Raw genomic sequence first — 72,089 nt, 5'->3', positions numbered from 1 at the left:
ATATCTTCTCTAAGTGATTCTCTCACCGCGTAAGGTAATGTGTAGGGTTTGGATTTGATAGGCTTATTACTGGTTAGAGTAATCGGATGTTTGATGAGATTGCAGTTTCCCGGTCTGTCTTTGAATATATCTGTGTAGTCCTTGACGATGTCCATGATCTGCTTTCTCTGCTCATCAGATATATTTTCTCCCATCTTCAGATCTTTCACAGTTCCGACTGACTTTCCCGAATACAACTCCACCAGTGTGCCTTCCTCTTCTTCTACTTCTCCGATACCAGCTACCTCAGTTATTTCCTTTTCACTATCTCTCACGTAGTATTTCTTCAGCATGTTAGCGTGGTAGGTTCGGCTTTTACCTTTGACCTGAACTCGGTATGCGTTTATCCCGACCTTCTCTTCTACGTTGTATGGTCCCTGCCAGTGCATTAGTAACTTGTTGTGGTTAGTAGGGAGCAGGATGAGAACTTTGTCACCTTTTTGAAATTCCTTTTTCTTTGCCTTCTTGTCGAAATAATGCTTGTACCTCTGCTTATTTCCTTCGAGCGCTTTCTGGGCCAACTCCATTGTATCTTCCAGCTTAGCACGCAGATCAAACACGTGTTGGTAGCTACTCTTGGTCTCTCCATCGGCATCATTCTGTGTCCATAGCTGTCGTAGAATATCCATCGGCCCTCATACTGTCCTTCCGTACAACAGCTCGAATGGTGAAAATCCAGTAGATTCCTGTGGGACCTCTCTGTAGGCAAATAGTGTCGGGTTTATGTATCTGTGTCACTACCTTGGCTCCTGATGGCATAACCTTTTTAGCATTGACTTCAGTGTGCCATTGAATCGCTCCACCAGTCCATTAGCCATAGCATGGTAGGGAGTTGTCGGCATCTGCTTCATGCCGAGTAGTCTGGCGAACTCCTCCATGTACTCAGATATGAATTAGGTCCCTCGATCACTGATTACTTCTTCAGGTATTCCAACCCGACTGTAAAAGTCGATTAGAGCTTCAGCCACTGCTTCTGAGCTTATCTCTTTCAGTGGAACAGCCTCAGGGTATCGAGTAGCGTAGTCCACCAGAGTTAGTATATATCTATGCCCTTTTTCACTCGGAGGGTTAATCGGTCCAATCAAGTCGACAGCGCAGCGCTTGAATGGAGTCTCAATTAGTGGAGTCCGCTGTAGGGGAACCTTCTGTACTGAACCTTTCTTTACAGTGCGTTGACAGATGTCGCAGGATCGACAGAATCTCGTAACCTCATCATGTAGACCCGGCCAGAAAAAGTTGGTTAGGATTCGATCAGTAGTTTTACGGATTCCCAGATGTCCACTCAATAAAGAATCGTGGGCGTGTCTCATCACAGCGACACGTAGAGTTTTCGGTACAACTACTTGTTTTATCGGCTGTCCGCTGTTATACCCTGGGTGATAATATTCACGATAAAGGATGTCCTTCTTCACCATAAACCTGGTTTGTTGTTTGCCTTTCGTTATTGCTTCTGTAGCGTCATACAGCCTCTTTAGAGAATCATCTTCTCTCTGTGACTTGATGAGGTCTTCTCTGTTTACTTCGATATTTTCATTGCTGACAACTGATAATGGTTTTTCTCCTCGTTTATTTTCTATAGCTTGTGCGCGTGTAACCACAGAACACTCCTGATCCTGTTCTGGTAGTGGATCACATGGGGATCGAGCGCCTGAAATATTTCCAAGCATTAGATCGTGAATGGGTGTCTCCATAACCATCGCCATTACATCTCCCTGATAGAATGGTGTATCGATGCTGATTTTGGCAAATGGCAGTTTTCCAGCAGTGTTATCTGCCATTCGTAGATATCCTTCTTCTCCTGTGTACTGATCAGCTTTTACCAGTGATTTCTTGACCACTACTGTGGTGCATCCAGTATCTCTAATCATCTCCACCTGCTTACCATTTACATAACCTCCAACCAGGTTTACTCCATTCTCCATTTTACCAACTTTACCTTTACAACATGCTACTTGTACGTAACGCTTCCCACTTAGCTTAATTTCATCCGTATTCTGTCCTTCTGGATTTGTCTCCCCTTCAGCCACACCCGCCTTGTGCGTAGGTGTCTTGAGTCTTCGACATTCGGCTGTGTTATGGTTATTCATCGTGCAGTGTGCGCAGTACTTTTGAGGCTTCTTATTACACCGATTTGCAATATGCCCCTTTTCGTTATAACTGTGGCCGGTGATTGTTGTCTCATTTGGAGTTGTCTTCCTTATGAATGACATCTTGCGACCATGAGTTGTCAGGTATCGGTCAGCAGCTTCAGCCAACTCTTTACAGCTGTCAAATTTCATCTCCTTTAGATGTACAGCAAGATCCGTAGGACATGCCACTATGAATTGTTCTCGCAAGTTGAGTTCTTTCAGGTCTTTGCAGTTCGATAGCTCCACCCACTTGTCAATGTAGGTACTGAGTCGAACTAGAAATTGTTGTGGTGTTTCGTCGTGCTCGGCTTTACTCTCTCTGAATCGCTTTCTGTAGCCTTCCTCCATGAGATTGTAGCGTTTTAACAAAGCTTCCTTCACCTGATCGTAGTCCTTCCTATTCTCTGCCGCCATTCTAGTGTAAGTCTCTGTAGCCTTACCTTTGAGATATTGGCTCAAATGGAATGACCATTCAGCTTTATCCCACTGATAGTTTTCAGCTATCCATTCAAATCACTGCAGGTAACTATCCATGTCATCTGTTTTCTCATTAAACACTGGTAATTTCGGTTTAGGTTTATTGCTAACCCACTCTAGTCCTGTACTCTCATTTTTGGAGTCATCCATCCTAACAGTCTCCACTTCCAGTTTTTCTATCTCGAGCTCATGCGCTAACCTCTTTTCTTCTATCTCTCTTTGCATCTCCAACTCTCTTGCTTGTTTCTGGCTGTCTATCTCCATTTGCTTCATTTGCATTTGGTGTTGGAGCTGTCTGTCCTCAGCTTCGGCCTCTTTTTGGCTTCTCGTTTCATCCGTCTCTCCTCGCGTTCAATCTCTGCTGCGAACTTTGGTTCGTTCTCTTCAATGAATTTGGCTAGCTCAGCATCCTTTAATCCAAGTTTCTCGCCCATATCCATTGCCCTCCGCATACTGCTCATACTAGTCTCCGCCATTACTGACTGTCTTTTGGTACTCTTTATGTCTTGCGTGAGTTAGACTGATATAATCCTGATCAACGGTAGATATTCCCGGAGCAGCCCCCAAGTTGTCACAAAGTGGTGATGCAATGTGACAGGTACGAGATATCTGGTGTTGTGATTGTATCCTGATGTCTGCACAAGGCTAAGAGTTAAGACGTACGGGTGTAATACTGCGGCTAACTATGTATAAGTAATATAGTGTCTATATAATAATATGCCGAGGATTGCTGTGAGATTATTAAATAATCCTTTATTGCTGACTTGTAGACATGTATAATGTAAACTGAATTCCCTTGAACTGCTGCAGTCAGGCTATTTATACCTCTTTACAATTATTCTAGAAACTTCCAGAAAATCCATTCAGGAAAAATCTAGTAATAGAACAATGCTTCTAAATTTATGATCATGACTCATCAGCGTATTGCGCAATAGCTATTCTCATGCTATAACTTTATTTATGATACTATATACAGCACTCAGAATCTGTGACATACATCATGTAATTCTAATTCCATACTAACTTGCATCAATTTACATCGAATTCTATTATACTTTACTACATCATGTCGTATTGTTTTAAATTGTAGAAAAACAGTCTGCTGCATTATATTTTACATTGTATATATATATATTTATAGTATGTATATATATATATATATACATGTATGTATAGTATAGCATAGTAGCATATAGTATAGTATAGCATATATATATATATATATATATATATATATATATATATATATATATATATAGTACATTATATTTCATTGTATTATATAATATTATATTATGGTATATTACATTACATTTCATTCTGTTTACTAGTAGACTTTGCAGTCCCATGCATCGTGATTGATCATAATGTGGGCAATGCACACATTATGATGAGTGCATCAGTATGTGCATGATGCGCAAGGCTGCCGAGTAGTATAGTGGATAGTGCGCTGGTCTGCAACCTGGAGTGTCCGAGTTCAATACACAAGCAAGCCAAATTTTTTCCTATCGCTTTAAGTGATGCTGCGAATGGACGAACGGACAGAAACTGCTTTCATAGTTATAGTGAAGATTACAGTGTATTCTATTGTATTAAATAATACTATAGTATATTGTAACATCATATTGCATTTTACTATACGTTATAGCAGTCTATTATAGTATATTGTATATCATATTGTATATTATACTACAATCACTAGCTTGGAAGCCTAGCTGTACCAAGTATACGACTTTATATGATCTTTAGATTATAAATACATGTCACCAGCTACCAATTGCTGACTGCTACCCCCCTGCTACCGGTTCGTTAGACACCTTGTGATAAACTGCCATGATGATTGTTGAGAAGATGGTATTACATTTTTACCATTGCTATTTCAAAAATGCAGTTGAGGGCTTCTCATATAGGCAGACTAACATATGAAGTATTATAGAAAACTAAAGGCATAGTTGGAAACTAAACTTTCTTTTTTCTAAATGGAAATCAAGGTTCGGTGGTATAATGTAAGTATTTTTTATATGTGGGATTTTAAGGACACTTGCTGATGCCAACAGAAATACTTTTATAGTTTCACTAACATCTTTAATATCTTTAACGGTTTCAATACCTTTAAGAACTAATATAAACTATTTGATTTCAATTGCTTTTGCTTGAAGCAAAATCTTGGCCATTAGCTTTGCTTTTAAATTCCACCAGTTTTATCATTATCTTATTACGGCTAAATTGACATATTCTTTATGTGCTCTTACATTTTCTCATTTTGATTTACACTTACTATCGTATGTTTCAGTTTATGAACTTTATAATCCTACAACTTTCAATTCACTATTCAACTCCTTCACAAAACTATTAGATTACCTTTAAAACACATTTGTTGAGCTCACCTAATAACTCCTAGTTTCTGTATTTAGATATTTTTGGGCATCTTATGAAATATATCAATGCTTTGATGATTACCAATGCCAATAAAATGCTTTATACACATACGTACATATGTAAGTACATACGTACATACATACATACATACATACATATGTACGTACATATGTACATACATCCAGACATACATACGTACATATGTACGTACATACGTACATACGCACATACATAAAATACATACATAAAATACATACATAAAATACATACATAAAATACATACATAAAATACATACATAAAAAACATACATACATATAATACATTTTTTTGTGTTATGCTCATTGGCCCAATCTACGCTAGTTAAAGTACATAGCTCTTTCATCATTTTCATCATCCCTTCTGTTCATTCACATGTCTTATTAGTTTGGTAGCTGCTTCCAGCCAGTTTCTTTGCTGCAGTTGGTGCTCAGCAGTAATAAAAGTACATACGGACCGGACTTCCTAATAAAATCTTTAGCGTTCTATAGTGACAACCTCACCACTCCTTTTAGAACCCTTAAACCTGAACTAAAGAGAACTCTGAGAGAATTGTTAAAATTGATTTATTTTTTGAGATCTCGAGAATAAGTTTAGACTCAAAAGTTCGTACAGTGAATTACTTAAAAAAGCCTCACCCTTGAAGAACTCATGTAACAAGGTTAAACTTTTTTCTGGTCTGTTATTATCTCTGGGTGTTATAATCTTGAGTCTTCACTAGGTTATTCATTGTACGAATGTATGGATAGGTATTAGGTAACGCGACTGCCTAGTTTGCCTGCTTACTCACTACTGATGAGTCAACAAATAAAACTGGTTGGAATGCCCATAACATTGCTGCAAGGTCACGCATATGCGCAATGCTGGTTTACACTATATCATTGTATGTCAGCATTTTCCTTTCGGGCGTTCATCATCGATTATGTAAACCATGAACCTATGGCATCCACAAAGCAACTCAAATGCGTCTAGAAAGGTTACAGCCATTAATCTTACCCAATAGTTCGCCGAGCATCGATAAATGCCTTTACAATGTACGATGGGAACCATTTCAGCAATAGTAATTCGTGGTCACGGGTAGTGTGATTTATTTATTTTCGTTTATGATAGTTGCTGCGAGACTAGTAATCGGTTCTAGTGAGCAAAAACAAAGACGTTTCTTCGTGAAAGTGTAAAAAGAAAATGAGAATACTACGTCACAGAGTATTTGCTGATGTAAACTTGGACTGGTTTGTGATAGTGTGAACATGGTTATCATCGAGGATCACTGAAGTATTGTGGCATCAATGCCAAGATATGGCTTTATGCCACAATACTTTGGTGATATATGTGAAGCAGCCTTTTAGTGTACATATAACACTGAGATGAAATAGTTAAATTTCTCTGGCGTTTTCAAACGCATGACTAGTATCTCATAAAACACTTATGCAAACATTAAACATGAATCTGTTTCTGTTGTTGATTACAGAGCACAAGTTGATGTAATTGGCCAATATTTATTCATTCTTTGCATATATATTTGTAAAGGAGATCATGTATTGGATTTGCAAATCTATGAAAAAGAGATTTATTACGAACAAGTACAACCTTGTGAAACACAACTTAAGTCAGCCAAAAAGGTTTGAACAACAATAATAAAAACTCCAGATTTAACACATAACTAGTGTAAAATCTTTCATTCATTTTCTTAATTAAACAATCATTCAACTTACAGAAACATGACAACATTTAAGTAAAGTTTAGTTATTAACTTTCTGGTTAGTTAAGTTCAAATCATGAAAGAGATTTCTTATGCTCAGAGTGTCAGCATTCGCTTGGTAAAAATAAACTCTTGATGTTTTGGCATATTGTAGAATACAGTCTCTGCACTTAAATAGTTTGTATTCTTGCTAGAATGTAGGTGAACATCATATTTCTGTAGAAGCGTAACTAGGATTAGAAATAGTTCCATTTCAGCTAGATCTTTTCCTGGGCAGCATCTAGAAGCTACAATCAACAAAAAGTGGCTTCGAAACAAGCTGCTAACATCATACATGTTGGTGTTTCACAACAAAGCTGTAGGTTGAAAAAGTTGGTAAAAACAAGTGAAAATAAAACAGATGAAAGCAGAAAAAGTTATTGAACAGAATCGGTGTTTAAAAAGATAATTCTATATTTTGTTAAAGATCAACTGGCACAAAATTTTTGCAGTTTTCTGAGAAAGTATCGATATTTTTTTATCATTTTTAATTGTTTTTGATGTTTGAGGTGATTTGACTGCCCTAATATTTCAAAATTAAAATTGATGAAACATGGCCGTGATTAAAACATTCAAGTCACGCGAAAATGCGATTATCACATCTACGGTTGTAAAAAGACTGACAGAAGACAGGCGCGTAACGCTTCCACTTTAACACAATGACCAATATCAACTATCTCACTGATGAAAACTAGCGACATCATTTCGTGCATATTTTTCTTCTGAGAGTTTTAATCACAATCAATTTTTTTAAATTTTAATCTTGAAACATCCTGGCAGTCAGATCACTTCAAACATCATAAGCAATCGAAAATGATAAAAAATACTGACGCTTTCTGATAAATCAACAAAAATTTGGCAGAAGTTCATCTTTAACTATTTAAAGTAGGAATTAATTTTTGAAAGTTAGTTAATTAATTTTTAAGCAGTTTCAAAAGTTGACATGGTCATATAGGCTCTTTCATAACTTGAAAAGTAGTTGGTGTTTTTTTAAACTGAAAATTGCATCTCATTCAGCATAAAATTCTCTTTATAAGGATATATGAAACAGCCTTTTTACTAAATTTTTCCTCTCCATAATAATGAGAAAAATGGTTTTGAGAAATAATTTCTACATCGCATCTAAAATACAGAAGATTATTAGCTATAAAAAAAAAATATTGTTTCACATATTTGGTGACCTCTCATGTTAGCCATGTACATCATAGTGGACACTGAAACGTCATCATAGTAGCTTTATTGTTTTGCACTACAGAAAACATGTTTCTATCAAGCACCACACGGAGTTATGAGTAGGATTTTTATAAATTCTGTGATCAAGGCTGTTTTGATTCTTTAAAAATTAGAGCAGGGAGCTTCTTTGTGAGTTCTTAAAAAAATTAAAGAGTTGACTTGAGCTATTTAAAAAAAATTGTTTCTAGACCTAATACTCACTGAAACACTTCCAAAACCAAAAACGTCTGTAAAAAAATGATGGTTCGATGGAGTAACTTACCAGACAGATCAGTTGACCCAAAACCTTGCTAAAACACTTTTAATTAGTTGAAGCAGAAGCAGAATCTTTTAGAGACTTCACATAATAAAATTCATGAGTATTGTGTTACTCTTTTCATAGCAAGGCAAAAAATTGAACAGGTTGCTTGGCTCTAGAAATTCAGTTTCATTCTTTATTGCTAATTTTGGCAAAATAATAAAACCATTTAATTTGTCGATACAAGATTTGAAATAAGTGTATATCTTGTAAAAAATTTGTAGAGAACACAACTAAAAAATTACTTAGCTATCGTTAGTACAATATCAAAAAGTCGAATTAATGATGCAGCTTAAAGACCTCAAAGAATTAATAAAGCAACTTTGAAGTATGCTCTAAAATGTCCAGCTGCCAATATGTAGGCATTCCGGTAAGGTTTCACTCTGAATAGACTAGCTTGACATCCTTGAGATTGTGAATAGTTTGCTCTATATAAATCAAATGGGATTACTTGCAGTTAAGTGCGCCATTGAAACTTTCGGTAAACTGCCTGTATCATAAAAACAAATAATATCACGTAAATACCTACATGGGTTTCACTTCTGTTGGCCAGCGATGAAATTTTGCTGGTACTGAACTGTGGTATGAAGATTTGATTTCTTCCCCTGGTAACTCTTTCTGCCTTTTGAGAAGTGCTATTTTTCTTCTACATGGGTCAAAACTTTTTTAGAGTTAACGAGCCTTTATGGTAAAGCCTGTATTAATAGCTACAAATCATTCTACTAAATATATCTATGTCATAGGCAGACTCACTCAAGTCTCTGCTTGAAATGTGTCAGAAAGGTTTAGCTGAAAATGTTCCATATTTCTTCATTTCAGAGAACGACTTTCAGGCTATAAACCAATGTTAGGACTGTGTGCTAGTCATTCATGTGACACCATTCTTATGAATTATTATTGTTTAACAAAGTTTTTGTATTTGATAACCTTTGACAGAAATTTTTAGAGTTCTTCTTAAGAATGTCTTACCGAATCCAAAGCAGGTACGCTGCTGAGCACTGTTGTCTTTGGCATTAAAGTGTCTCTCGGGGTAAAACTGTAGTGGATTGTCATATGTATGAGGATCATGTAGGATAGATGACATGTTAAATACTAGATCTGACTCTGAAGGTATGACCTGTCAGTAAACAAAGAAATATTTTACTTCTGGTCAAGTTGATGTCTTTTTACACATGTGGGACTAGCAGTCAAAACTACTGAGCTAAGCAGCTAAATAAGATGTTTTGCACCATTTTTGGGTTTAGCTGGGCAAATAATCTTTACACTTGCAGGCATACCGTGAATTTATCCCATCAAACAATTTTTGCTGTTTGAACCAAGTGCTGAGGTTCCAGCTGACGGCAATATCAAAGTCTGATTGTTCGACTCTGATGTAAAAAGTATACGGTACCAAGTGCAATTTTGGTTGACGTCTATCCAGAAAGATTTGCCTAAACATTTATATACCGCGCAGTAAGAATATTTACATGTACATGTACTTTTGAACAAACAAAAAACTTCAAGTTCAGTTCAACAATTTCCCTGCTCACATTTTTGGAGGATTTCTTTAGTAAACTCAGAAAAATTCTCTCATCAACAAGGTGTATATATGCAAATGCAAACCTCATACATGTTGGTAAAAATGCTCTTATTTCAGTTCTTGTTATTGTGAAAATGTAAATTTTCCCAATAATAAAAACCGGGTCAGCCCATCTGTTCAAAGCAATGTTGGTAGGTTGTGAAAAAAGGTGTCATCAAACAGGATATCAACTCAATAATTTCAACACCATAAAAACAAATATGAGCAACGTAGAAAAACACTCTGTGCCATTCAACCACTTGCTGGGATTTCGGAATAATTGTACACATAGTAATTACACCTGCCTTGAACGACTATCTACTATTTACTGTTATAAATTGACTCAATACTCAATATTCAAGCGGTTTAATCAAACCTTGCCATCAATCTCCATCTTCCTAGTTGTAGTACGAGTCATGGCAGCAGGCATTATATTTGATACTCTCAAAGTTTCCATGATGACAGCTCTCACATATGGCATGTCTTCGATCACAGAGACTTTCTTCTGCCCTAGAAAATTAGTTATCATGAAGCAAAGACAGATATTCAGAATGTCTGAGTGATATAGCTAGTCTTTATGCTAATATACAGTCATTCTGTTTGTTTGAAACCTCTACATGTTAAACAGGCATAAAAAGCAAGCTTTTCTTCAAATTACAAAAACTAATATTCTTGCAGTCATGTTTACTGTGAGAGTTCGTTAACGTGTTTTCATAAAGCACAGGGAATAAGTATGTGCACAATTGTTCCAAAATAATGGTAAGTGGTTGATATATATATCTACTATATAAACGGCAATCGTTGTGTGTGTGCGTGCGTGCGTGCGTGTGTGTGTGTGTGTGATTGATTGTCCGCCTTATAGAGTACCATACTTTTCGGACTATTACCCGCTACTAGGTATCTAGGGCGCGTTAACGGGAATCGACGGTTAATGCACGCATCTATACATAACCTACCTATTCATCGGTTTTACACAAAATCACGTCACCTTCTGTTAGCGCGTGCCTCTTTACGGCGCCCAACGACACTGGCGCGTTTGAAACAGTAAATTTGCTGCCGTGTTATAAAGCACCGTCCTGAGTTCGGCTGCCTATACAGCTATACAAATGTACTAATCATTAAATAAAATAAATTAACGAGTAGTAATTCACATGCGATTAATTTTTACTGCCAACGTGTACCGAGAAGGTCACGCGAACGTTGGTTTCTTGAAGTCACTGAAAAACGCAGTTCTCTCTTACTAAATTTCTACATAAAAAAGGTAAGTATTTCTTAATCAATGTTGTATTGTATATGAATTGCCACACTTCCACTACATAACTCTTTCACTCGCAACCATGTACAAATTTAGCTATCGGCCTACTGCCAGCCATTTTGCCGATATTGCTTCATGATATTTTTTCAATTTGAAACTCCATCTAGAACGTTTGTTTTGGTTATATAGTAGATTTTGCCAACATGTTAACAAGCACTGCTATGCAAAAAATTCATTGTATTTATACTTTGTGCATTTTAATTATCTGTGTAATCAGAAAAATCTGAAATGGCTATAGTGTCATCAACATAAGTAGTTATTTGTTTTTTAACTCGGACGCATTTAATGAACTCGCACAAAAAATTTTCGTTTTTATGTTGGAAATTCTCAAACGAAGATTTAAAATTAAATTTTAGGCTAATTTTATAGAGAAATCTTTGGACAACACTGTCACTACTATAAAAGTCTTAAAGATCGTTGGTTATGTTATCAACGAATAATAAAATTCAGTTGCTAGCAATTGCTTGGAAAGTGGCAAAAATGTGTTTACGGCGGTCGACCATGGAAAGAGCATGAATGAGTCTACTTCAGTGAAAGGGTTGAAAACGTTGGATTTGCCACTGTTTGTGATAGTAAACATGTTCATTTCCTTCCGCAGCTGAGTTACTTTTACTTTTTTTTTCCAGCTACAAGTACTACAGATCTATAGCTACTACAGAACTTGCATGGGCACTTCGAGCGTTGCGATAGGCGACGGTGAGAAGAAAGCTAGCAGTGTATATTACAAAAAAGCCCACAATCTCATTCAATTTTAGAAATGCTTGAAGCAGTGCAATGCCTTCCAAAAAGCCTACTGCTCAAACGCAAGAACAGATTGATTCCCGTAGAGAAAGGGACCGAATTCGCAAAGCAGCAGCTAGACGAGCAGAAACTGCAGAGCTAACGCTGCTACGCCCACAACAAAGCGGAACTGCTACTGCATCTGCTAGAAGTGCAGAAACTGCAGAGCAAACGCAGCTACGCCTACAACAAAACAGAATAGCAGTTGCTAAAAGAGCAGAAACCACTGAATAAACACAGGTACATCGAGAGCAGGCCAGAATAGATGCTGCAGCCGCTAGAAGTGCAGAGACTACTGAACCGACCCAGCAGTGACTCAAACGGCTCAGAGCAACCGCTACATCGGCCAGACGTGCAGAAACCTCCAAGCAGATGCAGCGGCAACAAGAACATGATGCACTAGCTACAACAGCTGCTCGGTGAGCTGAATTTTCTGAGCAGAAGAAACGGCGACAACAGCGAGATGCACTAACTACAGCAGCTGCTACCAGGCGCCGTGTATGGACAGAGAACTTTGCACTTGACTACAGTCCTGCAACATAGTATAAGGCCGAATTTTTCTATGGGACGAATGTCCAAAAATGCTCCAGATGTAATGCTTTACGTTGAAAAGGCGAGAGGCCATATATGTAGTTTATATAGTAGATTTTATTGATAATAAATTTTATCAACACTACCACATTACTGCTGCACAGTTTGTATATACCATGTCAAAACACAGGCTATAGATGAAGAACTGGTGAGTCATTACTAGTGTTTCAAGCATGTAGAAGTCTCAATTCAATAAATGCTGGGGATAGCTAAGCAGTGCAATGGGAAAATATTTTCTAGAATTTCTTAAAATATGTAAAACTTTTCAATACTGCCAGTTTGAAGAACGTCAGTTTGCCTAGCAATGTCAATTTCATTATCAGTTCTGTGTACAAAATTAGGACAATTCCGATTTGAGTGGTTCGAGACTGATGTATTGTAGACTAGCTGTAAAACACATCGCATATTTCCATTGGTCTTCAACATTATTGACATATACAACTGCATATGTGTATGCAGTCAGATCAGCACAAAAATTTCAGTAGATAGCATATTTGGAGTTGTTTTACAGTATGAAAGACAACTCTCAATAAAACTATTGCTTTGCGTAAATCTGTTCCCGAACACGGGTAATGCAGCTAGTATATATATATATATATATATATATATATATATATATATATATATATATATATATATAGTACTTTATTGGCAATAATTTCATTTCCCAAATAGAAATGTTTTTCAAATTATGCCATGCAACATTAGTAAAACAAGAAAAAAGGGACAAAAGCAACAGTTAGCCATTAAAATTGAATAAAATAGTCTGACAAATAGTGTTTAAAATGCTTTTTTCTGCTAAGAGAACGGATATTAGGTGGAAGATTGTTAAAGCAGCTGGCAATAATAGTTTCAAAATAATTGTTAGTGATTGTATGCAATTTGTTCACATCACGTAAGTTGAAATGAGTTAAGAACCTGTAACTGTCATGTAAAAAACGAAGACACAAACTTGGTTGATTGGTGCAGATGCTAGAATTTCCATCCACCAAGCATAATGTCTTGAACTAAAGTTCCATACAAAGCGATTGTTTATTTTAACCTCCGTCGCTGGCTTCCGACAAACGAAAAGACAGAAATGATTCTTTTATACTGAAGACTAGCTGAATCCATGAAGCTGCACAAGTAATAAAAAGGTGTTTGCGTATTTCTGTGCTGTGCTATTTTTGTTTGCTGTGTTTATTTTTGTGCAATTCATACCATACTGGCTGCAGTGCCTACTACAGATTTATACTGATTACAATAATCTTGCTAGCTATATGAGTTTATGCATTTTTCTTCACGAATTATAATTCTTTTTTTATGGTTTCACAAATTTCTTCTGGTATGGTTTTAACGCGGGCTGCAGTGATTAACGAGAAACCATAAAAAATTGGCATGTGTTATAAGTATGTGCCTAATTTATTCCATGCTATAGCCAGTTGTACAGTGTAGTGTATTGAATAAACGGATGATCGTAAAACTTGAGGTTGTGAGTTCAAATCCAGTTCGCAGCAAATTTCTTAGTCCTAAAACTTTATTAATTTAGCTGAACAGACGGATGTACAGGCGAAGAAACAGTAAGATTTATAAACAAAGATTCACAGACTTAATTGTGGCTAGTGCACTTTGCAGCTAAAAAAGAAATTGCTGTTAGACAAATGAAAATATTTTGAAACCATAAACTATGTTGACAAGTTGAATTGAATTATGAAAACATTTTAGGGGAATGAGTCAAATGAACCAAGTTCGTGAGAGTTAAAAAAGAATCTCATCATATGCTAGTAGTAGTAGTAGTGGTAGTAGAGTCTCATCATATGCTAGTAGTAGTAGTAGTGGTAGTAGAGTCTCATCATATGCTAGTAGTAGTAGTAGTGGTAGTAGAGTCTCATCATATGCTAGTAGTAGTAGTAGTGGTAGTAGAGTCTCATCATATGCTAGTAGTAGTAGTAGTGGTAGTAGAGTCTCATCATATGCTAGTAGTAGTAGTAGTGGTAGTAGAGTCTCATCATATGCTAGTAGTAGTAGTAGTGGTAGTAGAGTCTCATCATATGCTAGTAGTAGTAGTAGTGGTAGTAGAGTCTCATCATATGCTAGTAGTAGTAGTAGTGGTAGTAGAGTCTCATCATATGCTATAGGTAGTAGAGAAGTGAAAAAAATACCAATAAAAGATCTATCATGTCAACATCACCTTAGCAGATCTTACCTACTGTCTGGTCTATCTCTTGGTGCAGTTTCCTCTGGACCTGTGGGTGAAGTGATATAAACAGGAAACACCAGGTAAGAGCAATAGCTGTTGGTTCAGTACCAACAAGGTAAAGTTGTAACATCAGGTGGAGAGCTGTATTGTCTAAAAATGAGCTGAGGTAAAGTCGTGGTTTAATATAAACAAGGAACCAAATAGAAACCATATTTAATGCTTTGTTCAGTTTAAAATGGTTTGTTAAAACAGGATTTTGCTGTTGCTCACTTTTAATATAACTTCAACACATTCATTTGTTAATTTATTATTTATTACTGATTCACAATTACATTATATAGACAAGCATTTTATTTGTACTTTTTGGCTAATTGAGATTTAATTAGGAAACTATGGGCTTGATTAATAAATTTGTGAGTAGATATTTAGTGAAAAAATAGATAGAAAAATAATAATGAGAGGTCAATAATTTTTTGGACTAAAGACTTGCGCTTCATCTGTCATGTGTGAAGCATTATTGGAACTTTTTATACAAAAATCATAAAGAGTAAAATTATACTCCGCTCTGAAATATTTTGTATTTTGTAAAAGCATGGTTTAAATAACTTGCTAATTTCTCATCTAGATTTTGAACTCTAATGAGCCAACCGCTAGTGACAGACAACGCCTTCTGTGTGAGCAAATTGAATTATATTTTAAATTTAATAAATCTGCTGTTATCTAAAAATAATATGGTGTTTCCCAAATGATAATTGTTAAGTTTATAAAAACGTATTTTGGTTGAAAATAAGTCTCAAGTTTTGCTTTGAAAGCGTTTGAATTGAAATTTATATGTATCAAGTGAACTCTATCTAACCAGCATCTGCAACATTTTTCATGTAGTTAAAGCCAAATATAGGTAATTAGATAACTTGTTCCATAGGTACCTGCGAAATGGTGATAAGTTGCTTTTCCAGGTGCAGACAACTCTTGCTGTTTCAACAGATAGCAAGCCATCACATCCCTCCGGTTACTAAAGTCAATATTACTTTTATGTTCTGAAAGTTTGTTTCTTAGAAATGTCGCCAGTAACTTGCCTTTTCTTGTCTCAAGTTTCTTTAACAGCGGACTGAAGAAATAGGAAATGATTGGAGTATTTCTGATGACAGCGAGAAGTCGTAAGCCAGAGTTGGTAGTTTGAGACGCTTGGAACAATCGTAAAAAGTTTTCGTCACCGTAGCAGATGCGAGAGTTTGTTATTAGCAATGATTTAATGTTAAATATAAGATGGGAGAAACTTATAACGGTGTTCAAACGTGTTTCAGGAGCTCGAGAAATGTAATGAGATATAAATCTGGCCACCTCTTTATTGATCTTTTCTTCAACGAACATCTTTTTCAAGTTATCCTTTGCGAGTGTAGCGGACAAAAAGCTTCTCAACCATTTCCATTGTGGCTCTGTTGCCCATAACAACCCTGAAAAGCAAACATTCTCTACTTGTCAATAATTATTGAGTAATTTGAAGCCTTCAAATTAAAAGCAAAATCCTTGGTTTAATTACTCTTTACTTTAAAAGACAAGATTTTCGTACTAGTTTCTTTTCATAGCAAATGAAGCAAGTCAGCATATTTTAAAACTTTTATTTATTGTGAACACGAAGAAAAAATCTTAGTTACATAATAGCTTCAGCTTCATATTTTTTATTACTGTCAGCGTATTTAGTAGACTTTGACACAAAACATTTCTCTTGATTTCTATTTTACTGCACTTTCATGTATTTAACTGTATAAGAGATTATATTGTTCAAGTTCAGCTGCTGACGACTTGGTGTATGCAGTTACTAAACCTAACCACTCATTTTGTACAAATTCGCCTAATATTACTTGTCTTAAATCTATATACAAATACATAAACATCAAAGTTTGTTGTAGGTCTAGTTGTATTGATAAAAATCTATGAATAAAAAATTTACAGCACACATGATTTGATCTCAGAACCTTCGAGCCGGCGGACCAGCAATCTTATCCACTACACTAGGAGATTCAAGCTTTCATTGATTGTTAGCACGTTCATTACATTGGTTAAAATAATTACACCTTAAGCTTGTGTGGGTCATTTACTAACAAAGTTGATAATTACACAAAACTTAATGATTATTAAGCCATCTGCAAGAGCCGTAACTGTTTAAGTAAAGGTAAGCTTACCTTTACTGGCTTACCAAGTGAGTTACTCAAATTCATTGAAGAATTGTTTTATTACCTGTACAACACCAAGTATTCCACTAGTCCTTGATAATCAAGGCTCACTTGAGCAAAAGGTCTACCTAAGCCTAGGAGAGATTATAAGGGCTGAAGAAATGTGAGAGCTCCAAAATTGTCCTTCAAAATTTAAAGTAAATAAATGATTGCTAGAAATAAGCAACTCATTGTGTCATACAAATTAATAATGTAAGTTATTAATTTAATACAAATTAATAAGTTTTCACAAATTTACTCTATTCTGAATGCTTGTTTACACATCCCATTTTTCAAGACTTTTTGCAGGAGTCCGTTTTTCAAAGCTCTGGAAGTCACTTTAGTTTTAGTACAATGATACCATAAAAAACATCAATGCGGCCAAAACTCAACCATGTAACCATGACTGGTTGACACTGCTATAACTGGCTGTCTCACATCAAAACTTTGCATGTAAAAGCCAGTACGGTGAAACTTACTTCAGAAAATTGTTTAAGCTACTATTGAGGTAAATGAAGAATTCATAGACAGTTTTCCTAAATTTGAATTGTAGGGCTTTCCCTGCAAAGCTGTCAACTTTGGAACAAACAAAAAAAATTTTCTCCGACGCATAATTGGTTTTTATAATTAGTATTTTGGAATAATAGCATTTTTCAAGCCAGCAGCTAGCTGGGTTTCACAGTAATATGTTTTGTACTTGGTCAGGGTCAATTTTGTACTGTATGTGTCACGACACATAAAGTGGACTGCTGGGTTACGCCATCCCTGTTTGACGGTTTTCTTGCCTTATAATGCAGAATACGCTGTTTTTCATCTCTTCCTTATGGCATTGTTTTGCCATACAAAATCAATGAAATGTCTTTCAAAATTCAAATTTGGCGGTCGGTGTGCTGAATACATCGGAAATCGGAATAACGAAGATGCCGATATGCTAATTGCCAAAATCTCTCCAACAATGGCTGAAAGAGATACGATGCTCGATCTTTCTCATTTCAGCATTTTTTATGTTTCGTAAATGCTTGATATTGCATGAGTGAAATAAAGATTTGTGAAAATTAATCAAAGGTAAAAATGTATTGTGCATTTTAGCATTTATTATAATATTTATTATAAACTTTAATTCACTATAACTATATAATTATATGCCTATATAACTAATATAACTATATAACTTTATAACTATATATATATAACTATATATATAAGTTTAATTCGTTAGCCATGGGTCCTAAGATTGATAACAACGTTAAAGGAAGAAGTGAGAATCATAAGCATAATCATAAGCAGATCATAACCATCTGAATACACTAAAGTTGCTGTAGGTAATTATAGTTACCTAAAATTAGTATACTTTTTTGTTACTAATTTCTAATATGTACATTATGTATGTAGAATTTTGATGATTTGTATCAAGGTGTTTGCATTATATAATTAGATAATTGCTATAGGTTTCTATACCCCTCTATAGAGCATTTCCGCCTTAGGATGCCAACGCCAGAACAAATTAATGTGATATAGCAGGGGTCCACTGTACTTATATTTCTGTTATTGCACACCCGATTGTTGCAGGCTTGCATGTTTTTTGTGAGTGGCCTTTACTTGTTACATACAAGTTCACAAATCAATCAAGATTTAACAGTACTAACCTGCATCCTCCACTGAGAATGATTCACCAAATATCCGAGTAGACCGAGAGCTGGTGTGAGCTGAACCATCTACTAGTAGTTTGTGTATTGCTTCATATCCGGACACGACCACCATGTTGGAACCGCCAAGGGTGAGAGTGAAAACCTGAATACACAGAAAATCTCTAGTTCAAGTGGTTTGAATCCGAACATTGTGTGTGATGTATCAGTGCTTAACAAAGTAATACCAGAAGGTCTGGTAAAGTTCTCTCGCTTCAGCTCCAAAAGTCTTTATTTGTAATCAACTCTATATACAAATTATATATTGACTAACATTTTATTTTGTAGCCAAAATTTGGTATTTAAGGTTTTACAAAATGATGCAGTTTTGTAAGTGAACACCAAAACTACAACATTCTGTAGAGTGTTAAACATCAAACCTTGGCTACAGAATAAAATGGTAGTGTAGTGAGGAAAAGGTAAGTTAAAATTTAAAATAAATCATGAAACATCCATTAAAATAAAACAAGTTTGACAAGATAAAAAGTAGTTAGACTTACAGTAAGTTACACCCTATACCTCTACCTCTATAAAGTCGATAATTTTGATTGTACATATCTAAAGTAAAGTAAGGTAAAGTGGTAACTAAAAATTTTTTAATAGAGTGTTTTTTTCAATTTTTAGCATTTTGTGTGGTGTTAAATAATGCATTCATTGTAATGCTATGCAAAATTATTGCCTGCAGTGTTTAGTGGTTACCTGCAGCGTTTACTAGAACTTTTTTGTAGCTTTTAAAACTGTGGAACGATTTAAGCAAACTTCAGCGTATTCTGATAGCAATGTTGGTTGCAAGTTAAAGCAATTTTAATATATGATCAGAATCTCAGAATGAATGAGATTTGTCTGTAGACTGCCCTTGCAATGAAGGGAGCAACATGCAAGGTGAAGTCTTTAAGAAAATTGTAAATATATTTTTCTTTAGACCAAAAACTAGAAAGTATGTGCTAGACCCATTTTACCACGTTAGAGGCCAAAACATGTAATAATGGTTGTTGCATTGTAATTTTCTAATTCTAAAATAAATAATCTTTACTATAATAAGAGCCATTTTCATCTGCCCAAAGCCATGATTGAAGGTTTGGAGAAAAAATTTGCCTTTCACAGGATTCGGACTCGCAACAATAGTATTCAAACTTGTGAAAGAAAAGCAATGTCATGCAAACATGCAAGGCTTACCAGTGAGGGTATCGGCATCCCCACCCGTCAGTAGTGCTGAATTCTCTTTCTACTCGATGATGAAAATTTAATAACTTTGAGCTTGTAGGTTTTTTTTCATGTATATCCATTTAGAGTTGAAAAATCTGCCATTGTTACAAAGATAAAAGTTCATTCTAGTTGAAAGTTTATACTAACATGCAACACAGATAACAGGAAGTTAACGTACATTACCAAATCTTCTCCTGCACTCACTGAAGTATACATCGATGTGTCTATAGTGACGCATCAGCTGAAGCATGTTCCCTACTATGGGAAGGCAGTAGGGCCCCGCAGGATATCTATCATCTCTCCAGCTCTCAGTCAATAGCTGGTATAAAAAGAGCAGCAGCAGAACAGCTGTGATGGCCATAAGTAAATAGACCATGATGATCTCCATAGCTTTATTGATGGGTTATGTCTTGCCTCTCGTACTTCCTCTTTTCTCTTTGTACTGAAGGCTATGTTTGCCTCCCTGATTCTCAGTCTCTCACTGTGGTGTGTGTTTCTATATCTAAGTGAAGGAACTTTCTAAAACCAAATTGCATGTGCCACAGGCGATAAGTGATTTGAGGAATGAATAGAGGCAATTTATACAGCTATATTTATATCGATTTAGAATATAATGTATATATATATATCACATTTAGAATATAATTTTGCTGGCAAGCTGTAGCAAGTGGTAGCAGCTGCCGCTACTTATTTATACAGTATATAATATACTGTAGCTAGCCGAAGTGTCAACTACCTGATGTTACATAATAACATATAAGTAGTAGTTTGCACTGCATTGCCACTTTATCTATGGCTATGCTGTTTGGATTTATTGCTAATATTAATTATTGTAATGGACATGAGACATGAGACATATCTTTATATTTATCCAATTATACTTGCCTAGTCTGTTAGTGGCTTACCCCTTTTCTCTTTTTTCCTATCTTTCTCCTTTTTTCTCTCCCTCTCCCTCTCCCTCTCTCTCTCTCTCTCTCTCTCTCTCTCTCTCTCTCTCTCTCTCTCTCTCTCTCTCTCTCTCTCCCTCCCTCCTTCTCTCTCTTTCTCTTCCCCTTTTTATCTCTGTCCTTCTCTGTCCCTCTCTCTCCCTCTCTCGCCCTCCCTCTCCCTCCCTCTCCTCTCTTCTCTTTTTTTCCCTCTCTCTTTATCTCCCTCTCTTCTTTTTTCTCCCTCTCTCTCCCTCTCTCACCCTCTCTTTCCTCTCTCTGTCCTATCCTCAGTAATTTCGACAATGACAGTCGTATGATTGAGGTTTTATCACTATCGACTTCCATGCAACTTTAGTTTCCATGCCTTTTCTTGCTATCTATTTTGGTTCATTTTTCTCAACTCTGTGTTATGCTTAGCCACATCTTTGTATCTCAGCTTGGGTCTGCCCTAACTCCTGTTTCCTTCAACGGTTTGTGATTATAATAATTCTCTTGGCAATCATTCATGACCTATTCTCTGCACATGTTCCAGCCATCTTAGGGCTTTTTGCATCAAAATGCTCCCTATGGATGGGAGGCCAGCCTGTCTTAAGATTTCAATGTTTTTGACCTTATCTTTTTAGGTGAGGTTCATTAGACTGCATAGTTCTTTCATCATAACTGCAAGCAGTCTCTACACTTGTGTCTGGTACGCTGTTCAGGTCTTAACAAGGATTAAAGCCCGGCATACCGTACAGTGCTACCCAGGGTATAAAAATATCATGAGAACAGTGCTCAGTCTATATTCAGTTTGTTACTATTATAGCTTATTAGCTAGCTAGCAGCAACATGTGTGCCATGACACAAGTCAGTCTGATAAAACAGATAAATAAAGAAAGGCTTGCAAAACCAAATACAGCTTGCAAAATTCATTTGGTTAAAATAAAAGTTTTTCTCAACAATTTTTCTTAGTTCATTACAGTTTTAATATTAAAATAATTATGAATAAAACTTTTTTCAATCAAAAATTGAATCATAGTTAGTAAAGTCAGTGGAAATTGTGTTTTTTGTTGAAGGTTAGTTTTATTTTACCATGTTTCTTGTCTTGATTTGTAAGTCGCAACTAAGCTTGACTGTGACAAATGGCTAGAAATGTTTTAAATACTATTATATAATTGATGAAAAGCTGAACTATATTATGTTAAAATGTTGTTTGTTTAAAAATAATAGACCTCGAGCATATTATTACTATTACTACTAGTTGACTTTTCTTTGCTCTTTGGTAGTGCACTGGTATCCAATAAAGCTCTCTTTCCTCAGATATTCAGTACTTTCATTAATATTCTTGCAAATTTCAATGGAGTGCAAAGCTGTGCTCGGTAAAGCTTCTTCTTTTCTATGTACACCTTCCTAATTCCTCTCCTAAATCTGCCACCACCTCCAGTGCTCCAATCACAACAAGTATCACATTCAGTGACGTTTTTCACAGTTTTCCTACCTCTCTAGCAAGTTCTTGGTACCTAGCTCTCTTTTCTTTTTCTTTTCTTCCACTCTTTCATCACCAGCCACAGCAATATCCTCCAACCACATATGATCTAGTTCTTTATCTAGCACCAGTATATCTTATCTCTTTGCTCGTATTATCTCGCCTGTTTGTATGATGAAATTGCACAGTAATTTTTCCTCGTTGCTCTCTACAATCTTTTTTGCTACGTGGTTGTACCACATTTTTACATGTGAGGGTTTATACCTATAACATAAGTTCTAATGTACAAGCTGTGCAGCCTTATCATGCCTCTTCTTATAATTACAAAGAGCAAGTTTTCCACACTCAGTATGTGAAATATAGTTTTGTTTATCTCGTATGAACAAAACCAAGACACATCCTGTATTTTGGTTTTTTTTTCTTGCTTTTCTATATTGATTTTTGCCACCTTGTAGGCAATGCTTGATCTTGTGCTGCAGTTACCAGTTACCCTCAGCTTTTTCCTAAATCCATTGCTTATCCACTTGTCCCAATTTTCTATTTTATAATCCTTTATCAGCTGTGGGTATTGTCCATGCATAGCCTTTTCAGACCAATCATTCTCATTCTCTTCTTTGACTTCATTGCTGTACTCACTTTTGCTGTTTTTCTTTGTTAGTGCCTTCAACGTGCTGTTGTACCCCTTGTTTTCATATTCGATGTACTCCAACAATCTATGCTCTTTGATTCATATCGTCACCTCTTCTGATTTCAGTCTACTCCCACCCTCACTTCTCTCAGCCTCACTTCTGGCTAAGTGCAGTCGTATGACACTTACTCTGGGATGTAATGCTCTATTCATAGTCATCGGCTTTCTTGTCTTTGTATCTATTTCTTTTAGCTCTTCTTGAGTCCGACTTAGTATCTCACCAGCGTATCCCACTAGTGTGTTCCACCAGTGTATCCCACCATTGTATCCCAAAGGGTGATACCACTGGTGTATCCCACCAGTGTATCCCACCAGCTTATACCACTAGTGTAGGTCACCAGTGTATCCCACCAGTGTATCCCACTAGTGTATCCCACCAGTGTATCCCACCATTGTATCCCACCAGTGCATCCCATCATTGTATCTCACCAGTGTATACCACCAGCGTATACTACCAGTGTATACCACCAGTGTATCCCACCATTGTATCCCACCAGTGCATCCCATCATTGTATCTCACCAGTGTATACCACCAGCGTATACTACCAGTGTATACCAACAGTGTATCCCACCAGTGTATATCCCACCAGTGCATCTAAGAAAAGCCATGGCCTACGTGTTGGTTGCTTTGATTGTATCTCTCCATTAAGTTTTGATTTTAGTATCAGCTTTGTTCTTCTATATTCTTTTGCTATTTTTACCTTTATTTCTTTCATATTGATATCATCTTTTTTTAAGATTCCTAAGTATTTGTATCCATTTTCTTTTATGTTTTTAACATCTCTCTATTAGGTAACCATATACTATTGTCCACTTCTTCCTCTATTTATCACTAGCGCAACACACTTCTTCCTTATAAATTGCATTCTGATGTCTTCCATATATATCCTTATGTCTGCCCTAGGGATTCTATATTATTATTTGTCTTGGCAAGTTGATTCAATGTTTCAAGTTGCATGTATAGCAAGTGATTAATCTTATCATATTAAGATCTGCTAGACTATGTCCCTACTTAGCATCTCTGAGTAGCATATACAGAGAAACCAAACAAACAACAAACAGAAGATGTGACAGTGAATCTCCCTGAAAAAAACTCCTCTCTGTATATCGACCGTGGCCAGGTTTTGACCTGCCGATATCAATGATGTCTTTTACTTAACCATACTTGATTTCATCAGCTTTTTTGTTTAATCGCCCACTCTAACCATTCTCATTGTCTCCTAAATCCACAAATGTGACACTAAATCATAAGCTCAATCAGCTATATATTCGCCCTATTGCGAGGTTTGTGTTTCTACCTTTGCAGTTCGTTAAATTCACTTTGTCTAGCATCAGATGATCTTTAGCTCCTTTATAGCTGCTCCTACATCTTTTCTGATTTTCTCCAATTAATTTGTTATGTTCAGATGTCTGTATAATTTGTCAGAAAACATTGATGTAAGCGCTCTCCACACTATAGGCAGGCAGGTGATGAGTCTATAGTTTCCTGGGACATTTCCCTTTTTCTTATTGTTGGGTATTGAAACAGATAAGACAGATAACACAGATATTGACTTCGGATATGTAACCATCATACCATTCAGTTTGATCAGATTTTTGATGCAGTCTTTGCACAGCTTCATTGCCTGGTGCTTTCTAGCTGGAAGTTTCCCTAGCACCTTTTTCAACATCCTCTCCTTAGTCATGAGTTCTGTCTATTTTTCCGTTTTCAACTTCGTTTCTACTTTTCTATTCTATGGTTCACTTCTGTCGTGTTCAGTGGCACATCCCAAACACCCTGCCAACATTACTTTGCTTCTTCAGCATTAAGTGTTCTTCTCTTTTTTTCATCTAGTTTTTATAGTCTCATAAAACTTCTGCTGGGTGTACGTAAACAATCTTCACTCTATTTTCATATCTTTTTATTTTGTCTCCTGTTGCTGGTAGCCTCTGTTTTAGTTTCTCAATAACTTGTTTGTATCATTTCCTATTTACCCTAGGACACTTATTTATTCGCCTCATCTAACTTTCGCATTGTTGCGGAGCCCTCCTCTCGCGAAAATTTCATGAGCGAAACTAAACTATCATAACGAACGAGCGAAAACGCAGAATTAAATAGCTTTGTTCATTGATAGTCCAAGAAACAAATGGCAGCAAGCGATCAAATTGCATTATCTGTCTCACCACACAATTCTACCTGCGGTTCACAATTACAAACTAGTCCCGAATTGAAAAAAATTTTCTTACCGGTGAACCGAACCTGAGAAATCTAATTATGTTTGTTCAACTGCATTTATTTTCACATCACTATATTTTTGCACTCATCAGAGCTGCAAAACTAAGTTGCAGCAAAATTTTACTCTGTATGCTACTCACGAAACTAAATATTAGCGAAATATAAGTGTCCTAGGGTATGTCAAATTTCTTTCTAGCTTTTTTATTTAGCATCAAAATTTCTGCTCTTTGCTTCTTTTAGCCTGTTGATATTTTGTTGATATCTTGTATTATTATTATTTTTATGATTATTTGGGAATGTTTGAGACTGTTGAGTGGTTTCATAATGAGCTTGGGTACTATCTAACGACCAAAGAGTTGTAACTTATTTGAATACTACTGGAGCTCTTTTCTTAGAATTAGCACTGTCCCTAGAAGTGCTGGCTTCTAGATTATCATCATTATTTTTATTGTTTTTATTATTATTATTTGTGTAATTATTATTTCTATTATTTTATCATTATTTTGCTGTGAATATTATTAGCGGCTCAAAGTGGAAGATGTTTAAAAAAGTTATTATTAGTAACAGTTTGCATTACATAATGACTATATTTTATATTATATACAAGCATTCATAAATATGATATAAATTAATATCTATCATAGAAGAACAATATAACATCAAGGTGGCTGCTATTTTGTAGTAATTCAAATATTATAATATATTACATAACTAGAGTATACAGCAGGCCTTTTTAGTTTTATAATCAAAACACAACAAATCCTTTAGATATATCATTATTATTTATCTAATCAAAATTTATTATCATTTAATTAAATTTATCAAATTTATTCCAATTAATTTAGTTTGATGGTCAACTTGGGACTAAGAAATACATTTTAAATACTAAAGTAGGTGCGATTGAAAGAGTTTTATCAATAATATGGCATATACAGCAAAGCTGAAGTTTGCTGACAGATGGTTTGCTCGATTGCCTGATTGACTTTGGCCAGCTTTCCCTTTTTGTGGTTTGTCTGTGGTGTTTTCTGTCGGTTTGTTCGTACTTGGTGGTTTAGGGTCTCTCGGTGAATTTCTCTCTTGTCTACATTTCTCACCAAAACTCTGTAAAAAAAGCTGATAGAGTCAAAGTCAATCTTTAAGAAATACGCTGGAGAGCGCTGGAGTTGTTTACTCTTTGCTTTATACCCTGCTGTTAGCATTCAATCTGTCATTGAGTTTCTCACATGTAAAATCACCATCAAAGATGAATTTTCAAAAAATTTTGAAGATTTTATCAAAAAGTATCGATATTTTTCTATCATTTGCAATTGTTATTGATGTTTGAGATGATCTGACTGCCAGGATGTTTCATTAATACAATTAACAAAATTTTATCGTGATTAAAAGGATCAGAAGAAAACTAAATGCAATTGTTGATATAGTTTCGGCTATTGAATTTACCTTGAAGCATTACCCTCTCTAATCTGTCAGACAATTCTATTCTCTATTAATTTTTATAATACACTCAAACGATAAAAAATACCTATATTTTCTGATAAAATTTAGTAAATATTTTGTGCAAGTTTGTCTTTAATGAGAAAATATACTTTTTTGAGTTTACTGAATAAAGCATTTTAGTGATTATTCTAAATTTTATCTGTCTAACAGGTTCAAAAGGTGAGAGTTTTGAACTACAAAAGCCAACACATAAGTCGATTCCGTAAAACATTTTTAGCTGAGTTTTTGTCTAAGATAAATCCTTCTACATCGCTAACTCGAAACATTTGTTTACTTACCATGCTTCCTTGATCTTCTTGGCAGACTTCATCCTCGTATTCGGAACTCCACTCTTGTACCATTCTAGTTACTTGAGGCTCATGACTTTGACAAACTTGAGTAAAGTCTATAGCCATCAGGCAGTCTTTAGGACCTCTCATAAACCTAGCAACATAGCCACCTGTCTTGTTAAAATTCGGTTCAAGGTAAAAGATTTAACGGTATTGAATACAGATTGAATCCAATAGCTGATAGAGGGTAATTATAGTGCGGTATACCTGAATATACACTCACCTGCAGACGTCAGCAAGAGATTTTCTTGGTGAGAGAGCATTTCCTCCAACCATTTCAGAGAAGCTGATTAGAGAGTTTGTCATGAAACTATCAAAGCATGTCTACAAAAGAATAGTAATTTTAGCTTCTAAAATAAATCACAGTAAAAAAATTATATAAAACAAATGCAGTTTTTACAGATCTTGATAACATGTTGATGCCTTTTAGTATTATTTCCCTTTTGATAACTGCTTAGAAACAAAAAATATAGTTATTTGAATAATTGACATAAATAATAATACATAAATTAAATGTGTAAATGTTTATTTTACAACAGTTTAAGTTTTCAATATTATTTATGGCTTGTGTCCTCATTTTTACAGGGCAGTCGCAGGTTTTCAACTTAATTCAACAAATAATTTCAACTAAAGTGGTATGTGCAAAATGAATACAACGTCTAACAATCATTTCGAACATATCATTGCTAACTCCTTGAACAATGTTCCACCTAATATCCGTTCTCTTAGCGGAGAAAAATGGTTTAAACATTATTTGCCAAACCATCTATTCGATTTTAGTGGCTAACTGTTGCCCTTTTTTATTTTTGTTTTATTATTATTGAATAACATAATTTAAAACCATTTCTACTTGAAATGAAATTATTGCCAATATAATGAAAAATTTGTCACTCGTCAATAGAAAATATATAAACTGTGTCGTATCCCTAGATGGATGTTATTAATCAGTGGTTAGAAGGCATCTTTAATTCAAACTATCAATCTTTAGCCATGGCCTTCTCTGATTATATAGAAACTCACCTTCACATGGTTGGAGCACTCCAGGTCATCTGTAGGAAAGCAGCTAAGGTACCTGTTGACTTTTTCAGCCAACCTGTATCGTTGAGAGGGTCTGCAGAGACCTTCACAATTATCACTGCTCTCAGCCATAAGGCAGCTATCGAGGTTAGAAATCTTTTCAACGGAACACGGTGAAGCACCAGTGTAACATGAGGCTGTCCTTGCAAAAGGGCAATCTACAACAGTTGTTATTATGTTTACCTGTTGTAAGAGAATACTTCAAGTTAATTTTACTACAATTTATTATATAAATACAAGTTTTATGTAGGAAAAAGGTTAACAAAATGTTAGAATAAAACTGCTGTTGCATAACGCAATTTATTTACGAGTTATTGGAGTTGTAGTTTCTCACCTTCACCGCACCAGAGAGACCTGATCTCTAGTGCTTGCGAGTACTTGGGATCATCTACAGACATCTCAAAGCCGCGTGAGTCAACACAGTTAGCGAAGCACTCATCTGCGATGATATCTAGCTCCCTGCATATACACCAGATTTGTTACAAAACCTATCACTCCATCATAACTTACTAGGAATAGGGTGAATGTCAAATATGATTAATAAAAAGATACTGTATATAATGCTGCAACTGCAGAAGTTTATTTCTAATTTTCATGCCAATTCACATTTTAAATATTCAAATTAATTAATTCATAATTAATTCAAATAAATTCAAATATTGTAAAAAAAACTTTTACTAGTGCCCTGAAAGTTATTTATGATGAGTATCTGCAGAATTTTTCCAAAAGCAGCAAGGTAGAGTGGAGTGGATGATAATATGCCTGGCAGGTAACCTGATAGACTGAGTTCAAATCCTGCTTGATGCATTTTTCTCACAATCTTCATTACGATAGTAAAGATTGCCATGTTGTGTAAATATGTTACCTTTGCTAGTTCAATTAAATTTTGGAATCTTGAGGAGCTAATATCTTACCTGCAGACGGCAGCCGAGTAATCAGCGGAAGAGAAAGTACCATTGTTGGTCTCGTACTTCACTATACTTGTCAGATGTTTCACACAGTCATCACATTCAAAATCTGCAAATAATGGGCAGTTTTATAACTCATCGCTCTGGCACCAAAAATAAATCATTTTAAAGTAATGAGTAAATTTGCTGGCGCTTAGAGGTAGATAAAATGTAAAACTGTCTGAATAATTGCTAAAGAGTACTCACATGGGGTATGAGTAGTTGGAACAAAAGGTGTAGGTGAAACGACATCCAACTCAACAAGTTCTGTGGTTGTCTCAAAACTCTGTCCATTGACAGTTATAGATGGAAGACCGGCTGAGATGGATGCTGATGATGAAGTTGCCAGTGCCTCATCATCAGTCTGCATTTCGAAATCTATTTTTATGCTTCCTGTAATATCATTTGAATAAATTTATTAAACTACTGACACTTTGGGTTTGCTACTGAAATCTTCGGTTTTTAGACAGAAAACCAAGTTTCGTTACTGTATTTTAATACCTGGTGAAATGCTGTTAATAGTAATAGCGTCTACAGGTGCGTCGAGAAAGTTTGCCAATTGTGGTTTAATTTCAAATTTTGCAGCCTCTGTGTTACTCCCAACGACGGAATCATAGTCAGCATCCAGTGATATCCGGGCAGTCACTTTATAAGCTCCTGAAACAAAAAAGAAAGTCAGAAACTTTATGAGGTGTAATTTTATTCTCTGACTTAAGGAAAATTCAGTAGTTAATATAGCATCAATCATTTAGTAAGCAATAGAACTAAGTTAATTGAAATTAAAGACAGAGTATTGTAGTTATTAAAGTATGGTCTAATCAGAGTATCATAGTTATCGTGTTATGGTGTAGTCAGATATTATGGTTATCATGGTATGGTGTAGATAGTTGTCAGCAGTGTGGCAAAGAAATACAATAACTTATTGACTTGCACCTAACCTGTTTTAGGAGGGTTGGTGAAGAAAACTGGAGTAACAGTGTAGGTGTGTGTTGTTGATTCATCTGGTAGAAGTGTGGATGCTGTGCTGGTATACTCATCTAATGTAGAGGTAGTCTTAGGCTCCTGTGTAGCAGAAGCAGTCGGAGAAGCTGTGGTGTTAGATGGTACAGAGTGGGTGCCATGATGTTTGGGGCAGAATTCTGAGAAGGTTTTACTCCTGTCTTCACATATTCCATTTGATATGGCTTCGCTTACTCTCTGTTTAGTTGCATCTATTAATCTACAATAAAATTGCGATTCTAGCATTAAACCACAACCAAACTTTTTCGATCACATCATGGATAAATTACTAGCAACTCCTCTACATGTAAAACACTTCGCTAAAAACTTACCCCTGTTGTGCTGCGCATGGAGCAAACTTCGTTGTGGCCAATGCTACCACTGTCACTTCTTCAGTCATAGAAACGTCTAGGCAAGTAGTGAAGTTATCCAGCAATCTAGAATGAATAAAGCTTTTTTAAAAGATGAAACAATTGCTGCTTCGCATGCAGAAAACTACAACTTAGTACAAAAAGGAAGAAATTCATGACATTCTTTAGATACCTACTCGCAGAGTGGTGCAACAGTCTCGTTGTGCTTCATGTTTGTAAGAGTTGCGAACCTTCTATCTCCAAACAGATCTAAAAATATTAGAGTTGTTTATTTCTTATTTTTGATATTAATGGCTCCCTCTAGCTCAGCATTTGATGTAAAATCAATTTTCCATAAGCTTTACTATAGTAAGAACCGTGTTTGTTTGTCTGTCTGTTTGAAGCCACACTAAGATGTGTTGACGGATGAAAAAAATGATTGCCTTGCATTGGTATTTAAGTAATATTCCATTTCATAGCCGAGCACAGGACCACTTTGCAGTATCAAGGAATAATTCTGCACATAGTTATTACACATGGTGATTTTTCATAGAGCACAACAGAAAATGAGTCTTCACTATAATAAGAACTGGAACAAAAAGGTTGGGATAAAATGTTACTTCATACAGAACTCAAACTCAAGAATACTTGTGCACATACCTATTCTCTGTGTTTTATTGACACACCTGATGATTTCTCACAGTACGTTATACTGCCAGAGTACGCTATAAATTATCTAATCCTGTTTTGTTAGGATATTCAATGCAATTTTGTTTGTAGAACTTGTGTGAGTGTTTAGAATGGTGAAACTTTAAGTTTTCTTTGTTTATTCCTGTTTGATTAAATTTGCCTTTTCCAAAGCATGCAACCTATTGTTTACAGAGTTATTGAATATCCATGCTAACTTCATATACTTGGTGAATAAATAATCAACAATATAATAAATTAATACTAACCTACTTCAGAGCTACACCCAATAAACAAAAACTATCGAGCCAACCAGATATAGACATTTTGACTGCTCTATATCTAGAAAATTCTTATATCATAGACTTTTTTCAACTATTATGAATTCCCATGTTATTATTATTTATTAAATATTATTTTTACACGCAGTCAGATTTGCTTGTGTCAGCAATGGTCGGTGAAATAAAGCAAAGATTCAGTCAAACCATGATGTTATTCACTTAGCTTATGTTTTTAATTTAGTTTTAATGCAAAAAATGAAAATGACTTGAGGCACATTGCAATATCTAACTAATTACAAAAAATACCTTTTAAATAAATATGGTAGCTTGTAAAATTGGTTTGTAGAAATAATTTTGCTGGTTTTTCTTACCTAAAAGGCACTCATTGGCAATGTACTCCCAGCAAAAATCTGTAGCCTGCTCATCGACATTGCATGTAATGAACATCTCGAGATACGATGCGAAGGCAGCCCTTCTCTTTTTTGTACAGAGGCTCTCACAGTCTGTAAAGATCCCTTCGTTTTCTAGGCACCTTGTCCAACTGAACCAAACAAAAAATTTCAATTGTGGTTGTAATCTAACAATTTGAACAACAAAATCACGCTAAAATATAGTTAATTTAAGAACTTACGCTGTGAAATTTACCTAATGTAATTACTTACTTTGTAAAATGATCATCGCAGAGAAAGATGTTATCTGATGGGCAATTCTCCAGAGCTCGAATATCTATAGGGCATTCTAAAAGTAAAAAAAACTATTTTATACTGAAAAAAGAATGCTGCATGTTAAATGTAGTATTTTACAAAACTTTGCTAATTATTTTACTTGTGAAATGCAACAATATGATTGAGTTATTTATTTAAAATTTTAGTTTTTCAAGCTAGGTACTTTAATAAGGGATAATGGAAAATTTAGGTATAACAAGTCGTATGAACAAAGTTGTAGCCATTATTTTGTTAATATACATGTAGAAATTATAGATGAGCATTTTTTTTATTGTTTGATGAACAAAATCAATCATTTTAAAAAGGTTATCAAGAGAACTATCTTTATGTCTTAGTTGTTGTATGCATTACCAAATTTTTTTATGAAAGTTTCAGAACTTTTGGTCAAGATGACACTAAGATAAACTTTAATCTTTTATAATAGCTGTTAGGTGACATTTAGCTGTCAGTGATGGGTAGCACCATAAGACAGGTGACCGGTAGTACCTTATGACAGATGGCATACAACACTCCACAATAGGCAATAGGGTATATAGCACTTTATGACACATGACTTGTAGCACCCCATGACAAGTGATATATAGCACTTTATGACACATGACTTGTAGCACCCCATGACAAGTGATATATAGCACTTTATGACACATGACTTGTAGCACCCCATGACAAGTGATATATAGCACTTTATGACACATGACTTGTTGCACCCCATGACAAGTGATATATAGCACTTTATGAAACTAAAAACAACTTATTTCCCACTTTCACTAGAAACCTTTCAATCTCTAACAAACCTACCATCTTGCTCATCATTGTCTGCACTATCATTATCATCATCTGCAAAACAAAGCAAACAATGTCTATTATAATGTTTTTAGTCCAAATCGCTAATGTCAATAAGGTCAATTGCATAAAACTGATAACTTAACACATTTGATGATCTGGTAAGAATGAGTTCTGGGAAATTCACACTAACCTAGCCCTAGAAGAGAGCCTGGACAAGCGTCCTGCCACGAGGCTGCTGGACAGACCAAAGAAGAAATGTTATCTGCCATTTCAATGAGACTCTGTATGTAGTCCTCCTTTTCTATGCACGGCTGAGTTATAACTGTAGTGAAGTATGGCACCTCGCCGTATGCTGACTCATAAAAGCAGTTTCTCATTTCCTCAAATTTTCTAAAATAAATATTTTAAATATGTAATCAATAGAATTAAAGCAATTTGTGACAGTTTGCTTAGATTTTGTCTATGGATTTGAGCTGTTCTGTAACACGAACATATTCTAAACCCTTTTAGTTACAGGTTTTCATGGGATATTTGAGTTTTAATAATTATTAATTTCTATCTTAATAATTAAAAATATTCGGTTTATAATCTAAACCTATAATTCTAAAATAGGACTTTTATGAAAAAGTTGTCTAAAAAACATTTTTATAAGCGCATAAAGTAAAAACCAGAATTTACTTATGGAGCCGGAATTGATGAATTTTGTCTGTGCTAGTTTTAAGAGTAGGGTGGTTTCATCTGTCAGCTATGCAGGCATATCTACATTATGTTAGAACTTACCTACAGTATGTTAGAACTTACTTACAGTATGTTGGAACTTACCCACACCAGTCCTGTAGACTTCCCTCAGGATGAATAAAATCTTGAAAAGTAAAGTCCTGTGACTCAACTGAAAAAGATAAATAAAAATTGCTCAAACTAGTTCAGCTTTCTGCTTACTTTGTTATGCAAAAATTGAAAAAAATTGTATTTATGGGAATCTTTGAAAAATGTTTAGATTTGGCGTAGTACTGTTCTAGTTTGAAGATCCATGCAGGCCAGTGATTGTAATATAATAAATAAGTTGCTCTGCAAGATTTTCTAGAGATTTGCATAAACGCAAAATCAATAGAGCAATTAATTCAAACAAATAATTTTTATGAACTTTATTTTATCAATTAGAACGATTAAAAAAATTATAACAAAATTTTTTTTAATGAATCCTGTGAGCAGACTCGGCAAATTTAGAACTGAGTTTTAATGGTATTATGAATAAATATTCTCTAGACGATCATTGGTACAAAGTTTCTATGAAAAGTAAAAACTTATGTCATATTGAGAAGCTCGCAGATCACAAAAAAACTATCAAATGGAAAGCTTAGCCGCTCACCCCAGATGTTGGTGAGACAATTCCATTTGACAGTATCAGAGCATAGGCTCTCTCCGCCTGCAGGCAAGTTGCAGTGAATGCTAGAAACTAAAGTCTCAATAGCATTAGATCTCTCAATTTCTGTGCACATGCCATTACAGCCGTTAGCTGCCGCGTGGCTAGAGGAGCACTGAAGCCACCTACAGCAGAAGAGTCCACAATCGGTTGCAACATTAAACATGGAGGTTATAGATTTATCAAAGCAGTCAGAGCGTACATTAAACAATATTGAGAGGTGGTGTGTAATCTAGCCTGATGGACCCACTTTCTTTTTAAATTCTAATTAAATAATATAAGAACTAAGGCCTGAAAGCCTGTCTATGATATACGAAAGTTCCTGTAAATCATTTCTCATATTTAATTAAAGGGCACTCTTAGCAACACCTGAGCTGTGTGTATTTACTTGTTGTTTTAGAGAGCTAGTAATAACTTACTCATCTCTCTCTTCGCATCTAAGAGGGTCAAGTCTCCTGCAAGGGTTGGCAGCAGTGTCTTCCTTGTAGTTCACACATTGTCCCTCTGCTAAAAATTACAACTAATATTATGCCCAAAAAAGACTAATGTATATACCTAGATGATTACAATGAATAGCTGATTCTGGTTATCTAAAGTGTTAAGATGTGGCATTCTAGTTTGTTTTGCTTTTTGACTAACAAGTTTTTAAATCCAAATATGTAACAAAAGCTATGAATTGAACCATCTCCCTACACCTATGTAAATGTTGATTAAGAATGGTTGTGAGGACAACTTCGAAATGGGATAACTAAGTAATACTTAATATTATCTATAACAGTGTTCAGTTTGATATCAGCTCACATTCGGGAAATTTCAGACCTGTCCACTGAACCCCCAACTCAATAATTATTAGTGTTTACTAAAACTAGTTATTGCATAAATTTGATGAGCTACAGTAAAAATGACATAATGAATTGTCTATTCTTTCTTTCATTATTAGTTGAAATAGAAGAGAAGACAATCCTGGTTTTGATTTTCCTAAATTTGCAAACTATGGTGAGCCACAACATGACAAGTTGTCTGCTCTTTTTCTAGAAAAATGACCAAAGTGTGAGAAAACAATCTTACAACTTTGAATTTTGCTCAAGCCCAGTGATGAAAAGCAGTTTCAGAAATTTTTCAAAATCTGTTTGGCTGACCAAAAAAAAGCTTGTTGCAAGCATTTTTGAACAGATGACAATTTTTTTGTTTAAGTTTGTAATGCTGAATTTACCTCCATTTTCTCCAATTTCCGCAGTAAAGTGTGCACTAGGAGTAGTTGTTGAGAGTTGTTCGGGCATGCAAAAGTCGGAATAGGTCTGTGATGAACCATCGGGTAAAGCTGCACACTCATCATGATGGTAAATATCTCTCCAACTGGCATTCAGCTCAGCAACTATGTCTACAAATACAACATAAATGGTGCAAAAGGTGCAAAATGTAGCCCATTGTTTGAACAGTGCGCCTACTTTATAGGGTGCAACTGAGACACCTGGTAAACTAAAGATGTTTTACATAAAGCGTCATGCTAATAACTGACATTAACTGGCAGGTTTTACATGGACAAAAATGTTTAATCAGAGAGTACTAGCATAGCTATTAGTAACATCACTTAACTTTATGAGTGCATGCAACGATCATGCTAGAGATATCAACGTTCATCTGACAATTTAAGCAACATTAGGAGTTGTCGACTCTGTAAATTTGTTGAAATGATAATAAACAGCTGCTTTGTTTCAACTTGTAATATAATAGTTTATAGCCTGTGGTCTTCAAATACCTTTTTCTTCTTGTGTCTCACAGAAGTCAAATATGGTTCGGGTGTCGTTGAAGTTCACAGGTATGAGGCCGCTGAGGCAGTCGGATCCATTCACAAAGTAGCTGAAATGGAAATAGAAATTTTTGCATAACTTTTTGAAGCATTGAACAACAAAAATGTTCATATGCTTCATTTAGCAGAATATGTATAGATTTAATTGAGGCATGAGTTAATTGATTAAAGAAACTTGCTTTTGTTTTATTTTTGCTACCGAAATTAACTAAGAATAGTACATAAATCATTGACAGTGTGAATTCAAATACTATTTGACAGAACAAAGCTGTCACAAACATAAAGCTTGAAAATAAAAATCCTCACTAAGTGAGACGAAAGCACGTGTAAGTTACCTCAGCTTTGAAGTCGATTACTTACCTACAAGCCAGGGGAGAAGAGGGGTCAGTAGTCAAAAAATTCTCAAAGTTCATATAAGTACGAGAATAACGGACATTGATACACTCATTGACTGCTTCAGCACAGAGTGAATTGTTTCCTAAAATAATATAACATCCTTTAACTTTTGTAGTGGATCAAATCTGTTGAAGCAAAACAGTAAAGGCTTTGCTCTAAAACTCAAAAAAACTGCAACAGATTTTCTCTTAGCAGAAGGCTTACAAAATAATTATAATAGCCTTTGTTAAGAGTGCATCTGCTGATAGGTGTTTGAAAAAAAATTATCAAATCTGTGACGTTATTTTTAATGGAGACGAATTCAGGGTCCACATTTCTTTAAAACTTAATAAAATCATATTTAACATCTACAAAAGGTTGTGGTTTTTAGTTAAGATTTCAGAATAGACACTTTTACAGTACTGCAGGTTTTATAGTAAGTACTTTTATAGTACTATAAACTTTATAGTAAGTACTTTTATAGTTCTATAGGTTTTATAGTAGGTATTTTTATAGTTCTATAGACTTTATATTAGGTACTTTTATAGCTCTATAGATTTTACAGTAAGTACTTTTATAGTTCTATAGATTTTATAGTAGGTAGTTTTATAGTTCTATAAATTTTATAGTGAGTACTTTTAAAGTTCTATAGATTTTATAGAAGGTACTTTTAAAGTTTTATAGATTTTATAGTAGGTACTTTTATAGTTCTTTAGGTTTTATAGTAAGTACTTTTATAGTTCTACAGATTATATAGTAAGTACTTTTATAGTTCTATAGATTTTATAGTAAGTGCTCACCCATTTTTTGTATTCCACAGGTGATCTGCCGTCCAACTTTATACGAATTGACCCGTCGTTGGGCCACACTACAGGCTTTGTCACAATTGTATTGAGCTTTTCCTTCTTCATAGCATGCTAGCCATCTATTGGTAAATTTTATTCAAAATGTTAAAGGAACATCTTTTGTAATCACAAACCAAATACGAATTTAAAACTGTTATTATAATAACCGAACACATTGAAATTTCTACATAGTGTTTTGGGGAAGTGTAGCAGCTCGTTAAATGCTGTTAAAACACAATTTTTTACAATATTTTGGTTTTGACTACCTTTAATGGAGAATCCAAATGCTTTATTAAAATTTACTTTGTTAGCAAACTATAGGCAGCGTGCAAAAAACAAGCCAACAATTACAAAAATCATTTTCGATTTTTGTAAAGGTGGATTGGTTTACTGGCTTGAAGATCAAGAATAGAAAGTTTAATATTAGTTAATGAATTTAAAAAACTATTTTCTGTAAAACTTACATAGTTATAAGACAATAATACTAATTGCAAATATCAAAAGATATTGTATACAGACCTCTCATACTCTCCCTCCAAGCAAGTGTTCTCAGTTGTAAAATAGTTTTCGCAAATCCACATATCAGAATGCCTGCACGCTGCAATAAAAATATTGTCAAATATTAATAAATCTCACTTTTGAGTATTTAAAATTTATAAGAAACTGATTGCTTCTAATTTTTTTGATTGAATAACTTCATTATGGTTTTTGTTTAAAATTGTTCAAATGCAGAATTAAAATATGAGTTGGGCAGGTTGAAAGCACATAAGATACTTCTGCTGTTCAAACTGATTTTCAACTTTAATTTTCAATTTTATGGAGTTTACTTAGTTGAGTTTATTAGTCTTCTTATAAACTGCTACATTTGCAACATGCAGGTATGTCGAGTCACAACGGCTGACTGCATAAGAAAGATGCATAAAGTTTAAACTTTTTGGCTTTTTCATAATTATATAAAGACAAGACAAGGTCAAAGTCAAAAACAACTCACTTGAATCGCAACTGAGGATTTGTTGCGTGTGAAGGGTTTCAAGCTCTGGGCTGACGTACTGCCAAAGGGTTGTATTGATACCTCTATGGGTGCAATTGTTATAACATTCAAGCGCTTCTGTATAGTTACTGCAACATTGGAACATAAAAGAATAGAAGGGGGCAGAGTTTGAATTTTAACAGAAACTTCTGGGTTACATGACTCAACTCCAAGGTATTTTACAGTCATGTGTAAATGCATAACACAGCCCAATAATGTTCATTATTTTTATACACTTTAAGTATATGTAAGTCTCAATAAGCCCAATATACATGCAGTTAACTTAAAAAAGAAAGTTATATATCATTTTAATCTTGAAATTGTGCTTTTTTTGTGATGTTATTGTTTGTGAGTTAAAATTTATTCCTCCTAATTACATAATGCTCTCACTTACTGAGATCTGTTTTTTATTAATGAAATGTTAGCAAAAGTTAATAGATGATAATTCTTTTTTTAATACATTGTGTTAAATTCTTTAAACTTTTGGCAAATGTTTGACATTTTTATTTGCCTAGTAGTTTAGACTTTGTCATTTTTAAGTTTAACCACTCACTTCTCAAAATAGCATTTAGTTAAAAAATTATTTAAATTTAATACCAACATACCAGCCGGTGTATTGTTTTTAAAGACTAGCAGATAAGAAAAACAGAGGATTATCTAAGTATTAAATTGATACCAAGTTTTTTGGTTCTTGTCTTTTTAAAGAAAATCACAGCTGTTTGTATATATTTCAGAAGTGCTAGATCATTGTAGGTAGTCCTATACTTCAGGGCATGAGGGCATATGTTTCTCTCAACAAGAACCCAAAACATAAAATTGACCCGTTCAATAGTGTGAAGTTAATTTTCTGCTATCCACATCAGTTTTGTAATGAGCATATTTGACTCTGGTTTTTGATCACTAATAATTTTATAAAACTCGTTTTGAAAAATCTAAGATACTAACCTGCATACCATGCTGCCAAACTCGGTTCTGTTATTATTTGGATGCTGATGGAGTGACGCTATCATTAGGATGGTTTGAGTGTACTCATCACATAATCGACAACCTAAAGACATTGATAACAAAATGATAAAAATATTTAAAGTTTTAGTTTTTATTTTAAACTAGCGGTAAGACATGCGATGCTCAAGATTGTTTCAGTTTTATCAGATAGCCAGCAGGTGAGTGCCTAAGAGGCTGGTTTTCAGGAACCAGATGGAGTTTTAAAACCGAATATTTTAACAACCTGGCAAAAGGCCTGAATGGAACATGTGCAAAGAATGTTTGGATAAACTTGGGCAACAAGTCTAAAAATGCATAGCGTTTATGCAGACATACAGACAGACACACGCAATGACAAAGTGACATTTATAAAAATATAAATTTATGAAGAAATTGTTTTAGTGGTTATAAGTTATAACTAGTTATCCCAGAATGCTACTGAAATTAGCATGATGCAATAACCTGCACCTAATTCTAAAGAATGAGTCCTTAAAACTGATTAAGTTCAGTCTAAGACCTTAGGTTGTTTCTTTTGAAATTCTTGAACCTTATGCTATTGTAAGTTTCATAACGTTCATTGCTTTTAAACTTGTAAAAACAATCTAGTTAAAAGAACACCTACTTCCAGGTAGTGGTAGAGAGTCGGTAGTTGTCAAACGAGGTGTGCTGGTCGTACTACTGGTGCTGCTCGTACTACTCGTGGTACTACTAGTAGTACTGGAAGATGTACTTGGTGTAGAGGTATAGTCTGTAATAAGTAGATGATATATGTAACGTATTTATCAATTCCACACACCTCTTAAAGATAAATTTGCACACATTTTTTTATAGATTTTATCAGAAAGTATTCGTATTTATCTACCATTTATGATTGTTTTAAATGTTTGAGGTTATCTGACTGCCACGATGTTTCAAGATTAAGATTGACAAAACTTTATTGCGATTAAAACGTTCAAAAAAAGAATATGTGCGAATTGATGTCACTAGTTGTTATCATTGCAATAGTTGATATCGGCTACTGAGTTCAAGTTACAGTGTTACATGTCATAATTCTGTTTGCAACTATAAACATTATAATCACACTTTCACTTAGTCGGAGCATTGTGACCGTGGTCAAGTTTTATCAATTTTAATCGTGAAACATCCTGGCAATCAGATCACCTCAAAAATCAAAAACTGTTGTAAATGTTAATAAGATGCCGATACTTTCTGACAGATCACCTCAAAAATCAAAAGCTGTTGTAAATGCTAATAAGATGCCGATACTTTCTGATAAAATACACAAAAAATTTGGTGTGAATTCATCTTTAGTTTCCATCTAGTATTAATACAATTGCTCACTGTATTGAACTTTCTAATCAGAGACTTACTATACATATAATGCATAAGTATATTTTGTAACAGTTTTATGGTGCTAAATTTCTCTAACAACCTTACTGAGTCCATTTATTTCTAAGTTCTTTTCACATCCCTTAATCAATGAGCCAGATGTAAACAATATCTGCTTGCAAATTCATGTTATGCAACGATTAAAAAACTGCTGAACCCTTCAGCTACTAAAACTTAGACTTTTGTAATGACATTTAAATTTGGTATGGATCTCATATAACAAAAAAACAGCAGTTACCTAAAACTGTAAGAAACATGAATATTTTCTTTGAAAAATTAAAAATTCGATTGAAAAATCACATAATAGCCTTCATCAAGCATAACTTTCAGTATAAATTACTTATAATCAGCCGCTACTCACATGTATTGTTTGAGTTGTTTTATAAGCACATTTTGGAGTTTTCATGTCTTGAAAAATTATGGCAAGATGGTGCTAAAATTTACCAATAACTTGACAAGCTGCTTCGACATCTTCTGTGCTGTTGGAGCAGAAGAGACCAGAAGCATTATCAATCATACTGCGAATTCTGCTGATGTCATCTTCTTCTTGACAAGTGTTGTTGGTGAAACACACGTCAGCACTGTTTATAGTCCTATAATATTAATATAATCAGATTTGAAACACAGGAAAACAGAATGGTCAGCAGTAACAGAGTATGTAGCCCAGTCCACAAGTAACTTACAGGTAAGTCTGTTGAATTAGCGATGTAGGTTTGGTTAAGCTAAAATTTCAGCTGATTTGACACGTAAACAAGTATATGTACATTTCTGTTATGAGGTTGTTTTGGTTGCTGCTTAGAACAAAAACACATATATTAAACATATTGCTCTGAGGTTGTAGAGTAATATTCAGGTTAACAAGTAAAATTTAAAAGTTTGAAGTCAACATTTGTCATGAAAGTAGAAAGAGCTAGGAATCAGCCTCAAGTATAACTACTCATAGTAATATAGAGACGTGTTGTATTTGTGTAGGAAGCTTGCCTTCATGTTTTTGAAAATTATTTTGCAGCTTACACAATTTCAAGTTCTCAGTCTATTAAAAAGTTCTTTACAAACTTACTCGCATCTGAAATCTCGAGGTATACCACTATTATAGAAGAATTCCCAAGACAAGAGATAAGTCAAGTCTTCATCTGGGCTTGAAGAGTAAGCAAGTTTGTCATGCAGGCAGCTTTTCAGCTCTGTCAGACATTCTCTTGAGGCAGGAGCACAGTCGATCTGAAATATTTTTAACGATTCATTTTTAGCTTGAAACGCCCTGACCCGGATGTACTATGATGACCATCGGAGTCAAGCCTAATGTTTTCGTAGATTTTTCAGCTAGTAACTGTAAATTCTTATCTTAGTTTTGCACTCATAGTCTGAAATCAGAGCTGCCCTAAGTGGTGCGAGCTGTCGTTTGCATAAATGCCAGATCCAATTTTTATGCTTTCTATTCATCAAAAAAAAATCATAATGGTGTCAATTCTGAAAATTATCTGCGCATTTTACTCACCTACAAGGAACCTAATAGCAGAAAGTAGTCAAAAAACAATCAAAGATCATAACATGAATTGTTTTTATATGTTGCTGCTGTGTGAGAAAGTTAAACTACTTATTGAACAATTTTCTGATAACATTTTGTTTTCATACATCCTAAATATTTCTGTGTTTTATTATATTTTGAGCCTTTCTTGTTTCATTCAAAAAAAGAGGTGTTAGATTGCCAACATCAGTCGTAGGGGTTCAACGATGATAACGATTAGAGAAGTGCTGTTTTAAGTGCTATAAAAACACTCTTTAGACAAAACTTACTGCTGAATTAAAACTGTAATATTGTGATTTGATGATTTATCAAATCGAACAGCTTGGAGCCAACATGTCTGACTCATTGATCTGCTAGATCAGCAGCCAATGACCAGTAACATTGCTGCTTGCTCGTTTCTATGGAAAACCTTTTGCCATTTAAATTTTAAATTAAACATTTGAGTGCGAATTTCATTAAAATCAAGCTGGTTTTAATGTATCAGCTTTTGTTTTGGTCATAAACTTTGGTCACTTGTAGTTGTCTTCAAGTGTCCTACCTGCTTAGAACTTTTTGGACTATTGGCATTTATCCTGAACTAGCTTGCTTCTGCATTTGTGTTACAGTTTTTAAATTATCTCGTAAACTATGCTCAGAATATTTACATTTATCTTTGTACACATAGAACAGACATTGTTTTTATTCTGTGACGCAAGCATACTACATCCATCATCATATGTTTCAGTTTATAAACTTTCTGCTACTAGAACCTTCAATCCACTATCTCGACTTTTTCGCAATGATATTAGATTCTCAACTTTTACACCACAACTTTTTGTTCAACTCAATTGTTCTTGATTTTTATCTTCTCATATTTGTTTTAGCGTGAAACGGAAAACATAATTTTGTTGAGGATTACTAATACCAACAGAAAATTATGCATACAGAAAATGTTATATCAAATTTAGTTTACGCTATCGTTAATTTTTTATCAAATTTTTTCAGTTAATTGGTTTGCATTCAAAAGGATTTCATCTCTAATGTGCCAAAGAAGTTTCACAATTAGCCTCAAAAACTCCAAAAAAACTGCAATGCGTTATGGGTAATATTCTCTGAAATCTACAAAACAGATTGATTAAAAAGCTACGCCAAGATGCAGTCTGTTGTCATTATAATACACATGTGTCTAGCTTCTGACATGTCTTCTTTACATCTCTTGCAGGCAGGTTTATTCACCCTGACATAGAGGATGAGGGGTTTGAGAATGCAACTTCATATAGCCTCAGAACCTACAATAACTGTTGACCAAGCAAAAAATGGTTTACCTAGCCTTGTGAGCTGTTGTCAGATTATTGCCTATTTAATCTGGCTAAGATGGATTACTGTGATTAATTATCTTTTGGAGAGAGGATTAAATATTTTGTGTTCGTTAGTCTAGGACTTAGTTGCAGCCCTACTGCTCCATACATACACTAAATAGACAGACTGAGCTCCATCTTGTTCTATTTAAACTAACTGTTTCCATTTTATTCACTATTGCCTTTTCTACTTTAACTTTTAAATGGTTTTAAACTCATTTCAACTTACATGGTATAAACGAGTTGCATACAATATCTAACAATTCTTCTGAAAATATCGTTGCTAACTGTTTAAACAATCTTCCGGCTAATATCCATTCTCTTAGCAAAAAACATTTTAAACACTATATGTCAAGCCATGCACTTGATTTTAGTGGCTAACTGTTACAATTTTTTTTCTTGTACTGTTATATGATTTTGGAATTGCTTAATTAGAAGTAATTTAATACATATCGCATAATTTGAAAACAAATTTTGTTTGAAATTAAATTATTGCCAATAAAGTAATGTACATAATAGCTCCATGCAAAGTTTAAATTCATTGTATAAAGCAATCTATTGTCTACCTTTATTAACATTCTCTAAGGTTACAAAAATTTTTGTGGCTGCTTGTTAAACAGGATCAACACTCTAATAACTTGTTTTTGTCTGAATAAAAACCATAATTTTACATTTATCAAGTTATGAATGACTTCATGTATTGCTTAAAGTGACTTTGATGTTGTAACTAGCAACTAGATGTGCTGGAAAAAACAGCATAAAGTGCAACAATAAATTTAGCCTACCTCATGGTGAAGCTTGTACGCTTTGTGCCATCTGTCGGAGATCTGGCAAAATCCGTCACAGCTGTATGGAGCGAGGGCTGTCTCTACACAACTTCTCCAGCTTGAAAAATATTATTGAAACATTACTAGGTATTAGTTTAAGCTTGTTATAGTTTTGCAATAGTTGGATAGCAGAGTGTCACCATGCTCTAAAATATTATTCATCAGGATTGCGTTGCCATGAAGAAAGGATTAAGTTGCAACAATTTTGTACGACTTATAATAACAGATTGTATTGTATTACTCGTATTCACGTAGTTGATATGAGTTTAGTTGAAAGTAGCAGCTAGTCTAATTGACCGCGGTTTAACCTAAATCTTTTTATATGAAGCTAATCCGTAAAGAAACCAATTTATTCTCCATTTAAAGCTACTTTTTAATCTATTTAGTATGATTAGATTGCATTATTACATTGCATGGTCACATTATGAATTAGCTAGTTTTTTGGCTAGCCAAGGAAAAGTTATCAAAATGGACAACCGTGAATGACAGCACTCAGCAGTAAAAGTTTGTCTCTGGACTGTTCCAAACTAGTTCAACAAAAAAAATCAAATTTACCTTAGGTTTATCACACCTTTTTGGTGTTTTGGCATTAGGTATAAAAGATGCGAAAGAATTATTTACCTGCCGATATCTTCACACTGTCTCGCTGTCTCGTAGGTCATGTGTTCACACACCAGTGCGTCAGCCATTCTACATCCTGCAAGTGGGAAATTAGCGGTCACACCGAACTATCACTTATTAAGCAAACACAGCTTCAGTGGAGAGAGCAGCGGTATTTGTAAAGTCTTCATTATTCTACTTGCAAAAACTATCACAACACAGAAATACTAAAATGTCAAAAGGTCAAATGTCAGTTATTGACCATAGTTTTTAGATATAGATATTTGGTTTGCCTTGAAAAACAATTTAATATAGATAAACCAAGACAGTTTTAGAGTAACTCTACTCACCGACATCACAGTTAACCTTCCACCACTCATTCAAGGTGAATGCTTCTTTCGATATTCCTGCTGAATACAGATACCGGAGTCCTACGGTCGCTGTACCATTTTCAAATGTACAGCCATAGTAACACTGAAGCAGCTCTTCAGCGGAACTGTAAAATTCAAACATCTTATCTCAGTCGTGCATTTTTTAGCTTCAGATTGAACTGATGCTATACCATCTGGTAGATAACATAACTTAATATACATGTCTTTCTTTTGATGAAAGCCTTTAGTAATACTAATACTTATAGTTAGCGATCACAACGACCAAGTAGTTCTTGAAGTTTTTTTAATCTAAAAAGTAAATTATGCTACAAATTAACAAAATGTGTGTGAGCAAACCCTCAAAGATTGGGTATGCTATTTGCTTAGCTTACTGCAAGCTGAGGCTGTGGATCTGACTTTAAAATTTCTCCCTTCCCCCAAAACAATGATGCTGATTAGTTTGGTTCTTATAGTGATCCACTGGTATGGAGCTCACTAATGCTACCGCCGTGTTACAAAGGCAGTCCATAACAGCCCCAGCAACATAGCAAGCAAACATTGCTCTTAGTTCATATGGCCAACTAATCCTTTTTGAGCCTTGGTATGGTACTGCAGCTTAGTTGAGAAAATAAACTCAACAAGTAATCAACTAGTAATAATAAGTATTATAGTAATAGAATAGATTGATTTAACAGTTTGGTAATAAATAAACTATAGATCAACTTTTATTTAAAAAATTCCTCAAAAATCTGCTTATCAGACAGCGAGTGGATGCTGTACACGTTTTGAGAGTATTGTTGCACAAACAATGGCTCTGTGATCTCGGCATGCCTGAGACCAGTGCAAAGGAGCCTCAATGACTGGAGACGTGCTGAATTGCTGAGATCAATTTAAGGTTAGATGTCATTCCTTTTACTACCAGTAGCCTTTGTTGGGAATTCAACCCCGACCTGTTGTTTACAGGTCGTGTGATCTAAACCACTAGACCACTAAGCCACGGCTGACCAGAACTACATAGACACAAAAAAGTGTCATTGCATCAGCTTTTCCCAATCTTTAGCAAGTTACGCTCAGCATCTAAGACCGTAGCGCATTACTTCGTGTAATATCTTCATTATAGTGATCAAGATCAGATCGAAAAGAATGAAATGATCAAGTGGATATGTTCTATACACAACTGTCCCAACAGACTACTTCTCTATAAGTAGCCTGAACATCATTTCTGTAAAATTATTTAGCTGATGTCAACTTACAAACACGTCGCATTTCCAAACTCTGCCGAGTCATATCCAAAGACGTCTCTGTTAGATAAATCAGTGAGGAAACCAGAAACATTGCCATCACAGCTTGAGCAAGCTGTAAAACAGAGAAGTTATTAAAAAAAGCATTCTTACCAACTCACTACATCTTGTACAACCTTTGTTGTAAGAAACTTAGATTTACTCCAATTGAAGCTCTTGCAGTCACATGGTTGCGTTAACAGCAAGAAAGAAACAAGAACTTAAATTTTACTGAAACAGGTGGAATAGTAAGGTTGGTGTTGTCTTGACAATTAAATAGAGATTTATCACCTCTTTACTAGGCTTCATGTCGCAAAATAATAAATGATTTTAATCAGATTTTGAGAAGTGCTTCATTTTTAAAGACTTCCTATTTTTTGGTATCAATCAATGATTATCTTTTGATTAGTGAATTTTTCATTGCTGAACTCTTGTTTTCAGATTGTCAACTGTGTGGCTGTCAAACTGGCTTTAACCATAGTTTTGCTCTGTTCTAACAAGACAAAAAAAGGAACACGATGGATGAAATCCAGTAGTTTTAAAAGTTGTTATAAACAACAGTATCTATTTTAATCTGTAAATTTTAATTTTTTTGTAAATATTATAGCTTTCAGTGTTTTTAAAACTTTTTTGCAGCGTTAGTAGTGTTAGCCTAAGATCTTAATCTCCTTCTAGTCATTATGTAGCAATAAACTCTAACCACAGAATGTTATCTGCAGAGCCGAGCATCAAAATGAAAACCGATTAGACCTAAGATCAGTTGAACATTTGACAGCACACGCCTTACATAAGAATTCATGTGATGCTAGTGCTGGTATGATACTGTTACCGACTTTATCAACAGTAAATGTCCGGCTCAACAAGTTTAGTCTATCATTAATTACATATTACTCTGTCAGAGACTTCAGCACCGATTGGACTATTGACAGGAAATGAGATGTCATCATAGTTTATCATGAAATTCTCATAAAAAATACATAGAAGCTTATTATGCAAAAACTGAAAAATGTTTGAAGAGTAACAAAAAGTGAAAAAGGAAGTTGGCAGCATTTACCTTAGAGCTTAAAAATAAAACTGAGGCATAACGAAAAGCTCAAATCCTACATACTTGATAGCAGTGGCAGAGCATCAACCGTTTGCCCAGTTAGTAAAAGCTCTGACACAGGGCTGCGGTTAAGTGGGTAGCAAAAGAGTAAAGGATTAATACAGATTAATTTATTGCATAACAATGTATTTAGAAGCGCATCAAGGAGTCACTCCATAACCAGGGTCAATGAGCTGATCTTTGTCGCGGACTTTCTGACTCAACCCACAATATATTTTGGCTTACAATTCTGTGAATAGCGTAAGCTTCTGCACAAGTTTTATATCACACCCTTTTAGACCACAAATAAGGTCTTTACTGTATGAAGTCCCAATGCCACAAACAAAATTTTGTTAGGTGTCAAACAGGTGCTTGCAGGTGAGCTAGAGATGTTGACAAATTCATCTTCTGTTAGGAGGAGCTGCTAATAAACTAACCACTACAAGCGTTTCTACTTACTTGCTGCGTCTGTGTGTCTAAAATTTATAAATAGCAGTGAAACTCTTGCATCATCAATTTATCAAATCTAAATACAAAGTTACAGTCTGCAGATTCAATTTATGTTTGAATGCTTAAGATACAAAAGCGTTTAAAGTAACTTGATATTAATGATTTAAATCGTTCAAAGTCAACCAAAACATTGTATCTGACAAATCTCAAAAGGTAAGTCGAGTTTATAGTATTTTAATACTTACCCTGTTAGAAGGAGAAAGACTGAAAGACCTAAAAATAAAAAAATTTCATTAAAGATGGATACTTTATGCCAGAATTGAGATTGTGAAACAAAACAACTGTAATTTTAAGCTAAAAAATGACACAAGTATGTAATTCTTTAAAAAATACAAATATACTTTGGAGATTATTATATAAGGTAATTGCCAAAAAGACTTTACACTTGTACAACTGTGTAAGTTGTTACTACTTTTAAACCAAACCCATTATTACTTATTTAAAATAGAGTAGTTCAACTAGTTTCTATTATAATTTATATCACTTACCAAAAACTGTTGAAACAGATGGAGAAGCCGACAGAGCCATCTTGTGTATATCCAACACTCAACTCAAGAACTGATCTTCTCTAGATAAAACATTTCGTTTTAAAAACTCTGTCAACGGCCCAGTAATCCTTCAATCCTCTGTCGGAGGAAGATCAATCATCAGTCGCTATGACAACGGAGGCAACCGTGCTAAGAGATGCCAGATAATCCGTGCTATTGAATTGCACCGTATTAGTGGTGATGAGCAACACTGTCAATCTCTGCTCCCTCGCTTCATCAGTAGAACCCAAAACCGTTCATTCTTGCTGATTCATCGCCTACTCTGAAGGGTACAATTAGCATTCTGGTAACAGCTGCACACCAGCGTATGAATCCACAATGAGGTCATGGCCTTGGAAGGATTCAGAGCCGATAAAATTTTTATCAGATATTATTTGGAATTATAAATAACTTTTTCATGTTGTTGATAGGGTAGGTGAAGTTGCTAAAGTTTTAAATAACTTTTTGGCTTAGTGGATCAGGAAAGAAAAGTGTTTGGAAAATAGTTTCAGCTTTCCAAATTATTGCAAAATTGTTTTAAAAAGGGCAAACCAGCGAGTGATCTACTAGTTGTTTACCATCCAATGCTTGGTCTAACACAATTGGTAAACAGCTCGGGATTAATAAATCCTTCTTTTACTTATGGTGAAGCTCAGATAGCAGACTAACTGGCACATGACATAATACTTCATACCATTTAAAAACCTTGAAGATAAGCTTACACAAAATTTTAGTACATATAGTCAAAAAGTATCAGTATTTTCTTATCATTCACGATTGTTTTTGATGTTTGAGGTGATCTGACTGCCAGGATGTTTATAGATTAAAATTGAGAAAACTTGATCATGGTTAAAATGCTCGGATCACGTAAAAGTGCGATTATGAGGTCTATAGTTGCGAAGAGACTGACAGAATAGAGACGCATCACGTTTCAACTTGAACACAATAGCTAATATCAACTATCGGAATGATAACAACTAGGAATGTTACTTTGCACGTATTTCTCCTTTGAACATTTTACCTGCGATCAAGTTTTGTCAGTTTTAATCTTAAAACATTCTGGCAGTCAGATCACCTCAAACATTAAAAACAATCGTGAATAATAAAATAATGCTGATACTTTCTGGTAAAATCAAATAAATTTTCGTGTAAGTTTATCTTTAGGTTTGCTACTATATGACGTGAACAGACTTGAAGCTTCTCTTCCTGCAATGCAGAAATACCACTTCGCCTTTTCTACATCTGCAACATAAATTCAAAAGTTAACACTTTTGAAAGTTTATTAAACATGTTTAAACAATGAAATGAAAAGTTATTAAAATTATTATAAACTATTTTAGTTAGTAAGAAAGCACAGAAAATATGGAAGTAATTAACAAATAGTTTTTTGTTATACTTAATCAACTCACTGATTTCGTGCAATCTGTACTCATAACCTCTGATGAACTTTGAACTTTCTGGACTGACCTAGTTCAGAGGCCGAATGATTGCACCACATTTGCACTGAAGGACTTGGATTTCGAACTTGAGTAATTTTTATGTTGGATGGCTACAAAGGTGGGTAATGGTTTATGAAACTTCAATGGCACATTGTTTTATTAGGAGATGTGTATTTTTGACTTTGGTCAATAAAAACTGTTTGTATTACTTATGAATTACTGATAAAAATACTTAATTTTTTAAACGTATATTTTTCCAGTCAAAATAATCATTCAACAAACTAGTCATGTAGCAAAACTAACAAACAAAGAATATGCAGTCATCATAGAGACAATGCTGTTTGCTATTAGTCAAAGTAACGAAAGCAGAGAAAATTGGTTCAACTCGTGAAAATTTGGTTGCAGGTAGTTATCACAGATGCTGTGGTAGTACATCTAGCAGCAGGGCGGTTTAACTGCTAGACACATTTTGGTTCCCTAGTGTCCAAAAGTGTTTTTAAACGCTTTCAAAGTCAGAAAAAAATTTATTGTTTGTTTCACTTGAAACTTGTGTCCATATTTTGAGCACTTTGAAGCCTGGACACAAAGTAATTCAGGAGTTGTCTTCTCATCTCTGAGCGAGGTAATTTAGGAAGTGTTTTTCTGTCTGATTCTATGCCCGGGTAAACTAGACGGAGTAGTTTGGCTATGTTCTGCGCACTTTTTATTTATATAGTATAACAAACTTTGGTTGTTTTGTGTGCTATATGTTTTCACTGAGACTCCCAAGTTTCAAATTGATTAAACTATTAGTTCTTGAGATATTGCTAAAAAAATACTGAGGGATATTTTAACAGACCAAGAAATGAAAAATGACTGCCGACAAAACATTAGTTTTAATGACACCCTGATTGAAGTTCTCAGTAATCAAAAATGAAAAGTAAACAAAATTGAAAGCTTTTTTTGGCAGCAAAAGTTTTGCGGTAAAACTATTTGTTTTTTTCTTCATAAAAATTTATACACTTTATAAGACTTCGTGTACATCAAATATAGCTTCTTCAGTTGTCTCTAAAACATCCCTTCTTCGGAAGAGTCTGAAAAAAAACTGTTTAATTTATTTGATTTTTGCTGTTGTTTTTATTGAGTTCCACAGGCTTGCAGTTTCAATATAATATTCACTTCGAAAGAAATTATTATACAATGTGAGTACATTACTATAATACAATGTGAGTACTTCCACAGCCGATATAAAGTTGTTAATTTGGTCCAGGATCAGGGTACCTGCTTTTATATACAAGGCTAGGCTTGAAAGCCATAACCATATTACTATGTAGTTGCACACAATTTTCATTTGGCAATGAAATACGACCACATGTACTACCAAAATCAGTGAATGTAAGGCAAACTAGAGTACCTGTCTCTACTTTTTGAAAGCAGCTATATACCTTAGTACATTGAGGCAGCACTCAAATAGTTGTCAGTTCTAGCAGTCCCAAGCAAATTAGCTGTTCCTGATATAAGCATCCAATAATTAGATATTTCCTGTTTAAAATACTCAGATCATATCTCCAATCTGCCTGATCATAATTATATTACATTTCTACCTTCACAGAAAATTGACTACACCTTATACCAGACACCAACACCTCGTCAATCCATATTATACAACAGTCTTATGCAAAAAGATCATTTTCTTTCAAAGTGAGTAATGTTACTTTACTGTTCTTTATTTTATTATTTGTATCAAAGTCTAATTTGCTTTAAATAAAATTAACCAGTGACAAACAGCTCATATTTATCTGTCTTGACAACCACGATCTGTGGGACTTGTTTCAAAATTTTCCTAATTTCAAGTCAACCAATTCATCAGGGTATTTAAGGCATGTATTGTTATAAATAGGTGCAGGTCAATAATGGAGGCAAGCAGCATAAGAAACGAACTACAAAGTGAACTAAAAATAGGTTTGAAAACTTCTCTTTAGCATAACTCGTTAATTTGATTTGTCATTGTACGTACACTTAACTGATAGACGCTAGAATGGTAGATAGATGAGCTATGTCAGAACTGGTCATAACTTACAGCTAACTTGTTACTTACATTTATTTGTGCTGGATAAGAAAACTTATCATAGTACTAGCTAAACTTACAATGTTAAGCGATCCATCACTCAAATAATCTGACTCTCCTATAGGTCATGAACTGGACCAATCAATTGGGTAAGCATGCTGCCTGCTAATACTACCTTTTATAACTATTATTTAGGTCTATGATGTTTAGTTTAATGCAGCAGCAACAAGCATTGAGTCAGCGTTTCAGGCATCATATGCATCAAACCATGCAAAGTGAAAGCTTCAAGTATTAAATGTGGAGTTTTTGTCACATGCTTTGGTTTTGCGTTGATCACCATTATAAACAACAGCTATGCGTAAGATAAATCACCCTCCAGACACAAAAGAATATTTAGTCTCTTATAGTTTTAAGCCATCTCACATGTACCGGTGGTATATTTGGTTCATAAACATAATTCTTTTCATACACTTTCCTTGCACAATAAGTTGTTTTTCAAATACTATGAGGTCACAAAAGGTGCCAGCGAACAGCAGTGATAAAAATTTGAATTTACTAATACCTTAATAAAAATTTGCATGCTGCTTCCACCCCAAGCCCAAGTTTTTCAAATTTAAACACAGCCTTTACTATAATAATACTATATAAGCCACGGTGGAAAGTTGTGAAAAATACTGCAGCATATAGGATTTGTAGGATATATATATAGTATATGTAGTACCCTTGTGAGTCAAGCACGCTCTCAACTGCACAAATTGTTCACACTCTATAGCAGTAGAATAGTTGTGTACATACTTATTCTTCGCACTTTAGCAGCACACCTGAGGCTCTCTTGCAGCACACCAAACTAACACGGTACTAGTAATATAAATATGACTTACATATAACCAACAGTAAGCAGAGCTTGTGCATTTTACTGTTTAGTCATGCGCACTTGGTTAGAAGACTTGATGACAAAAAGTCATAAAAATATCTTTTCACCATCAGAAACAGTTTCACAACTCCAACCCTAGATTTCAGCAATGACAAAAAACTGTGAAATATTTTTGCACCATTAAAAGCGGCTTCCATAACTTCACTAGTTTCCAGCAAAAAAGCTAAGCTTTTCTCCAAACACTAAACTACTAGGTCAGACAAATTCTGTTAGCTAAAAACTGCCAGTTGCAAATCAATTTTCTTTGTTTTCTAAAAACTGACACAATATTTCACGCTCACCATTTCCATTATGTTACTGAAGTTTGACTCGGTGCATATTGACTTGTCATGCAAGGACATAGTAGAAATTTAGGCACAAGGAGAAGAGATGCACTGACGTCAAAGCCCTTCCCTAATCTCTTTGACTAAGCTGGGCAACACCACTCTTTGCTTGCCATTTCTAACTATAATTAGACAGAAGTGTGATTAACACCAGAGATTATCTACAGTCATTTCCAAAACAAATCATTCAAGACATCTTGGGATTCATTCCATAAATTAATTTTCTAACCTATTTGACAGATGAATAGCATTGACAGGTGAAACTAGTTACGAAATTCTAATGTTAACCAACAGGCAATACAATTGCAGTGTGACAAAGTGAGCAGCTGCAAAATATTTTAGTGTAAACTGCATAAGTGCTGTTGTTTAAACTGCATAGGCACTGTTGTTTAAACTGCATAGGCGCTGTTGTTTAAACAGCTACATTAGCGCTGTTGTTTTGCTTTCAATTAGTACAGTGCCAACTAATCATTAGCGTTACTATAGATTTCTCCGTTCCACCATATCAGCAGCAGAAAAGAATATTCCTCTTACAGAAATCTATACTAAAATTTGTGCGCTACCGATCACGATTCTAGCTCACCACACCTCTGCCAATCATATCATAAAATCTTTAAACATTTTACCTTATTCCAAAAATGCTCGTTTCTGAATTGGTGTTACAGGTTTCAAAATACTTCATAAACCATTGCCAGAAAGTTTGTATTTATCCTTCACGAATATGATAAACATCATTTTCTTTTCCGTGACACCAACTTACTACAGACACCATCATACGTTTCATTTTATAATCTTTCTTTTACTACGACCTTCAATTCACTATCTCAAGTCTTCTTCAATACTATTAGATTACCAACTTTTAAAACGTTCTTGTTCAACCCACTCAAGAACTCTTGACTTCTGTCTTTTCATCTTCATTTTTTGCATGTAATGAAAAACATCATTTTTTATGATTACCAATGCCAATAAAAAGTTATACATAAATATATATTGGCTGTTTTTTATTTTATAGTTTTTTAATTATCTCCTGTGGTATTGAACATGTCAATTATGGCAAGATTGTTTTCACTGATTACTTTAAAATGACAGCTAATGCAAAAAAGACTTATAGAAACCCACATGTGAAATTTTCTTAGCGCAATACCTTCTTGTAATTTTTACGAGTTAGTTTTACCAGCAAACATCAAATGTAATAAGAGTGTTGTATCAGCTCATAATCTAAAGAGATAATTAAATTTAATTTATTGCACATTTATTTTTTGTGGTGCACGACAAACATGCCAAGTTTGAAGCTCTTAAAATGTAAACTTCAAAGGTTCAAAGGTTCAAAGGGTATGGCCTAAGAGGTTTCTAAACAGACTTGACAGAAATCCAAATATGTATTACATTGGCGACTGCGTTTCTATCAGTATAGAAAGTTGTACCCAGGAAGTTGTTTTAATTTTTACCCTTTAATTGTAACCAGACACTCTCATGAATATTTAGAGCATTGTAGCTTTCAGAAAATAGTAATTCAAGCTTTTTGACTTTGGCATCAAATGTACTTGTAAAAATTTCATATGTAAAGCAATTATCATACAAAATAGAGGTTTAGTTTGAAGATAAATTTTTAATCGCTAGTGGGTGCTTTTCGATTTCAAACTGAGAGTTTTTGTCAACCTTTTATAAAAACAAAGTTAACAATTCAATAAACGTTTTACAGGGTTAAAACCTCTCAGATCTTTCCTAGCTCAAGGCACGAGTGCCCGGCATCTGCCTGTGTTAGAAGTTGTAAACCAAATTGAGCAAGACAAGCGAACCAAAAAAATAAGCCTTCTCAGAAACAACCTTCCTAAGTGTAAGTAAATGTAGTCACAATAAAACTTTATATTTGAGAGACAAGCTACTTTAAAACTGACTTGTTTCATACCAGAGAGCTTAGGTTCTGTTGGTGCCATGGGATGAAAGTTGCAACTTTAGAAGAGAGCGTATTAGAAAGAGCTGCGCAAAGGGTCAATGGCGGAACGAGAGACAAAGAGAGGAAACTACATGTAGGTGACCGGAGGGGAAGCTTCCTGGATCGGTGACCAGTATTCAGATAAGAGAGAATGAATACAAGACGTGATAAATGTGATAGGAAAGAGTGGAAGGGTGTTGAGAGTGTGACTTAACCAGTAAGTTATTAAAAGTGTTAGTTGGCTAGTGAATTGTTCAGAGTGGGAGTTGACCAGTGAGTTTTTGAGAGAATGATTTTACCATTGAGTTGCTGAAAGTGTGAGTTGACTAGTGAGTTGTTTAGAGTGTTAATTAAACAGTGAGTTGATAGTTTGGTGATAACATCTTAAACTTTCAGCTTTGAAAATTTTTGACGCCCATCTGTTCAACTCTTGGCTGTACAGACATGTGTTAAAATGGCTAACAACATATGAATTGTAATATTTGATGGTTGAGATAGTTGATATCGACTATTGCGTTCAAGTTGAAGCGTTACGCGTCTCTATTCTGTTGGTCTCTTTACATTTATAGATGTCATAATCGCAGTTTCGCTTGATTGGAGCGTCTAAATCGTTATTAAGTTTTATTGATTTTAATCTTGAAACATCCTGGCAACCAGATCACTTCAAACATCAAAAGAAATCACAAATGATAGAAAAATACTAATACTTTCTGATAAAATTTACTACAGATTTGTGTGAGCTCATCATTAAACAGCAAGTTTAGCATACTCTACTATTTTTGTTCCATTTCCGAGAATCTGTCTCATGGATGAAGTCTTATGAATGACTTGGTCTGAGCACAGACTCGCTAATCAGGATTACGCTGCGTCTCAAGTGTTAATAGGTTCTGTTCAACGACCTGTTTACAGCTATTCATTACCTCTGCTATAACAGCAGGTCTATCTAGCGTGATGCTACCACATTTACCTCATGAACATAGTTTTCATCATCAGATAAAATGCTCAGTATATAAATTCAAAGGTTCATTTAAAAATTCATTGAGAACTGCCTATCGATAGACCTGTATCTATTTTTAAGATGATGCAATGAAAATAGAAGTCAAAACAACTTTTTTGACTTACTAACTTCTCATGTTTAAGATTGTTATTTCTTAAGTTTATTGTGTCAGTTTACGAATCATAATAGGATATGAGAACTAAAACATTTTAGATTCTTCACGTATTTTTAAAAAATGCATAAAAAGCAAGAAACTTTTTAATCAATGGACTCTGACACAGTCAGAAGTGCGCATTCTAAAATTCAAAAAGTGATGTTTGCCTTCATATTGAAAAACTTATTTTTTGATATTCGTAATCTAGATTGTTTCAGTTTAACTTATTAAATCAGTGATTTTTTATTCTTTTAACAGAAGCAGGTTTTTATTGGCCAATATATATCCAATAACAAGGTACGTTATTAATTAACCTAACACAGTGTCGGACTAGCGAGTGTTTTACATAGTTTGGCGTTATCAATTTTTATGAGTTCACATAACTATAAGTTAATAAATGAAACAGTTTCTACTTGCCAGAAGTACCAAAAACCTTATAAACTTATTACGTTATTGCATCATATACAAACATTATATAATTATGTTAACTAACTTATTAGAGAGAAAGAGCTATTACTGAATATTTTTACCAGGCGTTCTTTTGATTTATGCAGGTCTTCCTTCTGTGGTTCCAGCCTGGAAGCAGTCACTCCTGAGTACTCCAAAAGCTAAAAGTAATTATAAAATGTTTCCCCCTACAAATTTAAATACAACAAGAAATGTCTTATTTAAAATAACTGTTATCTATTTAATAAAAAGATTTATTATCATTAAATAATTTTTAATATTCAAAATTGCATAATGATACAGTTTCTGCTGCTCTCTTGAACTTCAGTCAGTAACTGCAAACATTTACATGAGCTTTCAATGCTAAATCAATCTGTTATCAATTACAATCAAGTAAATTTTTTAATAAACTATTAAATAGGAAGCAGAGAAGTTTAGAAAGTTTGTTCATTTTTCTAATTCTATCAAACTTTGTTGGCATGATTATACGAAAATTTGAGGGTGATGTTTTTTAGCATATTTAGTATTACTAGAGCAAATCTGGAAACTTGAAATATTAGAGAACAACACCAATGTATGTTTCTTTTAATCCTTTATTTCTTACTGGCAGTAAGCCTGGCATGGTCTAGGATTTCTTCTATTCTCAATCAGAAAGTCAGCATGTGGGTGTTTAATAGGCTGGTTCACAGGAGCCAGAAGGAATTTTAAAACCAAATATTCTAGTGACCTGGCGGAAGGTACGGAGCACATGCACATGAAGTTTGGATAAAATCAGGCAAAAATGTGAAAACTCGTAGCGTTTACTCAGCGTGCACATGCGCACATACGCACACACGCACACACTCACACGCATGCGCACACGCATGCGTACACGCATGCGCGCACACACGCACAAGCACCTAAAATGAAAAAGTGGGATGTATATAAATTTGATTGCACATCTCACTGATAAACCATCACACTATCTTACCGTTACGGACTATCAGGTTGACTTCACCATTCGTAGACAATGTAATTAATAACCACTATTGAACAGCAGTTATCTTTGATTAATTTCTTGAGAATATAGAAAATTTTACAATGCTATAAAAGTAAATGTATGAATAAATCATAAATACATGTAGCTAGTTTTTAGTGCACTCATTATATTTGTGGCTATATGGTACCAAACTCATTATAATTGTGGCTATACCGTGCCAAATTATGAAGGAAAATGGGTTGGTCATGACTGGCTGCCAGCAAAACAGGAAAGAGTAAACTTCCTTGTGGTTGTATTACTTCTCGTGCATTTAGAATACAAGGAAAGCCTCCAGAGATGTAAAATAGAGAACCACTACTCTACCAACTACCGAGCACCAGCTGTCATATATGGCCGAGACAGATTTTCTGATAGTCAGAGTTTTACCATTCAAAATAGTACTGATTCACTAGCCTTTGACACTCCGGTAAGTTGAATAAACACACCCACCCTTACAATGTGTAGCTTAGGCTATATAATCTAAATACGTGAGTAAATTACATTCATTTCCTATTGATTAACACTGTGAAGCCTGCGCCCAAGATAATTTGAAGAATTGTCTTCCCACTTGATTTTATGACCGCCAAAACTCGGCTGCGTAGTTTTGGTTTTTATACTTCTAGTTAACAAAGAATTACAAATTTTGATGCTTTGTTTGCAATACATGTCAAGTCTAATTCTAAAGTCTTGAACTCATTAGCTTATTATTTCTCGTAATGGCGCCAAAATAAATGTTCGTAGAGCTGACTGACTTGACTGACTTGACTGACTTGACTGACTTGACTGACTTGACTGACTTGACTGACTTGACTGATTTGACTGACTTGACTGACTTGACTGACTTGACTGACTTGACTGACTTGACTGACTTGACTGACTTGACTGACTTGACTGACTTGACTGACTTGACTGACTTGACTGACTTGACTGACTTGACTGACTTGACTGACTTGACTGACTTGACTGACTTGACTGACTTGACTGACTTGACTGACTTGACTGACTTGACTGACTTGACTGACTTGACTGACTTGACTGACTTGACTGACTTGACTGACTTGACTGACTTGACTGACTTGACTGACTTGACTGACTTGACTGACTTGACTGACTTGACTGACTTGACTGACTTGACTGACTTGACTGACTTGACTGACTTGACTGACTTGACTGACTTGACTGACTTGACTGACTTGACTGACGTGAATTGACTTCTAACTGACTTGAGAACACCGCTTCAAGTTCTTGGTAATCAAGGCTCAAAAGTAGAAAATACCAGGAAACTTCCTCTCCTCAGCAACAAAAGCTTTACATTAAAGCTATATGTTTTTTTATTTATAACAAATAAACACACTCTATCAGACTCAGTATACTACAATCATTACGTTTCTTCAGTTACCTTTAAAGCATCACTTCTTTGAATGAGTGTGTATTTATTCTACCCGCATTGTTTTTTACTTCTGTGTTTCCATTGAGTTCTACTAGCTTGGAGTTTCAATGTGATATTTATTTCAAAAGGAATTGTGCCCTTCTAAGTGCTTCTAGGTCTATGGAAAGTTGTTAATACTGCCTAGGCACACTGTCAAAATCGTTTTGGTGTTGTGCTGGCTACAAACTAATGCAGCCTGTGGAAGGGGAGAAGGAAATGGGGAAAAGCAAGAAGGCCGGGTGATTAGCGGGCAGGATGAACAAAATATCAAGTTAGCTACAAGCTTTTTTTTGGAAAATGAAAGAATGTAAAACAAAGAGAAGGTGAAAGGTCCTGAGGCTAAATCGACTCCTCCTGTATATTTTGTTTGCTACAGTTGTTCATCTGTTAATTTTTAGAGAGCACTTGCATATTTCCTATCCATTTTTTAGAAGATAGATATGATAAAATATCAAAAAGCTATGTATTATGGGTGCTAAAAAGAAACATGAATTTATTCCTGTGTATCCATAAACTGGGAGTTATCCTTTTTATATGCTATTGCTAAGATATAGAAAGTACTATTGAAGATCACCAAAAGCGTTGATTATAAGGCTATCATTCGATTATCTTAGCCTGAAACCTTGAACTATTTGTAAAGATCTCAAGCTATGCCTTTTGCTGATGCATTACCGTGAATGTGCTTACCGGCTATCAGTGGACCCTACCCAGTTTGTTGTCATGATACCAAGAGTTGTCATGGTACCAATTTGTTGTCATGGTGCCAGGAGTTGTCATGAAACCAGGAGTTGTCATGGTGCCAGGAGTTTTCATGGTACCAAAGGTTGTCATGGTGCCAAGAGTTGTTATGGTACTATGGGGTTCCCAATCAAGGTGAAAGTTAATTTATTTCCTTTAAAACTGTGAACGGTACGTGATTGGAGCTCAAATGTCTCACCTGTATCCAAATGAGTGCATCTACGCATGGGGAATACAAAGGCACCTTTAAAAATTTGACCACATCTATTTCTAGCAGACTTTTATCACAAAGTGTAGATATTCTTTTATCATTTGTGATTTTGTTGATGTTTGAGTTGATCTGACTGCCAGAATGTTCAAGATTAAAATCAACTAAACTTTATAATGCTCTGAAGAAAAAAAATTTGCCCAGACTTCCATAAAAATAACATCAATAGTAGCGTAGCTCTCTGTTCTTCTTGTTATTAGCATCGGCTATTATGTTCATGTTGCAGTGTTATGGGCGCTCATTGACATCTTGCTGTATTTACTGATGATTGTCGGAATTAAACTTAAATATAGTCTCAGTTACAAATAGGTATATATGAGTAACTGAGGCTTTGTATATATTACTATAGGTGTCCCAAATGATTTAGAGATAAGTTAGTTATAATTTGTCCCGTTGTTTTTCTCTAAATTCTGTGTAAATATATGAGTACTCGGTGCTGATAAGACCGTCTGGTCTGTTACAGTATATCTATCATTTATTTTTGGTTACGTATTTTTTTGAGAATTTTAATTGCAACCAAGTCTTGTCTATTTAAAATCTTGCAACATCCTTGCAGTCAGCTCACCTCAAGCCACGATCCTAATCTCAAATGATAAAAACATATCAAAACTTTATGATAACAATCTACTAAAATTTTATGCAATCACATGTTTAAACCGCTAAAAATGTTTAATTTAAAATCAAATTGGCAACTATGAATTTACGCAAAGACAGGAAATTACCGCACATCTTAAAAATGTCATTCTGCAAAATGTCATTTTGTAAAACTGGTGCATGTTTTTAAGGATTAATATATGCAAAACTTTAGTAAACATTTTCAAAAAGTATCGGTATTTTTCTGTCACCTATGATTGTTGTTGATGTTTAAAGTGATCTGATCGCCAGGATGTTTCAAGATTAAAATTGATAAAACCTAATCATGGTTAAAATGGTCGGAAAAAACACGTGTGCCAAAATGATGTCAATAATTGTTATCATTTTTACAGTTGATACCGGCTATTGCGCTCAAGTTGCAGTGTTACGCGTCTCTATTCTGCCAGCCTTTTTTGCAAATATAGACATTTTATTCAAAGTTCTGCTAAATCTGAGCATTTTAACAGCAATAAACCTTTCTCAGTTTTAATCTCAAAACATCCTGGCAGCGAGATCGCCTCGAACATTAAAAACAACCGCAAATATTAGAAAAATCCTGATACTTTCTGATAAATTTTACTACGAATTTGTGTAAGCACATTTTTAATTGTATGACTCTAACAAGGACAACCTAGCTACAGTTAAAGTGGCTATGGGAGTGCTCTAAGCTAGTCAGAGGAACCTGATAAAAATTCTGAAGAGTTTCTCAATCCCTCTGAAATGCGGCCACGTCACTAATAACTTGCGCGGTGAATTGGTGCACGCATCATTTAAACTTTAACGCATGGGCAGTCTGGTATGTGCTGAACCAAAGTGCAAAAAACACTGGATGTCTTGTAAATTGGAATGTAAACCGCCAACTCAATCCGTCAGTCATTCAAACAGCTGAGCATTTTAAAACAACGAAAACAAAAAGCTAAAAATCAACTTCATTTAGATGTTTAAGGCCTTAATCGCTGCTGGAACTGATGATGCAGTGATTGAAAAAAAAATGAAAGACTTGTGATTCAGTCATGTGTAATGCTGGGGTCATGTTTCACTTCAGTAAACACCTAAAACGATTTACAATTCAGCTCTCTTGTCGTGGTGTATGGACTCTGTGAGGGTCATGATCGCGCTTCAGTAAGCATGCAAAAAGCAGTTGTTTCTTTTGAAGAAAACATATTCGTACTGATCATTTGCTAGTTGCTGGCAATGGGTATAGATTGTTAAGGCTACACCAGTTGGTGTAAGTAGAATACAAAATAAAAATTTAAAAAATAACAAAACTGCAGACCATGCTAAAAGAGACAACAATCGAATCAAAACTTCTTACATGTGCATATCTCAACCAAAAGAACAACGGTCTGAATCAATTCAAATCGGTATATGTACCTTTTTGGCAAGCATTGATTTTATCTGATGGAACTCAAGTGAGCAATAGAGTGATTTGGGTTGATTGTGCCAAATGCTTGGCCGATCATCAAGCTACAAGTTAACTATTAATCGCGAGCCAGAATCATGTGATTCTATTTGTTGGGTTCTGATTAGATTTCATCAATAACTTTGGAAGTAGTAGAGTAACTATTGGATTCGCTAATAATACATTGACCAATCAAATTCTAGTCTTTAGTTAGCTGAACTAAATTGAGAATGACAAAAGATTTTTTGTTAGAACCTTCTAGTCTTGGTTACTTTTGCAACCTTTTTCAGTCGAAACTTCAGATGTCATAAGGTTGAGTGCAACTTCCAATCACTCAGTCTTCACAATTGTAGAAGAACTACCACAAACTTTACGATGACTAAGAGAAGCAATGGTAGTAAGCATCAGACTATAGAGATCTCATTGAGTTAGCTTATGCATCGCATCACTGAAAAACGTCAGCTAATATCGTTATTAATTTTTACTATAATAAGAGCCATGTCTGTCCGAAGCCACGATAAAACCATTAGAAAAAAAATTGTATGGTACAGGAATCGAACCAAATATTCAGGTTTCAACAGGACCCAATACCGTCTGCAGCAGTCGACCACCTCTCGACACTTAACAGTGATTGAGCAGATACTTATTACATATGAAGATCTCTCATGGGACTGCATGTCTGTATGTCTGTATGTCTGTATGTCTGTCTGTCTGTCTGTATGTCGGTCTGTCTGTCTGTTGGTCAGTCTGCCTGTCTGAAGCCATGGTTGGAGTTTCGGAATACTATTGCATCATACACGGTTCAAACTTTTCATTTCAAAACTTTTGGCATGCTAGACTAAGGATCCAACGCCTCACCTGCACCAATGGACCGCTATCAGCCATGTAAAATGATTGGGTACATACTTATTCTCTGCACTTTACCGGTCCACCTGATGATCTCTCTCAGCAAACAAGACTGACAAAATACTCATATTAGATGTAGATTATGACATCAGCGCAATCGCTTACTTGTGACCTGCTGCTCCATTAAACATAAAAATACTTTTATTTCTATTGACTTTGCCTACCAGTTAACTTGTAGTCATGTATGATGTCAATCACTAATAGCTGAAAGAAACAAGTAGAGGATAACTCTAAGTTTCAAGGAGAGCTGAATCCTCAAAGATTGCTCAGCTCATATACCCAGTCAGCAAAGGATAATGTATCTGTATATCAAAGAATCAAATTGATTCTGATCACACCATAAAACAAAAATATGATCAGATGAGCTTTTAAAGATTATTTGCAGGGTGTTCACGCTAACCACAGCTTCATTGCATTATATTTAACCACCTCAATTTATTACAGAATGGAAGCTTTGAAGCTTTAAAAAGTTACAAAGCTTCAATTTTGCAATAAGTTGAGGTACTTCAGTATAATGCAATAACGCCGTGATTTGTGTGAACACTCTGAAAATAGTCTTTATAAGCTCACTCGACTATATTTTCGTTTTATGTTGCGATCTGATTCAATTGAGCTTTAAAAAGTTGTAAAGCTCATTTCTTGCAACAATAGGATTATAATAATCAATAAGGAGAAAGCCAAGTGCCTATGATATGTGAGAGTTCATCTTTTTCCATCAGGCAATATTTGTGGCTTTTAGTCTAAGCGATTATGTAGCTTCTCATTTAAGAGATAGTGTCGTAACAATCATATCCGAGTATATCGACATATCTTTGAATAGTGTGGCAATCAATTAGTATTCAAATGTGAGAACTGAATATTGTCTATTTTTGTATCTGAGGAGCTAACAAACTTCTATATGTGGTACTATACTATTTGAATGCGGTGTTACACTAGTAATAAAAAGGTTTTTGCACAGGTAATTTATTTGTAATCAACATTTATAACATCTACCATTCTAACTTTTAGATTAAGTTGTTTGTTTATTTCTGTGTGTGATATAAGTGTAACTCAGTCATGCTATATATCCATATATTTATTTATACATATTTATGCACATATTTTCTTTTAGGAGTTCAATCGTTCTAACTGAAACATGAAGTGTGTGTATTTTAACCAATCTCTATTAAAAATAGGCCAGTGTAACAAGTATGTCTACAATCATTCCATACTATGGCAAAGTGGTCGCATGGTTTTGTGGTTAGCACACCTGTTTGCAAAACTGATTTTTCCGAGTTCAACTGAACATATAACAGACCAACAAACAAACAATTAGATATATATATATATATATATATATGTGGTATATGTCAAAATGGTTGTCTGTTATATAATAATTGTTGTATACATGTGGATGTTTACTTGCTTAGACACGCAGGTATAGCACTTTGGGTAATAAACTCTGCTCAGTTGACTAAATCTTTAAATACTTTGACAGGGTTGTCTCCTTTAGTCTCAGAGGCGGTGCAAGAGTGTTTATTGTCATTGATAATGCAGTTTTTTGTATGACGTTGCGTTATTAGTTTTATTAGGTGCGTTCCCGTCAAGAGTCACGTGGATAATCAATTAGGCTACCACGTATTTTCAAATGTAAATTTCACAGACCATCTCTATAAATCACGTCAAGATGTGGTAAGACAATGGAGGAACTGAAAATTTTCTTTTACCACAAATAGCTTAAGCATTACAAACTGGGGTATGTGTTTTCTTGGCCATTATTGATCCGATCAGTCTCCACTCAGGCAGACACCAAGAGGATCCATGTTGATTGTGACAAATCCTTAGCCCATTATTAGTCGATGAGTCCAATCTTTAACCGCCTGAAATTGCACCGTCTCATTGTAAATCAATCAGCATCTTTGCATTTTGGCTGCTTGGCTATAAACAAAAGCCTTCTACCATAAAGTTGTTATCATTTCCACTTCCTATAAAATTCTCATCACCTCTTTATTGCCAACAATTTCCACTTGTATCCTAATGAACTTCAGTACTTCAGAGTAGCTGAACTGGTTTTACCACCAGTAGAGAATGTCTTCAGCTAACTTTCCTAGCAATTAAAGAATATTTATTAAGATGTTAATTAAGATACTTATAGCAGCTAACTGCCTGTTTTAAGACACCTGCTTTCACCTTTCACCTTTAAGACACCTGTTACAGTAATTCATCCTTGCTTTTCATGCCTCCAACAATCACCTTTCTTTGTCCTTTATCATCTACAGCTGTTGTCCTTACAGTTAGCAGCATTGGTGTTCACCCTGGTTTATTTCAAAATTGCACACCACCGCTCTGTATTCCGTAGGTGGGTAAAGCATTACGCGCATAATTGATAAAAAAGGCATATTCTGATCATAACAACTCTCACAAAAAAGAATGGCTATATATTCCATGCTGCATGAGAGGATAAATCCACTAAGGTTTTACTAACAATGAGATCAGGAATTTTTGACAGATGTTTTTACTTTATTAATTAGGCCTTTACGCAACTAAACATAAATCAATATCCATATCAAGAAATGGGTTGTTTGCACACCTTGTTTTCACCGTTTAGGTAGCAACTGTCTTGCAAAGCTGAAGTATATGTACTGTGTGTATGAATGAATTTTTGTTAGCATTAGTAATCTTCAATAAAATGATAATTTTCGTTACATGCTAAAAAAAGGAAAAAACAGAACTCAGAAATTATTGAGTGAGTTGAACAAGTGTTTAAAAGTTGGTAATCTAATAGTATTGCTGAGGAGTCAGGATGGTGAATTGAAGGTTGTAGTTACACAAAGTTCATAAACTGAAACATATGATGGTAGATGTAGTATGTTGGTGTCACAAAAAAGACAATGATGTCTGTCATATGTGTAAAAGAATGGATACAATTATTCTGCAGGATTTTGAAACCTGATGATGCTAATGTTCTGTTTGTATCACAGCTAAGTCGATCTACATGTGATTGGTCAAATGGATCTGAAGAATGCCCTCATCATATGCTGACCTATAAATTTTATTCGAAGCAGAAAGTAACTCGTTTTCAGCGTCTTTTAAGATCTCCCCGGGCACCAGATGAGAATGAAAAGAAAGCTTGGATGCTAGGCCATGCTAAAGTTTGCCAACGGGAGGAACAGCAAAGTTATATGTAACTACATATTTTGAGTTATGTTATTCACTTAACAACATTTTTTTTATAACTTCTTTAAAGTCGGTAGATATGCAGTCACAGTAGAAACAATAAAATATCAAGTGAATACTTCAAAGACTATGTAGGCTAGTCAGGCATTTGAAAACTAGAGGTCATTGGAAAAACATAGAATGAATTTATCGATGATTTCGCAGATATTGAAGCTGCTGCTGATGTCTCAAAGAGAATGCTGGCATGTTTACTTGAATAAGTAGCACATGTACTTGATATATCTGTCTTATCAAGTACATGATTGGCTAACTGGTCGTCGATGAATATGAAGTTGAAAAGTATAAAAAGTAGTTGGTCTCGTAATGAAAACACAGTCACTCTAAGTTTCTAAAAATAATGTAACAATGGCAGCATCCATGAAAATTTTATGGATGTGTATTTTTTGTTTAGTTATTGTTCTTTAACGCATGCAATTAACTGTTCATGACAGTCTTCGGTTGACCGTTAGCATAGTTATGGGAAACCAAGTTGATTAATATTAATTTGAAATTTTTATTAATATGTTATTCTATTAATTATTCTATTATATTAATGTATAGATTCTTATAAACAAATATTGTTTTTCAACTATCCATATTAAAATAGGAAAACACTAAAATATTATACTAGGAATTCTCCTGTCATACAGCCCACGACCAAGTGATAATGGAAAAAGAAAGGGTACTGCTGGTTGTTGAAAAAGTAGTTGTCAGCAGGAAATGACAGAGTATAGCGTAAATGAGAGTTGTTCGAGATGATATCAAATAAATTTGAGGGAGCACGACTCAAAAAAGGTGCAACTAACAATTTGTTTTGGAGGTAAAGTTGGATTGAAACCAGGTATATGAGTAATTGGTTAGTTGTTGATATTACAGTTGTATTTGGTAGTATAATATAAATAGATAAATAAAGGCGAAAAAATTCTATTTTAGAAGTGTAAGTATAGAAAAATGTTAGGAATGTTGTGAATAGAAAGTATATGGGGAATGTAAAGTTGTATATAAAGTAATAGAAATGGAATAATGGTATATGATATAGATTAATGTTGTAAATAGATTTATATGTAGCCCTATATATGTATATGTAAAGTATTTTGTATATGAACTAATAACAAAGAAAATATATAATAATAGAAATATAGAAAAGGAGACATATAAAGTATTTAGAAAAAGTTCATATAAAAAATAATAGAAATAGCTTTGTTAGACAAGTGCAGTGTTCTGTTAAAGGTCGCGCAGTCTAGTCTCTTCTCTTTTACGTTGACCTTCGACAATTGGACAATGTCATAAACTGGTGAAATGTGCACGTTTTTCTACTATCTGTTGCATGGTTTTATGGGCGTTTTGTTGGCCGGTCTTAATTTTGATTAAAAAGGCTTGTCACGTTTTAATGGCGACTTTAGGCCAAATGAATTTTTTTAGTTACCGTATGTATCATCCGATCAGATGGGTAAGTTTTAGAATATTGTCGACACTTTTCAAAGACTTGGTAACATATTCAAATAGGTTTATATGTGTTTTGTATCATTATTATACTTAAACTACTCCAAAGAAAAATGGTTAAATTTTTTGATGGGATTTTGGTACAAGGGTTTGGGTAGGGCTGTTGGTGGATACTTTTCGGGAGTTGTGTGCACATATGCATTTATCATAAAGCTCCTAAACACGCTTGCTTCGCTCGTGTTTGGTCATGGGACAATTTATATTACAAGCATCAAATAAAAATTTATTCCTACAATTTCAAATACAAAGGTGTGTTTTGCAAACTGTTGGCTGTAGGCTGACACTACTGTTCCATGTTGCCTCTTACGTTGGTCCACGTCAGTGACAGCCTTCGCTATACTCAACTTTTGATACAATCTTCACCTCATGTCGAGAGTCTACAGACTCGACTTGCCAAGCATAAAATCAGAATAAATCTTGTTCATGACTCTCATTCTGAAATCAAGGCCTAGTCTTAGAAGAGATTACTCTGGTGCATTATCTAAAGCAGAGGTCTCTAAACTACGGCCCGCGGGCCAGATGCGGCTCGTTGGGCCCTGCAATCCGGCCCGCAGAGACACTTAAAAAAAAAAAATTATTAAACAAAATAAAAAATAAAAGTATTATTAAACAAAATAAACTTTGTGCAGAAAATGCATGTTATGACTCAAAGCCAACTAGCAAGAGTGGCCTGCGTCAATTTTTGTCCCAACTTTCTATTCGTATTCCCGTTTCAAGCACATTGCGAAATTTAAAGAGCTGAGGAATAATGTGAAAATTTTTTATATTTCAATGCTTCATAATGGTTGATAAAAGGAAAAGAAAAGTAGATGGTGAATGTCGGCGATTTCAAGAAGAGTGGAGTGTCAAATACTTCTTCATCGAATCTGCAGATAAAGTATTGTGTGTCATCTGTCATGAGAATGTTGCAGTATTGAAAGAGTACAATTTGTGCCGCCATTACCAAAGCAAACACCAGGGAACATATTCACGGTTTGAAGGAAATATACGTGAAAAGAAACTTGCAAAGTTAAAGCAGTCCATTAATTCTCAAAGATCAGTTTTCACAAAAGCTTCAAAACAAAATGAGTCGATAGCAAAGGCTAGTTTTAAAGTGGCTTATATTCTCGCTAAAAAGGCAAGCCTTTACAGATGGTGAGATAGTAAAAAACTGTTTGCTAGAGACTGTGGATGAAAAATCAAAAATTATTAAAACTATAACATTGGGTGCCAATGCTGTTGCCCGGCGAATTGGAGACATGAGCACAAGCCTAATGGAGCAAATTGCCAGCCATGTTAAGAATTTTGTGCATTTTTCTTTGGCAATGGATGAGTCAACCGACAGGTGTGGCACCTCCCAGTTGCTAGTTTTCATTCGAGGTGCGGATGCCAATTCAAATATCACTCAAGAGTTGGCTTCACTAAACAGTATGTACAACACAACAACTGGAGAAGACTTGATGAAAGAAATACAGAAAACATTTAAGCAATATAGTTTGGATTGGAATCGACTGAAATGCTTAACTATAGATGGTGGAAGAAATATGTGTGGTGTGAAGAAAGGATTGGTGGGACAAATCAAAACAATTTTGTGCTGAAAAAGATATATCAGAACCAATGTTTCTACATTGCATAATACACCAACAAGCTCTTTGTGCTAAGTATTTGGACATTAGCTGTCTGTTGGACCTTGTAACAACAATGGTGAATATGATAAGATCACATGAACTGAATCGCAGACAGTTCAGGGATATGTTAAGAGAGACTGAGACAGAATCTGTAGACATGCCATATTACACAGCAGTAAGATGGCTAAGTTGTGGAAAAGTGCTGTCAAGGGTTTTTGAGCTAAGAAAGGAAATTGCTAAAATTCTTGCAGGAAAAGGGAAGCATCAAGCATTACTATCTGATAAAGCATGGATATGTAAGTTTGCTTTTGCTGCAGATATCACTGGCCATATCAACAGTTTAAATCTTAAGCTACAGGGAGAAGAAAACCTCATTAGTGATTGTTCACACATCTAAAGGCCTTCAGGCACAAACTAGACCTGTTCATGAAACAAGTTCAAGTTATGAGTTTAACACATTTAAAAAACTGTACAGAGGCTATGGTAGAAGCTAACACAGATTTTCCACTTTCATTTGCTTGTGGGAAAGTTGAAGAGCTTCAACATCAATTCCAGGAGAGATTTGCTGATTTGCATGCAAAAGCAGATGAGTTGAGCCTCTTTCAAAGTCCATTTGAAGTGGATTCAGCTGCATGTCCAGACAGTTTACAAGTAGAGGTGATTGAGCTACAAGCAAATGACTCGCTGAGGGATAAATTTTAAGAAGGGCTTGTTCAATTTTACCAATTCTTACCTAAAGAGAACTATTAAAATTTGAGGCATTTTGCTGCAGGACTGTTATCTATGTTTGGCACCACTTACTTGTGTGAAAAAACTTTTTCTAAAATGAAGTATGTGAAAAACTGTTATAGAACAAATCTGAGGGCTCTTCTAATGCTTGGGACCTCAAACCTAAAGCCAGACTTTTTCACAATTTTGTCATCAAAAAGCCAATTTCACCACTCACATTGAGGAAACTGAACAGACTAATTGTGATTTTGTTATGATATTACTCTTGCTTGGAATTTAACCTTTAAATTTTGAATAAATACTTTCTTAACTAATGAATCTTGTGTTATGTAATTCAGTTTATTAAAATATTTGCTCTTTGACCAGCGGTATACGGTTTGTCGGCCTTCAACAAGCTGGCTGAAAGTTCATGTGGCCCTCTGGCTGTAAAGTTTGGAGACCCCTGATCTAGAGCACCAAAAATGTTCAGAAACATACACTAGTGCAAATGCAGAGTTTGGTCTAGTGGAAAAGGCACTAGTGTAATGCTTAGTGCACCACAGATTTGCATAGCGATGCACTAGCGTAGTGCCTAATATGGCATGAGATTTAGATTCAAATTTTGTTAGCCAAGTTGCTAGTACATGTATAGTTTCACTTGGTGGCATGGCTGGTGTGAATTTAATAATTTTTTGAAACATGCCAATACAAGTGCACTAGCTAATGCTTGAAGTCATTGCATTTATGCATATATGTAATGCGTCTCTACCAGCACACTGAGGGTAGAGACCCGAGTGTGCTGTTACAACTGACTTTTTTAACGATAATGTTTAATTAATTTTTGCCTGTAATCTGCAAACTAGGTCTGCACTAAATATTAGCTTTTGCTATCGCGCACATGGCCTCATTACCACTTCTCTGGATGCTCGTTGTCTAGTTTTCATTTCTTTTGTATATTTCATATATTAATGATGAAATAAAGCAAACAAACAAACTTACTTGCTGCTTTACACTATTCCTTGATATATATAGGCTAGAGAATAACAATGCTTTTACATGACAATTATAGACGTCAAAATGTTTTTCTACTACTTCTACTGTTGCAAAAGTTTTTAACATGATTCTGGCTTGCAATGCTTAGGGAAAGTGAGCAAGCACCCTTCTATTCTTCAAATGTTTATGAGACGAAGCGGGTCTACCCTCTGGTGAAGGCTCGAAAAGATCCAATCACAGGGCAACGTCAGAGGCTGATCGATAGCTACCGTGTCCAGCAGAAGGTAAGTTGTTGGTCTAACAACCATGTTAGATTACAACCGGGTTCATGCCAAAGTATGATCTAGTTTTCAGATACCATCCAACCTTAAACCAACCTGTTCCTTGTGACTGAACGGGTCTCTAGTCATTAAGGTTTCCTTTCCACCGGACCCAGACGTCCAGCCAAGATCACAGGGCCAGTGTTTGTGTAACAATGCTATTAAAAATGTTACAATGCTCTTAAATAAAAAACAGAGTCTCTTTTTGCAATAAGGTAATAAGGCATCACACTCGATCTTCGAAGGATTTCACACACATGCATGCGCGCATGCGAAAGCCCGCACACACATGCGCGCATACATACACACACAGTCACAGTTTTGAGCTTACTGTGAACCGATA

At 34.9% G+C, this 72,089-nt stretch overlaps 4 protein-coding genes across 4 annotated transcripts; 1 reads left to right on the top strand and 3 right to left on the bottom strand.

The window, feature by feature from the left end:
• Nucleotides 1-932: 932 nt before the first annotated feature.
• Nucleotides 933-2,582, bottom strand: LOC137408019 (uncharacterized). The gene has a single exon (XM_068094409.1). The coding sequence runs from the start codon at nt 2,580-2,582 to the stop codon at nt 933-935; it is 1,650 nt and encodes a 549-aa protein (XP_067950510.1).
• Nucleotides 2,583-2,914: 332 nt separating this feature from the next.
• Nucleotides 2,915-20,233, bottom strand: LOC137408018 (cytochrome P450 2B4-like). The gene is made up of 6 exons (XM_068094408.1): nt 20,036-20,233; nt 18,613-18,757; nt 15,680-16,207; nt 10,265-10,398; nt 9,300-9,447; nt 2,915-3,150 (listed from the first exon to the last, which is right to left on the bottom strand). The coding sequence occupies exons 1-6, from the start codon at nt 20,231-20,233 to the stop codon at nt 2,915-2,917; spliced, it is 1,389 nt and encodes a 462-aa protein (XP_067950509.1).
• Nucleotides 20,234-25,764: 5,531 nt separating this feature from the next.
• LOC137408017 (uncharacterized) lies at nt 25,765-48,750 on the bottom strand. Its single transcript, XM_068094407.1, has 35 exons — nt 48,711-48,750; nt 48,408-48,435; nt 48,172-48,188; nt 46,602-46,704; nt 45,328-45,473; nt 44,999-45,074; nt 44,336-44,435; nt 41,749-41,906; nt 41,133-41,281; nt 39,922-40,047; nt 39,261-39,363; nt 38,277-38,404; nt 37,805-37,883; nt 37,241-37,365; nt 36,426-36,543; nt 36,015-36,115; nt 35,469-35,636; nt 34,675-34,762; nt 34,202-34,380; nt 33,655-33,721; nt 33,023-33,222; nt 32,845-32,883; nt 31,984-32,059; nt 31,693-31,862; nt 30,551-30,623; nt 30,336-30,440; nt 29,943-30,223; nt 29,506-29,661; nt 29,212-29,397; nt 28,972-29,074; nt 28,392-28,516; nt 28,001-28,215; nt 27,204-27,304; nt 26,930-27,074; nt 25,765-26,255 (listed from the first exon to the last, which is right to left on the bottom strand). Exons 1-35 carry the CDS (start codon nt 48,748-48,750, stop codon nt 26,040-26,042), a joined length of 4,290 nt encoding a protein of 1,429 aa, XP_067950508.1. The 3' UTR covers nt 25,765-26,039.
• A 10,025-nt stretch (nt 48,751-58,775) lies between these two features.
• Nucleotides 58,776-59,255, top strand: LOC137408015 (internalin A-like). The gene has a single exon (XM_068094406.1). The coding sequence runs from the start codon at nt 58,776-58,778 to the stop codon at nt 59,253-59,255; it is 480 nt and encodes a 159-aa protein (XP_067950507.1).
• The last annotated feature ends 12,834 nt before the right edge of the window (nt 59,256-72,089 follow it).

This window comes from Watersipora subatra, chromosome 11, assembly GCF_963576615.1.
Source record: "Watersipora subatra chromosome 11, tzWatSuba1.1, whole genome shotgun sequence".
NCBI classification, from domain to species: Eukaryota; Metazoa; Bryozoa; class Gymnolaemata; order Cheilostomatida; family Watersiporidae; genus Watersipora; species Watersipora subatra.
The sequence above is the reverse complement of the archived record's forward strand: the minus strand, read 5'-3'. Positions and strand labels throughout refer to the sequence as shown.

What these genes read in the sequence shown, in the direction of transcription:
- LOC137408019 (XM_068094409.1), bottom strand. Translation starts at nt 2,582, where the DNA reads ATGGCGGCAGAGAATAGGAAGGACTACGATCAGGTGAAGGAAGCTTTG.
- LOC137408018 (XM_068094408.1), bottom strand. Translation starts at nt 20,233, where the DNA reads ATGGTCTATTTACTTATGGCCATCACAGCTGTTCTGCTGCTGCTCTTT. An exon ending in AACTTATCACCATTTCGCAG is followed by an intron (nt 10,399 to 15,679) that starts GTACCTATGGAA and finishes CTAATTTTCTAG; the next exon opens with GGCAGAAGAAAGTCTCTGTG. An exon ending in GCGTACCTGCTTTGGATTCG is followed by an intron (nt 3,151 to 9,299) that starts GTAAGACATTCT and finishes AACTCACGCAAG; the next exon opens with ACATAAAGAGTACCAAAAGA.
- LOC137408017 (XM_068094407.1), bottom strand. Translation starts at nt 48,750, where the DNA reads ATGGCTCTGTCGGCTTCTCCATCTGTTTCAACAGTTTTTG. An exon ending in TTGGAGGGAGAGTATGAGAG is followed by an intron (nt 37,366 to 37,804) that starts GTCTGTATACAA and finishes ATTTACCAATAG; the next exon opens with ATGGCTAGCATGCTATGAAG. An exon ending in CACCAACCCTCCTAAAACAG is followed by an intron (nt 29,662 to 29,942) that starts GTTAGGTGCAAG and finishes TTTTTGTTTCAG; the next exon opens with GAGCTTATAAAGTGACTGCC.
- LOC137408015 (XM_068094406.1), top strand. Translation starts at nt 58,776, where the DNA reads ATGTTCGTAGAGCTGACTGACTTGACTGACTTGACTGACTTGACTGAC.